Genomic DNA, 72089 nt, shown 5'->3' on the forward strand with positions numbered 1-72089 from the left:
CAATTATCCTGCAGACATCCGTTTAAGGGGCTGCACATTCTGACAGCTCCTTCACTGTATTTTTATTCCCGCAAGACACTTGTCGTAAATGGTCCACTGCACTTCAAGAGGAACCATGATGTTCATAATTACAAGACCTTAAGGAAAAATTAGATTTAGTACTCCACTTTAAAGTTTCTTTAGGAGAAGAATGGCTGCACAATACTGCAACTAAAATTTTTGATCGCTTGCGCAGGGATACAAAAGGTCTCACAAGTAGTAAAGCTAAATTTGAAAACAATTAAAAAAAGTATCTTTGACGCACGTTCTGTTCCGTAGAAGAATTTCTGTTAATGTAATTTGTTAATGGCAGTGGGTACGATCTACTATCTCACATCTGTATATTTAAGAATAATAATGATGATGATAACAATAACATTAATCATAAAACAAAAGGAACTTATAAATTTTTAGCCTGTAGCAATATTTGTAATTTTAATGTAAAATTACTCGTTCCACACCACTGCAATTTATTGCGCAAATTAGCCACGGAACGTGAAACTAACTGCGAACTTTTCTTTCTTATACTAAATATTTTCAAATGGTTCAAATGTCTCTGAGCACTATGGGACTTAACTTCTGAGGTCATCAGTCCCCGGAACTCAGAACTACTTAAACCTAACTAACCTAAGGACATCACACACATCCATGGCCGAGGCAGGATTCGAACCTGCGACCGTAGCGGTCGAGCGGTTCCAGACTGTAGCGCCTAGAACCGCTCGGCCACCCCGGCCGACTAAATATTTTCGCTGCATATATATTTCTCTCCTTCTGTTCAGAGCCTTCTAATTTGTTCTGTGACCCACTGCATAATTTTGTTCAGTTACCTGTGTCTATTCATGTATCCAGCTAATCCATAACTACAGTATCTACGTTAATTCACATTTTTCTAGAGACTGATGTGTAACGAATGCGTATCGCTTACACCACCTTCCATTTTCAGAAAGGTTTTATCCAGCCACTGCTTTTCAGTGGCAGAATGTTATTCATTTCGAGGTCAAAAGTCGAATGTGTGTGCATTTGCACATACATCAACAAAAGTTTGTAATATCAGAGAGTTACCTACATGACTTCTTGTAGTACACCCGTTGTGATTTTGCAATACCTTATTCACAAAATAAATGTAATTCTTTCTGGAACCAAGAAAGATTTTGGTTAGTTTCAAAAAAACCATTAGAAAACAAAGCGGGCCCTCTCCCAAGCGAACATCTTGAAAACAGAAAAGTGAAAATCTTTATCTCATAATGATGGTTATTGGTCATTAGCAGTAGTTAGTATGTCCTCTCCACACACGAATGAGCTCTTCCACTCTACAAGGTATGCTCTGGATGAGATCATCAAGTTTATCTTGGGGTATGAGGTCCAATCCTCAATGGCAGCTTCACTCAGCTGTGAAGGTTGTTCAAATGGTTCAAATGGCCTTGAGCACTATGGAACTTAACATCTGAGGTCATCAGTCCCCTAGAACGTAGAACTACTTAAACCTAAGTAACCTAAGGACATCACACACATCCATGCCCAAGGCAGGATTCGAACCTGCGACCGCAGCGGGTGCACGGTTCCAGACTGTAGCGCCTAGAACCGCTCGGCCACCTCGGCCGGCTCCATGCCCGAGGCAGGATGCGAACCTGCGACCGTAGCGGTCGCTCGGTTCCAGACTGAAGCGCCTAGAACTGCTTGGCCACAACGGCCAGCGAAGGTTGTCAGGTGGACCAGACGCTTTGCAATGGCCACCTTCAACATGTCCCATGCATGCTCATTTGCATTCATGTCTGGGGACTGTGCTGGTCAATGCATTACGTTAATGTTGTTTCTTTGAAGATCTGAGACCTTGCCTTGTCATCGACTAGGATGAAGTTGTCACTAACTGTAGGCCTTCTAGCTGTTTGTAGTGTAGGGCCTTCTAGCTGTTTGTATGATATTGTGGAGGTATCAGGGACGAGTAAAATTGCACTAGATGGGAATTAGAGTGGTCTGTTGTCCCATCATTAGTGCTTCCCTGAACATTACACTTTCACCTTCAAACGAATGGACTTATTGAATGTATCGGCGATCCTGGTGTCGTCTGGCGCATCTCCTCATCTAGTGTCCGGTTGCAAACCAATCCTGGTCTCGTCAGTTGTAAGCCAACAGTTCGAGCAAACGATTCCGCACTGGTGCTTGTGAGGTAATGGGCGAGTTGTGGCGCCCTGAAAATATTCTAAGTTCAGCGTTGGCAGCCACTGCCCGGGCCGCTTGGCAAGCCGCGGCTTGTTAGCAACCGCGTGGTGCTGCAGAATAGCCGGACCATGTGGTCCATCGGCCGCATGGCTGGGAATTCCATGGTGACGCTGTGTCGATGAAGGAGACATGAAGAGAGTGCCAAAGATGGCGTCATTTGTGAAACGTTAACGGCAGAAATTTCACAGTTCGTACAGAAATTAATAGTAGCCAGATGAATCATGATACTTTAAAAAGAAACATGTACATTACCATTATTTGCATGACGATTCTGATGGTGTAATCAGATTTTCATTAGCCTTATTACTTTAAAGTTTAGTATCTGACTGTAAATTATACAAGTAACACCCAGTAACGAATTTCGAAAATCTAAACGGTTCATCTGCTTTTGTCGATCGACACGTCTTTAGAAATCTATTAGTGTAAACCTAAATTGGTATAAATTACAGGTATGTAACTTGAATAATACATGAGTTATTGGAGGTCAAAGTGGCCGATTACTATTGATCGCGTCAGGCCATAAGTTTTCCGCAGTTACATGAAAAAACGTAGCAACATGCTTATAAATATATTTATTCATCTATGTCTTTGTTTACATCCAATATATACTATTCGTGAAGAAATTGGTCAGTTATGTACTGTGGTTTAGAAAGCACAGAGACATTAGTCTACTGGCTTACTTCTCTTCCATTCCTTAGATATATGTTTATTTAATTTGTTTGTGTATTTAATAATGTGTGTTAGAGCGTGTTTATGGCCCATCCATAGGAATATTTATTTAATTTCAAGTTACTTAAATGTAAATCCAGTATTTGGAATGTGTTTCGTTATGTTTGTGAGTATGCATTGGCTTGAAGACATGGCGGGAGTGCTCCAGCCAATCGCAGCACTCGTGAATGGGGAGACTTGATGGAAGTGGGGGAAGAGTACAGGAGAGGACACACAATGAGTGCTGGGTAGTGCAGCGCAAGGGACGGTACGGGACAGGACATGGGAGAGAGTTCTGGACAGTATGGCGCGACGGACGCACAGTCGCGGTAAAGACTTGGAGAGTGGAGTAGTTTGCATCTCAGGTCGTTAGAGATTGGAATATTTCATAGTGCCGACTTATGCACTTGTGAGATTTCCGTGGCTTCTGCAGTGAAGATGTAGTATGCGTTTCGAAGTGAATATCTTGCGAGCTTTGTTGTTGTTCGTAACTAATTACGTGATGTAGGAATCTATTGTTTCCCTGTTTTTCAAATTAAATTTTATTTAATTACTGGACCATCGACACTAATGAGTGTTTTACAATAATAAAGGGCATTCTTAAAGGTACTTCTGCTATCGTACCCATCATTTAAAGCCATTAAAATAGTACCTAGTAAATTTATTTAATTGCAATCTTTCATTTGTAAATTTCTATGTAACATTCAAAATTCCCAATTGCCGAGTGATACAAACCTTCGACCATTCGATCCATGTGTATATTCATATTGTATACTTTAGACTCAGCAGTATTTGCCTTGTAATGCGCCTACTACGTATTCCAGCTCCTAGACAACGAAGCCAGCCAAAACTTTTAATATTTCAACCCTGAGTCTGAGGGTACGTAGTTGAGGGCCAACACACGATCACATTCTCATTTTTTTTAAGCCCACATGCTGTCAAACAAGGATGACAACTGCTAGGTCAGTGTTTCACATTTTTCGTCTCTCTGTACTTTTTCAACACCTTAGACACACCACTTCGAATGACATGTAACTGATCGGTAACATCTTGCTGTGTATGACCTGCTGAAAGTAAAGCCATTATCCTGACTCTATGAAAGTGTTTTATGCCTCTATGTGGCGTGTTACTGCATTGCTGAAGACAAACTGAATGAATCTGTTGTCGATATTGGACTGCTCCTGATGTGCCGCTGCAGCAACGGTAGGCTTACGTGACTGGGAAATGGCCAGAAACCATGCCAGTAGTAATCACCATCCAGTACATGGGATGTAATTAGATAATGCATAAAGTGCCTAGGTCAGTGACATCTCTAGTATTGTAAACTACATTTTACGATAGTGCTCCAAACTACTGTTGAGCAGTGAATTTAAGGAATACTCATATTGAATTCGAACCGTGACATGAATAAGACGTGTCGTTGATAATTTAAGCATGAGCGCAGCCTTCTGTCAGGACACAAAATTTTTTATTCTTGATACAGATACGACAGAAATAATAATAGCTGTTTTACAAAAGCGTAACTAGTGATTTACACAAACAATACTCCTCATTAAACGAAGCTCATCCTCCTGTATTCACATAGAAATTGTAGAAATTTTATATCTGTTCAGTTAATTACCAATATGTTCCTTGCTATATACCATTCTCTTACCGTTTCATCTTATTATCTTACAAATAACACCTTGAAATGAACCCTTTACAGTAAATGTAAAGATATTCCGAGCCTTGTTTACGCACAGCCATTAGGTTCAAATGGCTCTAAGCGCTATGGGCTTAACATCTGAGGTCATCAGTCCCCTAGACCTGGAAGTACTTAAACCTAACTAAACTAAGGACACCACACACGTCCATGCCCGAGGCAGGATTCTAAACTGCGACCGTAGCAGTAGCTCGGTTCCGGACTGAAGCACCTACAACCGCTCGGTCACAGCGGCCGGCTCACCCATTGGGAAATAGTCATCAACGGCTCTTCTTCCTCGCATCTGTTCTCTTCAGTGCTGTCGCATTCGGCACTTAGGTTTCTGTGTCTACAGCTATGAAACGTTGATTTAATAGCTATGATGAAGACATCTTACACCTTTTATAAATTGAGAACTATCTTAACTTCCCTTTTTAGGTATTCTCGCTTATTCTCATGTGGTATTTTATTTTTCGTATCTGTCTTTAAATTCATTCATGTGTTCCGAATATGAATTTTATGTTCCAAGCGGCAGAGGGCAGCTATATAGCCAATATTATACCAATGGGTGTATTCCAATTTTAGACATTCAGTTTGTCAATGCATGCCGCTGCCGTTAGATATGACTGAATTTAATCACTGTTGTCCGCTTCATTCACACTTGTTGCACTTTATTTATTGTCAGAACGGAATTGTCAGTACTGTTAAAAAGAAGGCATACGTGAAAAATATGTAAATGAATAAGGTGATTACTTGTGCACATAACAAGTAATACTTCCTCAGGAGAGGCACCAGTGGTATCAGAGTTGATCCCTATCGACGTATCCGCCCAAAGCGCGCTAGGTGAGTACGAGTACCCCCGTCAAAAAGTAAATAAATACTTAGGAGCGGTTCACTGTGACCATCCACCTACGCGACTTCTCAACGAAACGATTCCCTCCCGGTAAGCTATCTGTCCGCCACTCCTTTGCACTGCCCCATAACCTCCTTCACACATCCTCCAACTAGGAAATTCAAAGAAGGCTAAATTCTGATGCACCTCTTACTACAGAACTGAAATAATATCCACACAAAACGAGTGATAACACTGAGAATATTAATTTCATATCCGCCCTTTCTCAAAATCGTACTGCACCAACCTATTCCCTTTTCTAGTCCCATCCAAACACCACATTTCTCAGTTCTACATCCTTAGATCCAATCAGTCAGTTCGGACTAGAGAACCTATCATCATAAAATCCATAAAACCAAACTTCCAAATGATCCTACTAATGCCGGCCGGAGTAGCCGAGCGGTTCTAGGCGCTACAGTCTGGAACCGCGCGACCGCTACGGTCGCAGGTTCGAATCCTGCCTCGGGCATGGATGTGTGTGATGTCCTTAGGTTAGTTAGGTTTAAGTAGTTCTAAGTTCTAGGGGAAGTTAAGTCCCATAGTGCTCAGAGCCATTTGAAACATTTGATCCTACTAAAGAATACCCAGCTGTGCAATTTGCAGACCATATTTTCCTAACCCCAACCAATCCCTCTCGTTCTAAAGAAACTCAACATCCCCAACGACGGCCAACACTCATCGCTGTGGTCTCGACCAGTGACCCCAAAATCGCAACGAAGAAAGTGATCTTGACATCCACATTTAAAAACCCTCCACATTCTGAACGACTCCAACCTCAGTAATGCAGCTTCACAACAGAGCCTTGATTAACTATATCTGACACTGTGTAGGATCATCCAAGTCCGAATCACAAGTCTGCAGCTGTCACTTCCTTAAGCAGAGCCCCAATTTCCAATTACTACCTATCTGCAGGACTTTAACTAGTCCACTCCACGTAATCCCTGAAATGTAAAACATGCCCACCAGCCACTACACGTACACTTTCCGTCATCTTCAATCATTTCGACACTCATTTTCATCCAAAAAATTTCATGCATCACATTAAGCTACCGAAGAAATTATTAATTTTTTTTATCTCTGTCCTGCAGAATATTTATTCCTTCGGACGTACACATTAATAGTTGGCTCCATCTTCCATCTAAATCTTCATGTCATCTTTTACCAAAATCAGTCTCACTTTCTTAAACACATTGAAAGTCGTAATTTACAAACCTTACCTGAACCATCGTCTAATACGCCTTTGCACGACAAAAGCCACACTTTATTCAAACACCCAAGCCTCCAAGTGTCTGAGACTCAGATCGGTATTAAACGTTGTAGGTCGATACAGTATGAACAAAAACTCCGATTTAGTTCGTGCTGTGTGCTGCCGTCCAGTAGAACATGCGTAAATGGCAATTAAAAGTCTCACCAGAACTACGGAGTACGGGAACAGCGTATTGTGATTGACTGTATTGTAGATTTCGCGTGGGTGAGATGGTAGATCGTTCGGTCGTCGCACTAATGGTGCCGCATTCAAATCTCACTTAGGACAACTTCATTTAACTGTTTACGCGTTGAACTCTTATATGGGAGAATATTTTCCTGACATATAAAAGGACTTTAAGGATCTTGTGGCAATTTTCTTTTAGCAGCTTGCTTTCGCTTCCTTAGTTTAACGTTATTATTGAACTTGTAGTTTTGTTTATTATTAATTATTATTGTGACGATTACTGCGGCACGAATGATGCAATTGTTTCCTTTTTTCTGTTCTAATTGTATATTCTGTGAACCTAGAAATGTACTCTGTAGCTTTATTACTTTCAAAGAAACTAAGCGACAGCAAACTGGACATTGTAAACTCTAAACAGCCCTTTTACATGTTATAAACGCGTTGTCCCATTTAACACTGTTACGCATAATACAGTAAAAAACTTCGTCACCATTAGGATTTTAACGCGGGTTTTTTGATACGAGGATCTAAGGTTCTACCATTTTCCACATGGAAGTTTTCTTTACAGTTTACTAACAGTTACTCAGTACTCAGCACTCCTCGTGTTACTTTTAATTAACGTTTACGCCCATTCCGCTGGACCACAGCACATATTACGAAATAAATCGATGTTTTGGTTGATACACTAACGACATACAACGTTTCGTACAAGTCTGAGAGTCTGACAGATGGAAGTTTGGGTGTCAGTCAAATATTTCCTCAGCTCCAACAAAGCCCTCTTCACTTGAACCATGACACAGCATATCGCTGAGGCAAAAAGGACATAGAATAGCGACATGCACATAAAGAGATGGTGCAAGCATCGCGTACACAAAATATAAAAAGGCACTGCGTTAGCGCAGCTCTCATTTGTACTCTGGTGATTCATGTAAAAAGGTTTCCGAGGTGATTATGGCCGCAAGATGACAATTAACGGACCATGAACGCGGAATGGTAGCTGGAGCTAGACGCATGGAACGTTCCATTTCTGAAATGGTTAGGGAAATCAGTATTCTAAGATCGGCAGTATCAAAAGTTGGCCGAGAATACTAATTTTCAGGCATTACCTCTCACCATGGACAAGGCTGCCGCGCAGAGTGGCCACGGGGTTTAAGGTGCCATGCCACGGATTGCGAGGCTGCTCCCGCCGGAGGGTCGAGTTCTCCCTCGGGTATGGGCGTGTGAGTTGTTCTTAGCATAAGTTAGTTTGCGTAGTGTGTAAGTCTAGGGACCGATGACCTCAGCAGTTTGGTCCCTTAGGAATTCACACACATTTGAACATTTTTAAATAACACAGTGGCCGACGGCCTTCACTTAACGACCGAGGGTAGCGGCGCCTGCGCGGAGTTACCAGTGCTAACAGACAAGCAACACTTCGTCAAATTACCGCAGAAATTAATGTGAGACGTACGATGAACGTATCAATTAGGACAGTGCGGCAAAGTCTGGAGGTAATGGGCTATCGCAGCAGACGAACGACGAGAGAGCCTTAGCTAACAGCACGACATAGCCTACAGCGCTTCTGCTGGGCTCGTGACAAGTATCTGTTTGACCGTACACAACTGGAAAACCGTGGCCTTGTCAGATGCGTGCCGATTTCAGTTGGTAAGAGCTGATGGCAGGTTCGAGAGTGGCACATACCCCTCGAAGCCATGAACCCAAGCTATCAACAAGGCACTGTGCAAGCTGGTGGTGGCTGCATAACGGTGTGTGCTGCATTTACATGGAACAGACTGGGTCGTCTGGTCTGACTGAACCGGTCATTTACCGGAAATGGTTATGTTTGGCTATTTGGAGACCATATGCAGCCTTACATGGACTTCATGTTCCCAAACAACGATGAAATTTCTGTGGATTACAATGCGCCATGTCACCGGACAACAGTTGTTTGCGACTGTTTTGAAGAACATTCTGGACAATTTGAGTGAATTGTTTGGCCACACAGATCACCCGTCATGAACCACATCCAACACTTATGGGACATTATGGAGGTGTCAGTTCATGCACAATATCATGCCCAGTTTATACTTTCGCGACTATGGACGGCTATAATGGCAACATGCATCAGTATTTCAGCAGGGGACTTCCAGCGACTTCTTGAGTCCATGCCACGTTGAGCTGATACACTACGTCGGGCGGAAGGAGGTCCGACACGATATTAAGAGGCATCCTATGAATTCTGGCACCTCAGTGTAGTACCCACACGTTTATCAGCAGTGAAATATGCATAAAGCTACACCACACAACACGCCTCTCACTCTGCACAATCCCCACGCCATAGGTGGGCGTGGATTGGGCACTTATTCAGCCACAATCATTATTCAGTTATCCCGTCGGGAATCCCATCCTTACTTCAAGAATCTAACAGTGACAATCTTCATCACCCTATACTCTGTGACTGCCCCACGCACATCGACCAGACTTGCTTCTCGTATGTTATTGCCCCATAACTTAATAACGATAACCGCTCCGCTGCCGAACTTGTGTGGTAGCACCCGTTTGCTAACATCCAAATCGGAGAGCAAGTTCCCCTAACTAAAAGAATGCGATATTTAAGCAACTCCAACCCAACTATCTCTTTAGCCTCACCCAACGTTTTTAGGTAAATCACTGCTCAGATCCGCAATTCGACTGGAAGTAATCACCTCTCCGTGTTGCTTTCAATCCACTGCACCATAGCTAACAGAACAACACAAGTCGTAATATCATCTTAAAATGCATACAAAGCTATTACTATAGACCCCTTAATTCCTATCCAAATTTATCCATTCTGCAATATCTCACTGACATAAATCTCACTGCACACTTCCTTCCTGTTAATCGGTATCAAAACTTGGTACCTTCCTTTCTGATACCCGGTACAAAGCCGTATCCATTCTTATCCCTACATGCCAAATATATCCCCACAATCCTACTCTTACTAAGAGAATCACATTTGCCATATTGCTCCTCCGTCCATAGCTTCGAACAGGACATTCACAAGTCACAGGCAACAAAAATGACACAGCAGTTACCCCTCACAGGCAAAAGAAACGGCGGAAACTGGACACACACCTAAAAGAAAGCAACACCTAGTTTTAAAGCATTCCATTGCCTCGCCTGTACAAATCTATGATAGCATTATCCTCTCTTTCTTACCGCAAAGTAATTTCCTAACTACCTTAGTAAAGTCAATCACTTTATTTCACACAATGAAGATATCTTCAACTTATTTCTAACGACCTAAACCATTTCCATCACCTCCTATGCCTATCAGTGTACCAACGCAGTCATCCCAATCATAGCGCTCTGCTTCTAATAACTAAATACAGTACCAAAAACTAATTTAAGCACACTAGTAACTGTACAAATTTCTCCAGAGTGGAGCACTGTACGATAGTGTAATAGAATACAGAGTCGAATAAAACAAAACTGGAGACATTTTAAAAATCGTACTATTTTGCATTTTGTTCGTATCGGAGAATCAAAATTTTCAGTGTACAAATTAACATTGATTCCGCGAACAGAGATCTTTTGAAACTCAGCTTGCTATGTTCGTCCATGAAGTCAAGAGCATTGTAGACAAACGCATTTAGGTTGATGTCGTGTGCCTTGATTTCCAGAAGGAACTGTCGTTTGTCGGAGCAGATGTGTGATTAGTTAGTTCGTTTCCCCGCCTTAACATCGCTTCTTGAGCACATTCTGAGTTCGAGTATAATAAATTTCTTTGACACAGAAAAACTTCTGTCCACAAATCAGCATGGTTTTAGAAAGCGTCGCTGGTGCGAATCTCATCGTGTCCTTTTCTCACGTGATATCCTACAAACTGTCGCTGGAGGGTAACAGGCAGATTCCATGTTACTAGATTTCCGGAAACCCTTTGACACAGTGCCTTACTGCAGGCTCTTTACAAAGATCCGAACATACTGGTTAGGTTCCCTGATATGTGAGTGGCTCGAAGACTGGTTGAGTATAGAACACAATCCGTTGTCCTCGGTGGGGAGTGTTCATACGAGGCATAGGTATCGTCTGGAGTGTCCAGGGAAGTGTGATAGGACCACTCTTATACTCTATATAAATAAATGACCTGGCGGTCTGGGTGGACAGCAATTCACAGCTATTTGCTGGTAACGCTGTGGTTTACATGAAGGCGTCGTCGTTGAGTGATTGTAGGAGTATACGAGATAACAGACAAAACCTCTACTCTAGTTGGTGTGATGAATGGCAGCTTGCTCTAAGTACAGAAAAATGTAAGTTAATGCGGCTAAGTAGGAAAAACAATCTTGTAACGTTCGAATAAAGAGTTAGTAGAGTGCTCTTGACACATTCACGTCACTTAAATATCTAGACGTAACAATGAAAAGTAATACGAAGTGGAATGAGCACGAGACATCGGTAGTAAGGAAGGCGAATTCTCGTCTTCGTTTTATTGGGACAATTTCGGGTAAACGTAGCCCATCCATGAAGGATATGACATATAAATAGCTACTGCGATCCATTCTGGAGTACTTTTATAGTGTTTGGGACCCCTCTCAGGTCCGATTAAAGGAATACATCGAAGCATTTCAGCTGTGTGATGCTAGATTTGCTACCAATAGCTTCGATCAGCAAGTAGGTATTACGGAGATGCTTCGTGTACTCAAATGCGAATCCCGGGAGTGAAGGCACAGTTGTGGAAATTTAGAAAACCAGCTTTTGAGGCCGACTACAGTACGATTCTGATGCACCAACGTACGCGTAAGGACCACGAAGATAAGATGCGAGAAATTAGGGATGGTACGGATGCTTTTAGACTGTCTCTTTTCCCTCGATTCATTTGCGTGTGGAAGAGGGAAGGTAATGACTAGTAATTACTTCAAGAGAAACTTCGTGGAGTGTTGAATGACCGTTACTACTTCCAGTGTACACAGTTTATATTTACGATCTAGCGGATGACGCTGGAGGGTTCCTAAGGTCATTCGCGGATGATGTTGTTGTCTATTTGAAAATTTCAACATCAGAGGATCGCATCGAAATGCTGGAAGACCTGCGGAGGATCTCCTTTGACGCAGGGACGGGAAGTTTACCCTGACCTAAATGAGCGTAATGTACTTCACATAAACAACTGAAGAGATCCACTGATTTTCTATTACGCTATTGGTGGAAAATCACTGGTTTTCGTTGTTTTGGGGGAGGGGACCAAACAGCTTGGCCATCGGTCCCATCTGATTATGGAAGGATGGGGAAGGAAGTCAGCCGTGCCCTTTCAAAGGAACCCTCCTGGCATTTGCCTGAAGCGATTTAGGGCAATCACGGGAAACCTAAATCGGGATGGCCGGACGCGGGATTGATCCGTCGTGTTTCCGAATGCGAGTCCAGGTGCAAACTACTGCTCCCTCTCGCTCGGAGCAAATCACTGGAATCAGTAACTGCCGTAAAGCACAATGGAGTAACCACACGGAGTGACGTAAAGTGCAATGATCACAACAATGACAACGCCATACTTCCTTCAACAGGAGCATGCTTAGTGAAGTACTGTGGTGTTCAAAACAGTCTTCCAGTTGATTAGTGCTTTACTTTAAAACAGTGTACAGTATGGAGAGCTTCCCGTATCAGTCTCAAGAACCCAGCAGACGACGAAGTTTGGAAGCAGCAGTACAACACACGGTATGGAAATGTCTTATCGGTACTATATCTACCATTATATTTGTTCTCCTGTCATGGTGCTGTGCGTGGCACAGTTTCAATTCTCTGTCAGTGCAATTTGTCATCTTCCCGACTCCTCTCGAAGAGAAAGGTTGCAAAGAATAACGGACGGTACTGAATTGTGTTAGCCCTAATTTCTCCCATTTTAGCTTTTTAGATATAACGCGAGATGTATATGAAAGATCGTATTATATTATACTTGTTCATTAGGCGCCGAGAGTACCATACACAAAATATAAGTTCTTTTTATTTGTCAGTAGATTTTTTCTCTGGCGTCTCCCAAGGAATTCTTTCTTTCTTTTACGCACTGTCTAAAGAATCAAATGATGGGCAATGTAGCTCATCTCTGAATTTTCTTTATCTATGCCGTTATTTCGAGTTAGTCCCAGACTAGTGTACAATATTCGGACGTCGATCAAAGGACTTCAGTCATATGTAAGGGGCGTTTGGTTAGGACCCCTCTTACCAGTCTCCTTCTAACAGCAGCCATGTACCTTCCGCAGAACTAGATTTAAGACGTCGTTCCACCCTATATAGCTCCGAAAGGGAACGTATAGGTATCAATACCTTCGTAGGAAAATGTTTGCGTTTACCTGTTGAAACATGATTTTACCCATTCGGTCACCTCTTCGCCAGAAGCAAATCGGCAGTCACGAACGTCTTCCTGCAGGGCAACAAAAATATGAAAATCTCATGGGGAGAGTCGGGTCTTTATGGAGGATGCCTAAGGACTTTCCAACGAAACTTCTGCAGTGCACTCGAAATAACCTCGGCAACACGTGTGCGGACACCAGCAACATATGGGAGGGATAATATGTTGCCGAAGTTGTTTTTAATATCCTGCAGAAGGTACGTTTGGACGTCCTTACGTATCCACCATGGAGTCCCGATCCCTCGCTATGCGTTTTCCAATTTTTTAGAGCCCTGAAGAATGATATTTGTTACTGTCGATTTGCTTCGGAGGAACAGATGTACGCCTGGGTACAATCACGTTTTCGTAGGCATCCACAAAAACATTTTTCCATCTCGTTTCGCTGTAGCATAAATGTATGAACAGTTATCACTACTGGAATAGTTTCATCCGTCTCGTTTCCATTTGATTGGCCCTTATACAATTTTAACGGTTCTTAGTCATCTACTGTTCATGATTATCGAAGGTCTGGAAACTTAGAAAATTTGTTTCATCATTCTACAAACTGATGTCATTTCATTATAGAATGAGCAAGTTTTTACTAAGAGAATGACGCAATCTTACACACCGAACTGTTCAGATCGCTCTCCTGTGAACGGTTTCTGTTAAGCTCTTCAGATGCAAAAAATAAGTGGTCTTCAGGATGACGCGTTTGGCTGCGTGCCACGGACATGAAACTCTAGTTTGTTTAGGGTGTAAACAAATGTTTCAGTGACAGCTTACAATGTGCTTTGCATCACCGCAAACCGCAGAAGATGAGTGTTATTTAAGTTGGAGGTTTACTGCGGCGCCGCCGCCTTCCATCACCTCTGGTGTCTGCTGCCCGCTGCCCGCTCTCGCCTCTCCCTTCCACACGTCGAAACAAGCGCACACAGTTCCCGCGCGCGAGACGGGCTCCTAAATAAATCGGCACAACGAAACCCGGCTGTCAGCGCACGGCGGCCGTGGGAGAGCAGTCCCGGATATTTTTGTATCGCTACTTCACTCAGCATACGACCCGTCTTCTGCGCTAGGTTGCTCCTTCTGAACGGAATGTTTTGATTTTAGTCAAAAACGATGAAACGCTTCATAAGGTACTTTCAGCTGCCAGGTGTGTTACGCTGTGCCTGTTAATATTGCACATTCAGTTAACGACATATTCAGTTTAACTTCGGCAGCTTAGTAACGTGCTGGGTAACATCAGATGAATTACTCTGCTGGAAATGGAAAGTGTAAACGATGCGGACCCAGTCCGATATTTATCCAGTTTTGCGGAGATGTTCTTCATATAAAGAATATTTAATGACCTCACATTAATTCCGTTCGGAGCTGATGTCCGTAATCACTACCAGTATGGTGTGTGACCAACACGGGCCTCCCACAGTTGATGTAGATGAAACATTACCTTCGAACTCAGTTGACGACCACCGAGCTTGGTGGCGCAATGGTTAGACACTGGACTCACATTCGGGAGGACGACGGTTCAAACCCGCATCCGGCCATCCTGATTGAGGTTTTCCGTGATTTCCCTAAATCGCTCCAGGCAATTGAAAGAGCACGGCCGACTTCCTTCCCCATCCTTCCCTAATCCGATGAGACCGATGACCTCGCTGTCTGGTCTCCTTCCCCAAAACAACCCAACTTAGTTCAAAAATGGTTTAAATGGCTCTGAGCACTATGGGACTCAACTGCTGAGGTCATAAGTCCCCTAGAACTTAGAACTACTTAAACCTAACTAACCTAAGGACAACACACACATCCATGCCCGAGGCAGGATTCGAACCTGCGACCGTAGCGGTCGCGCGGTTCCAGACTGTAGCGCCAGAACCGCTCGGCCACCAGCGGCCGGCCCCAACTTAGTTGACGACTCCGAAGTAAATGTAGTACGTCCCATATCTTGTCTCGTTTTACATTTTTCCCTTTCTTTCACGGTGGTGCCAACACCGTAAAATAGGTTGTGTGCTATCCTGTAAGTATAAGTATGTGATACAAAATTGTTAGAAACCTCCCACGATCGTATATGCACATCTCTTTGTCATTTTTGCTATGTATTAGTCTTTTACGAAACAGCAGTGCCTGTAATCAATACCAGGTCCTCGACTCTCAATAAATATGTCCTTCCTAGACGGAATATACGTAAAGTATGGGTGCAGGTTGTGATAAAAGACCGATGACATATGGTAGTTTCGGTGTGGCCGTGATTCGTGCACGGATAGCCGAAGCGGTTTAGGCAACCAATCGAGTGAAGCGGGATATCCGTGTTCGAGTCCCAATCTGACAAATTTTCACCATCGTCATCCTAATAAACAACCAATTATACTAGATTTTACATGATTTTTTACGGGAAACTGAGAAAGTATCTTCTTAAACAATTACTGGAAAAGCTAGAATAAATACCTCTTATTATTATGAAATCCTCTTCCTACATTTAATAACGGAAATTGCACTTCAAATGTATAACACACGAAAAGTGAAAATATAGTTAAGTTAGAAATTATTATTCTGAGATGATAGATACATCTGCGTGCTATGAAAAATTCTCTCTTGTATGGGTATTAAATATTTTTCTTTCTGAATCAAAATGAATTGACTCAGAATAAATCTTTTAATTTTAAATAATTACTTCATCAGGCTCATGCCAAAGTCAGTGCAAGCTTCTGCTAGTGTGGTTTTACGTAAAGATAAATTTTCAGCAATCAATGATAACCGTGGTGTGTTAACTGAAAATCGGACTTCGTAAATAGCTTTAAAATGCAGGTTGTTCAGAATGTAGAGCGTGAGAAATGAAAGAAAACTGATTTTAAGATACCTTTGAATTAAAAAAATGGTTCAAATGACTCTGAGCACTATGGGACTTAACTTCTGGGATCATCAGTCCCCTAGAACTTAGAACTACTTAAACCTAACTAACCTAAGGACATCACACACACCCATGCCCGAGGCAGGATTCGAACCTGCGACCGTAGTGGTATCACGGTTCTAGACTGTAGCGCCGAGAACCCCTCGGCCACCCCGGCCGGCTGCCTTCGAATTAAATTAAAATACTACACAAGACTCCACCTATACAGCGAATTGGCTACCTTTACGTAAATAGTAAGGGGAGGAAAAGGTTTTCGTTTCACAGCAAAAACAATTTTTTAAAATTCAATGGTGATAATTATAACTTAACGGTAATTCAACTTACATGAACAGGCACTATACATCGAAAGGCATACAGAGCCACGAGCACAAGACTATACAAGATCTGAGCAACATGATCAAAAAGACGAGAAATAAGAAGAAGATAACATGGCGTCCTTCCTTTATATAGTAGCTCATGGAATCTTTATTCGGTTCCGAGAAATCTAAAGTTTCGATACACTACTTGTGATAAGTGATCTTTGTTAAGCGTTTATCACTGTAATTACTTTAAGCACTTATAAAAGGCGTCACACAATGTGTTTCATATTCGTAACTGCGAATTCATTTCCTTTATTACTTGGCGGCTGCAATCGGTGCAGTGGCTGTCATGACTGTCGGAAAGAACATTGCACCGTACTTGTTAATAACACAGGCACTGCTATTTCAAATTTATTCGCCAATATCAATAAATATGTCCTTTCCGGACGTGAATATACGAATGTCCGAGTGCTGATTGCGATAGTAGGACAATGATACATGGAATTTTGGTTCTGGCCGTAATTAGTACACAGATAGCCGAGGTGGTTAAGGCGACCTCTTGCGTAAAGAGGGAAATCCGGGTTCAAGTTCTGATCCGACACAAATTTTCTTTGTCGTCATTCTAATATACAGCCGAAAGCGGTTCGTGTTCGCAACTACGAATAAATTTCCTGTATTAGTTATTTTAATGTATTGTTTGATTGCACAGCCTATATTTCTCAGCCTGACATGGAGGCCTCGATACCCACAAGATCATTTTCTAAGATGGCCTAAGGCTGTGTGCATGTGTCTATAGATGAACTTTTGAGTTTTTAGATTATTGAAGTTCTAATATTGACAGCACAGTAACGGATACCTACCATGACAAAAACTATGGTAACTGTTCTCACGCCATTTACCGTTTGGCATTAATACATACTCTCTATAAGAGTTCCTAAACCCTCTTATTAATACATAGCAATTTGGTTTTAATACACTCTAAGACAAAGTAAAAGGAAAAAGAAAAAGACGACTCATAACGAAGGAATTGTCCGAATAGGGCGAAAATCGATAGATGTGATGTACATGTACAGATACAGAAATGATATAACTTCAGAAAAATTGAATGACTTACTCAAGAGAAAGTGCTTCACAAACGGAGCAAGTCAATAATGTGTTGATTCACCTCAAGTGAAGCACGTAGTTATTCGTCTTGTCACTGATTGACAGTGTGTTGGACGTCCCCCTGAAGATACATTGTGTCAAATTTTGTCCAACTGGCGCGTCATATCGTCAAAATACTGAGATTGTTGGAGAGTCCTTTTCATAATGGTCTCAACGTTCTCAATTGGGACGATATCTGGCGACTTTGCTGTCAAGGGAACGGTTTGGCAATCACGAAGACAAACAGGAAAAATTCTCGCCGTGTGCCAGCAGGTACTACCTTGCAGAAATGTAAGCCCAGGATGGCTTGCCATGAAAGGCAACAAAACTGGGCGTAGAATATCCTCGACGTACCGCTGTGTTGTGATGGAGTCGCGCATGAGAACGAAAGGGGTTCTGCTATGAAAAGAATGGCAGTATGGCGGACGACAGTGGGGCTGTGTGGCGTCTTCACTTCGCCAGTCATCAGGACTCAAATTGAATTGGGAGTCATCAATGGAGCCAATTCTACTGTGGACAATGGGATTCCTGGCTGAAGACGTCTCTGGACACGACACGGTCAGCAATGGGATACCAACCTGACTGTCGCCACTAACTTACCCAACAACCAAGAGTAATAGTCGGGGGTGCCATTTCTTTTCACAGCTGGACCCCTTTGGTTGACATCCGTGACATCCTTACAGCACAGAAGCAAGTCGACGATATTCTGCGTCCAGTTTTGTTGCCCTTGATGGCAAGCCTCGTGGGCTGACCTACCATAAAGGTAATGCACCCCTCGACCACCCCCCCCCCCCCCCCCCCCCGCCACACACACACACACTTTGAGAGTTTCTACTGTATGTCGTCGTGCTTGATAACCTTAAATTGTCCAACAATATTAATGGATCTCTTGCCAATTGTGAACGTTTGGAGCGCTATAGGACGGAAACCTCCAACTAGCTCTTTGATTCCTAACATGCCAATTCGACAGAATATGGCACAATATCCCTCAGAGGACATTCAACAACTCTATCAATCAGTGCCAAGCCGAATAGCTATTTGCGTAAGGGCCAGAGACGGATCAACGCACTATTGTCTTCCTCAGTTTGTGAAGCTCTTACTCTTGAACAGATTGCCCAAATTTTCTGAAATGGTAGTTACTTGCTTTTCTATGCAAGTACATTACATCTACCGATTTACGTCCCATTCGGATAATTTCTTCTGTGGTGCATTGATTTCCGTGTCTTCTTCAAGAAAAATAATCGGTGCTGAAGCGTTAATTTTGTTTCCGTAGAATTTCAGTGCCAGAGTATCAATTATTTCACGTTTCAGTACCAGGAACACGAGCCTCAAGGAATATTGATAGTTCTGGATAAGCTCCCAGTTGGTATAAAATAAAGTGACAGAAGGCATATCCTGTAATTCCAAACCTTTATTGAGAATGTAGCTTTCCTTTACGTTTACAGAAAGTCAAATACCTACGGTTCTCTACCATATGCGACATATATTTAATTTCACTTTGAACATCATCATACTTTTTAGGTTATAAATCTAGCACTTGAAAACCAATTTAAAAAGAATTAGCGCTACGATCATTTTGTTTTATGGTTCAAATGGCTCTGAGCACTATGGGACTTAACATCTGAGGTCATCTTTCCCCTAGAACTTAGAACTCCTTAACCTAACCAACGTAAGGAAATCACATACATCCATGCCCGAGGCAGGATTCGAACCTGCGGCCGTAGCGGTCGTGCGGTTCCAGACTGAAGCGCCTAGAACCGATCGGCCACAGCGGCCGGCTTTTCTGCTTTACATAGATTTTCCAATGTGGACAAGTCTCTTATCTTAGTCACGATAATCAACATAGAAAGGAGTAAGTGGTAAAATTTCACCAGTTGTTACTATTATACGTTCGCCATTGTATCCCTGCCGAATAAAATTCCTGCAAACTAAACGCCGTAGTCTATTGCTCATAGAGATTCTAATTTTTTCTTCAGGTGCAGTACTATCATTCATAACCAATTTTATACGTACATTCATTCCGTACATACATGTTAAATCCCGTAATTAACACATTTTGGTATTTGTTACCAAACAACGTCATTTCATCCCTTACATCATAATGCGAAAACGTTGCACAGCTGCTTTATTCCTTGTATCATGGAAGCAAACATCCTTCTAATATGATCGTGAGGAATCACTTCCCATGCCTGAAACACATATTGTGTCATGTATCGGTTCATGTAGACTGCTGACACCGAGTTCTTTTCAAAGTATACATCCTCCCATCGCATACTAGATATGTTCCCTAGGTGACACAACTGCTGACTGGTTTGGCCAGTCCAGGATCTGTGCATTCCTCAAGGCGTTTGCGGTGTGATGAACTGGAGTGGGGATCTTGCATTATCCTGCTGGAATACGCCATTAGGTTCCCTGGTCATGGAGGTTATAACAACAGGTTTTACCATTCTCGCCATACACTGGTGATCATTCAGCCTACCTTCAACAATTACCAAATCAGTCTTTCTGACAGTAGTCTATTAGTAACTAATATGTGGGGAGAATCTAAATGAAAATAAGCTATTGCTATTGATCCTAGTAAAGATTTAATTGAAGGGTGTCCAGATGCCTGAGAGTCAATGATTAATACTAAAATAACGGAATACATCCTGAGACCTGTAGGCTCGTCGGAAGCTACCTGATCTAAAAGACGATTTGCACCTGGAAATTGTCGTGAGAAATAACGTCCCCCACATATAAGTATGGCTGATGGTTAACCTAGAAGTCACATGAGGTTAACAAATTACCGAAATGATATCCACAGGAAATCGATTACTGCACATTTATTTTACCAAGATCTACAAGTATGAATAAAACTAAACATGACAAAAATCTTCGTTCAAAAATGACGAGAAATACGTATCTCGGTTACAAGTAACGCGCATACAGTGGTTCCGCAAGGTATTGGGAAATACTGTGAAAAAGAGGCGTTACTTCCAGAGATTGCACCTGACTCGACTTTAAATCATGTGGCAGAATTAATTGCGTTACCTATGGTCTTACGGAGACGTTACACATGCGCCAGAATTAATACGTGCAATAGACAAGTTAACGAGCAAGTCAGTGGGAACTCAAGACTCACTGTAACAAGGATTGAATCCTGAATCGCGGAATAATTGAAATGAAAACTTACGAAAAATGACTACGCCTAAGAAAAAACTCTCACTTGATCGAAAGGTTCTTAAACTTCCCACGATTCTAACTTCAGTTAAATCTTAGCACTACAGCAAGAATACTGACAATACTGGCTACCACCTCAGATCTCGAAAAAGGCCAACTGCTCTGTCCCGATCTCAGAAACAGTAAACCGCTCTTCTCCCAACGACACTCAAGAACAGTATGTTTTCTGATCCGCACTCCGAAACCGAATGTTCTCTGTACTTATTCGTTTCTCTAACTCTGACACCTCGACGAAATAATTCCGTCAAAAGTTCGTGTCAACCAATCAGGGTTCATACTTATTTGTTTAAACTACCGGAAGTGCGAAAATTTTACACAGCACTCCGCTCCACTTCTCTTACGACTCTAAGAAGTTCCAGGCGATATATTATCGGCCACTGAGACCAATAATCTTGGAGTTAGCCTATGAGACACGAGCAAATACTCCTTTCTACACCTACCATCCTGCATGTTTTTCGAAAAGTCACAAGTTTTTGGTTAACACCTCTGGTGTCCGTATGTCTGCCCGAGGGCATAGCTTCCTACGTAATCAAAGAACTGTAACCTTCAACTGGCGGCTGTATGTCGCCTGAGTGCGTAAACCAACATCAGTTTCTCACCCGTCGTTTCTGGTCTACAGGCAACGTGTATGCAAGAGGAATGTCTTTGCTCTTAATTAGCGAAGTCTCCGCCTTGGTGCATACCAGCGAGAACGTACCATGACGAACCCCTACCAGGCTTGTAAGGCGACCGTCCTGGACAGCGTCTAATCTAAATGCGTTATGTGAAGGTACTGCATTGTCTGAGCGACACGGCCATCCAGCCCCAAGAGGCACATGACTCACGTGTGAGACTCAGTCGTCTGAACATTACCTCAGACGAATGTAAAACTGTTATTTATGTAATACTTGACTTTCTTGTTTCTCGCCTTTTAAGAGTCGTATAAAACTGTCTCTTCAGATATATTAAAAGGAGCTGATTAGGAGAGTGGCTACAGTAGGGGGATATCTCGTTGAAAGCGCAAGTAGTGAGACACGCTTGAGCATCTTCCCATGTACGTTTCCTTAATTTACACTTTTGTCATCTGTTGTCGGGCCAGAGTTTCACACTAGTTGGATTAGGACGGAAGAAAGGAGTGCAGAGCCAGATTACCCGTTAACAAACTCGTAAACTTAATGACGCACTTCTTTACGACAGGTTGGTTGTATTCCCAAACAATTAGACCGTGCCAAAAGCCAATGAAAAATTTAGAAAACCAGAAAAATATGTGACGGATCTGACAGACCTCTCTCAATGTTGTACCTCCACAAGGAGCTGGAGAGGTATGGGTGTCCAGTCACTGCTTCCGGAGTCCCTTCACAGGATCGCCCACCTGACCGCCGCACACAGAAGTGAACTTCATCGCTGAACACCACAGAATAGCAATCAACGTGCTCGTCGAATCTGACTCTACACCATTCAGTCCTGTGTTGCCTGTGGTACGGTGTCAGCGGTGAACGATGCAAGGGAATTCGAGACCGTAACCCAGCTTCCAGTAATATGTTCCCCGTGGTGTGTGGTGACATTCGGTCTGTAATCTCAGCTCGAATCTCATCTGCTGTCTTGCGCCTTTTACCCAGGGGCAGTCGAGTCATCCTACAATCTAATCATGGGCTAATCCGTTCCGCGCATTTGAAGGATGTTTCCCTATTCTTCTTTGCACACTATCGTTCTTAGTCGTTTGCTCACTACCCGCTCTGCAGCCATTGAATTACAGCTAACTACCTGTGTGATCTGTCGGTAAGATGCTTCCATGTCCCTTATGCCAATGATCTGGTGTTTCTCAAAGACAGAAACATGGCGACAAGTCACTCATGCACGTAGTCTGGGCATGGTAATGAACGTAGACGTGTTGTCACGCGAACTGACATCGGATACCAGCTCTCATACCTAGATAAAAATTGTTCCACTAAATAGAATCGTAATTAGTCTTTATTGTGCAAAATATTACACACACTGCCGTAAGCAAAATGTAAAAGCGTATTTGTCAACGCCAATATGATAATAGAAAAACGTAAAATAAGCACTGCTTCCCAATCAAGTCTAGCAGCTGACTGTAAAAGTAATGTTATACATACAGTACGAGAGTCCAAAAACTAAACTATTCCCCTAACTGTCAATGGTCTTTCAACTATACCCATACATATCACAAAAAAGTATGTTTGCATTTGTATATTCCGCATCTTCTCCCAAACTTGGTCCGGAAAGAACCATTGTCTTGGTAAGAAGCACCTACCTATCAAAGGTGTGGGTCCTAAGGCTCTGCGAAGATTTCAGCACAACTTGGAATACATGTTATTTACCATCTGGAAGGAAATAGTGTGGGTTTAAGAACCACCAGGCTCCTATTTCGATAGGGGTGATAACGTGGAGAGAGAAGTGGGGGGGGGGGGAGAGATCTAGAAGGACTGAGACAGGAAAACAGGCGACGGACAGAAGGAGGGGGAGGGAAAATTGACAGAGAGATGGGAGAGGAAGAGATGGACAGATAAACGAAAGACGAAGAGATGAACAGTGTCATGGAGGAGAGAGAGAGATGAGTAGAGAGTGGGATTCTGGGGAGATGTGGTGCGGTGAAGAGGTGGATAGCGGAAGGGGAAGGAGATTAACAGAGAGAGGAGGGAGGAGAAAATCTATATGATTACTCTACAGTTCAGAGTTAAGTGTCTGGCAGGGGGTTCATGGAACCATCTTCAAACTGTTTCTCTACCGTGCCACTCTCTAACAGCGCACGGGAGAAACGACCTCTTAAATCTTTCTGTGCAAGCTCTGATTTATTTTATCATGTTGATTATTTCTCTCGATGTAGGTGGGCGCCAACAGAATACTTTCGCAATCAGAGGAGAAAGTTGGTGACTGAAATTTCACGACAGGATCCTGCAACAATGAAACACGCCTTTGTTTTAATGACTGCCACTCCAATTCACGTATCACGTACGTGGCATTCTCTTCCGAGCTTCGCGATAACACAAAACGAGCTGCCCTTCTTTTAACTTGTCTAGTGTCCTCCGTCAGTGCCATCTGATGCGGATCCAACACCGCACAGCGTACTCTAAAGAGGACAGACAATCGTGGTGTAAGCAGTCAGTGTCTTTAGTAGACCTGTTACGCTTTCTAAGTACTCTGCCAATAAATCACAGTCTTTGGTTTGCTTTACCCACAACGTTGTCTATGTGACCGTTCCAATTTAAATTATTCGTAATTATAATCCCAAAGTATTTATTTGCATTTACAGGATTTAGAGATGTGCCTTTTGCCATGTAACCAAAATTTAGCGGATTTCATTTAGTACTCGTGTAGATCACTTCACACTTTCCTTTATTTAGAGTCGACTGCCACTTCTCGCACCGTACAGAGGCCTAGTGTCAACCATTTTGCAATTGGTTTTTACCATCTGTTGACTTTATACGAAGATAAATGACAGCCTTACCTGGAGACAATGTAAGAGGTCTGCTCAGATTGTCTCCTATGTCGTTTATGCAGAACAGGAACAGTAGGGGGCCTATAACACTCGTTTGGGAACACCAAGCATTGCTTCAATTTTACTCGATGACTGTCTATCAGGTACTACGAACTGCGGCCATTCTGGCACGAAATCATGAATGCAGTCACACAACTGAGGGGATACTTCATAAACATGCCATTTGTTTAAAAGGCACTGTTAGAAACAGTGTCGAAAGTCTTCTGTAAATCTAAATATATGGAATCAATTTCACATCCCCTGCCGATAGTACCCATTACTTCGTGAGAATAGAGAGCTAGTTGTGTTTTATCAGGACGATATTTAGTGAACCCGTGCTGACTGTTTGTCAATAAATCGTTTTCTTCGAGGTACTTCATAATGTGGGAACACAGTAATTGTTCCAAAATCCTACTGCAAATCGACGTTAGTGGTTAGGGTCTTTAATTCAGCGGATTACTCCTGTTTTATTTCTTGGGTACTAGTGTGATTTGTGCAACTTTCCAGTCTTTGGATGTTGATCTTTCTACGAGCGAGCGGCTGTATGCCATTGCTAAGTATGGAATTATTGTATCAGCATCCTCTGAAAGGAACCTAACTGGCATACAGTCTGGACCGGGGAGCTAGTCTTTATTAAGTGTTTTAAGCTGCTTCGCTACACCCATGATATCTATTTCTACGTTCCTCATGTTGGCAGTTGTTCTAGATTCAAATTCTGGAATATTCACTTTGTCGTCTTTAGTCAAGGGGAATCGGAAACCCATGTTTAATAACTCTGCTTTAGTGGCACTGTCATCAATGACATCGCCATGGTTATCGAGCAGTGTAGGTATTGATTCAGTCTTACTGCTGCTGTATTTTACATATGACCAGAACCTCTTTGACAGAGAGAGGAGTATGGAGAAATTGACTAATAGAAGATTTCAATAAATCCGGGTAACGCTGGGTATTCTGCTATTCACGAATAGACAAGAACGTTGACTCACATAGCATATACACAAATTACGACAACAATATACATAAATCGGCTGCACAAAAGCAACAATTGTCGCAATATACCACAAGTCTGTAATCACACACAAATCTCTAGACACTTTCAGGAAGAGGTAAACAAACCTGGAAAATTAGTACGGAGCATTTGCCAACATTGATACGATCCCATTTACTGCTGGTAGAACAGTAGCGCACAAACTAACATATGAATGGCCACTACCTTGCCATTCGATGGGGGTCCACAATTACACTCACTTCAACATAAAAAATAATTATTATAAACATATTTTCTCTCCAGTGGTCTCGAAAATGCAAAGGAAGGCGATTTTATTGCTGTGAGCACTGCAAAAAAAAAAAAAAAATTTGTTCAAGACCGCACTGAAGGAAACAAAGAACATAAAATGTTTGCTGTACTCTGTTGTATCTGCAGCGTAACTTCGCAAATTCATAGTCGGAATACTGTAATATAATTAAAATAATTACTTCCTATGTTATTTATGCTTGCTGCTGTTACTGTACTCTGTTGTCGAAATTACACAGTGCTTGTATGTCGCCCACGCGAACCAGAAGGTCTCCAAAATTTAAACTGCACTTATACTTATGACCATATCAGTAATAGTGTGTTGACCCACCCTTGGAACGCAACGCAGATGCGATTCTGCGTAGCATGAATTCGACAAGTTCTTGTAGGTTAAAACTGTGTACTGGGCCGAGATCTTTGCCTTCTGCGGGTAAATGCTCTACCGACTAAGCTACCCGAGCACGATCAACGAGCCGTCCTCACAGCTTTACTTCCGCCGGTTCGGAAGGTAGGAGATGAGGTGCTGGTGGAAGCAAGGCTGTGGGGCCGAGTCGTGAGTCGTGCTTGGGTAACTCAGTCGGCATAGCACTTGCCCGCAAAAGGCGAAGATTCCGAGTTCCAGTCTCGGTCAGGCACAGTTTTAATCTGCCATATCAGCACACACTCCGCTGCAGAGTGAAAATTTCATTCTGAAAGTCCATGTAGCTTTCCGATCAAACAATACCCTCAAATTGTTTTTCGTGATAGGATTGGGCGCCCGAAGCGTCCCAGATATTTTACATCGGATTCACATCAGGGGAATTTGGTGTGATATACATGAACATGATACACAGTCATACTCTTCAAACTACTGTAAAGCAGTTCTCGTTTACTGGCAGTGAGAGTTCTTCTGCTCAATGATGCCATCACTGTCGAGAAGACATCATGCATGAAGGGTTGCAGGTGGTCCGCAATAATGATCACTCAGTCCTCAGCTATCATTGTACCTTCCATTACTATCATAGGTACCATAGATGCCTAGCTGAAAGCTGATTGTCCTCATAACATAATATTAACCATCATCCGCCTGCGTCCGTCTCACGGGTATGGTTCGAGCAACCGATCGCCGAAACGACGGCCTATCTGGACACTACCATCGACTTGATTTCCCAAGAAACGTGATTCAGCAGACCAAACGACAAATATAACTTGATAGATGACCCAATATAGATTATCTCTTGCCCTGCAGTAGCAACTGACGATGTCATTGGGTCGGAGACTAGGAAAATTGAAACACTGGATTTCCATAGCTCCTAATCAGAAAGAAATTAAAGTTTACTTGCACATATAATTGAATGGCCATGCCCATGTAGAATCTCTGTGCCTTAGGAACGACTGTCCGCTTGACTACACAGTCATGTTTACATATCACTTACTCTGTATTTTTGGGAAACATTGTGCAACTAGAAGATAATAAGGCACTCTACATCAAATTAGTGTACTTCTACTGTTCTTAATCTTATTCTATCATCATACTTTATAGGTGTCGTGCGTTAGCATAAATGTTGTTGTTACTTGTGGCCAGCTACTTCGTGGTCTACATTGTAACATCAACCCTTATATTTAAATGTAATGTCTAGGCTGTCAGACTGACTGACTGCACATCATCAACCAGCCCAAAACGCTAAGGACCGAAATCTGAAATTTGGAAACGGTTTTAATCTTTATATTGTAGGTATCGTTTAGTAAGAGACTGCTAGAAATTACTCCCCTAAGGGGGTGAAGATGGGAATGAAATGCTTTTCGAACAATGTTGCAATTAAGGCAATATTTAAGCTAGATCTAAGAAAGTTGGTGTTCAATTTCTTTGTTAGAAATACAAGAAGTATGGTTCCATATTTTCGGCAGTATAACGACTAAGGGGGTAACATAGTGGGAGACAATTTTCTAAATCAATCATTCTTAAAATACTAATTAGGATACTTCTATGAAAAGTGGTATTTGACTTCTCAGTTAGAAACAAATAATACTTGCGTAATTTTTTTCAGAAATTCAGTTCCTAAGGGTGTGAAATAACAGATCAAAGTTTTTATGGGAGCATTTCATTACGAAAGGTTTTTTGAAAATAGATTACTGAAATTTTGTATTTTGCTTCTCAGTCAGAAATAAAAGAAATACGTGTTTTAGCGTTTTTTGGAAATTCTACTTCTAAGGAGATTAAATAGGAGTCGACATTTATAATGAAAACATTTGGTTGTAATAAAACATTTTTAAATTCAAATCTATGAAATTGGTGATTTGGCTTCTAAGGAAATATGTTTTAGGGGATGAATGCTTCTAGAGGATTATCACCAAAAGAACTCAAAAGATAGGATAAACAAATATACCCGAGTCCAGATACTAGAAACGCTTTTTGATCAGACGTTCATCAGGAAAATACCATGATTCTATTGCCTTAAATAGCGTGCAAAATTAAGAAAATGTTGCAGTTTGTGAACAACATAAAAATTCGATTAAAGGAAAACAAGAAAACCTGTGCAGACTATACAGTCTACACGAGCGAAGCAGCGGGCGCTAAGCTATTTTTTTTATAATTGTTATATATAGTACTAGTCAAATTCAAACAACAACATAATAATAATAACTATATGTGATGCTTTTATCTCAGCCTGTGTGGCGGTATATGAAATCAGAAAAAATAATGTATAGCATGGACCAAAGAAATTTAACTTCTTCCATTACGTTTTAGCTAACAACAGCAATCATGAAACCATAATAAACAAAGATATGTTAGTGGACGTGGAATATGAGTTAATATAAAAAAGGGATATTCTAGTTTTATCAGAACTGCGGCAACGAAATTGAGCATCAAAATTAAAACAAAAATATTCCTACAGGACAGAGCGGGGAAAATATACAGCCGGAGCCCTGATTTGCAGCAAGACCATTAAAAACTATATCATGTGTAGTAAATAGACAAACAACCACATCTTTTTATTTGCCGACAATCGGTTTCTAACTGCGTTTCAAGTCATCTCCAGGTGTAGGTTGGAACAAAAACGGCGGGAGCAATAATGATTTTACGCAAGTGCGACATCATGGACATTTGCCTTGCAGTTATTAGAAATAAAAACAAAGCTTTTGTGAACTCACACATACCTGGCTCCCCAAGGAGCAGTTTTTCAATGTCATTTGAAACTAACATAAAAACCAATGATATGGTGGGAAAAAATTTTCGTACAATAATGTGACATTGCGTAAATCATACATGAATACCTTAGAACAGTGTAAAACTATGTCTCCAAATATAATTAAATAAAAAATTAATAGCAATTCATTATTACTGTAAGTTAAAGAGAAAAGTATCCTTTACATTCTGACTACGAGGCGGATATACAGATGACCTCTACGAAGAGATTAATAGATGTTAGCCTACAGGAAGAAGTAGTGACAAAGGATCTTCTGGCAATATACTTAATGCTCCTTTAGTTTTCTGGCTTGACTCAGTAATACACTACGGAAATATGTTTGATCAGTTCACAACAAAAAACACCCGATATCTTCAATTTAGTGATAGTAGATATACAAGTTTATTATGACATTAATTGGCCATTGTTATTAACTAAAAGTTAATAAAGCTAGTAAGACTTTTTTACCCAAGATGTACGGCGAGAAAACGATTGTAAGAAACTTCTGATGTAAGCAGTTTCACTTCAATCACTAGGAGAGAATTTGTTATCTGTCTCATAAAATTCATATGTAGTGTACCCCTCGTGATCGTCAGTTTGCCCCGTGGCAGGTAGTGAGGAATGCGATTGACATGTCATGGTCAAAACCTCTAGGGCCCTGTATGACATGTGTCTCAGACTCCGTTTGAAGTGCTGCAGAGACTACAAAGCGCATCTTTTCTGCTTAACGTCTGGTGTGATACATCAGTTGACGCCTCCCTAGCGATTTCTCGTGGCGTTCATATGAATCAGTGGAGCGAACAAAGCCCACAGAGGTATTTTCGCTATTCGAATGCTGCGTACCGCCGCGGTGTAGCTTGGCACCTTGTCGTCAATCTTGCGACTTACTCTGAGGATCGCCGGACTATACGCGGCTGAAATATCAGTGGAAGATATTTTATTTGCGCGTCTGCATGCACGAAATTTAATGGACTATTCATTACACCGCAAAAAGTTAAAATGCACATGGTAAAGATAATTTGGGAATGCAATAACTATTCCATACTGTGTGGTTATAGGGGTTCAAAATGCATGTTACAAATATGTTACATTGGGCAATGAGTAATACAGTTGTGCATGAATTCTAAATTATTTCATTTCATGAAACATCGGAACTTGTGAAAAATTAAAGTGACAATGACCGTCTATCGCTGTTGTAGTTATCCACTGAAGACACGCGTACTATTCTGGATGAACCTGATATCAGTGACGCAGAAGATTTGTACTCGGATCATGCTGGTGGCGACTCTCGTGAAACAGTTGCTGTTATGACAAGGGACTTGTCAGGACGTGAAGAAATGTCCCTCTAACATGCTTGTTTCTGATGAGAATGATGCTGAAGGCTACTTAGCTGTAGAAGCTGAAGAGTCCGTACTGGTGTACGACAATGTTGCAGAAAAGTTTGATCGACTACAGTGGAAGAAGGGAGATTTTGCACCAGTCATACAGTCCTTTTTTCTTCTTCCTATATCAGTTCCTACTGCATTAATGAGTCCTCCGGAATATTTCACAATTTTGGAGCCGGATGAGATGGTCCACGACTTGGTAAACCAGTCAACGCGGAACTACATGACTTATGAAAATGTCTAGCTCTCGCTGCTACTGGAAGACCACGTAGACCACTCATTGGTTTATGACGTTATGGCACGAAATATATTTTGAAAATTGTTGAGAATCTCCCACTTCGAAAATTATTTATTAGCACCTGATGAAACTAAAACTAATGATAAGCTTTGGAAAATTCGACCACGGCTGAATCAGTTCTGAAAAAACTGTATGAAAGAAGTTCCAGAAGAGCACCACAGTGTCTAAGAAGTAATGATTGCTTTTAATGGCAGAAGCACTTTGAAACAATTTATGCGTAAAAAAAACACAAGATGTTAAACCAAATGCCAGGTAGAACAGGCTCTTATGGCTACTTACATAACTTTGCCATTTATCAGGACCAAGCAGGAAAAAAATCAAAAAGTGAAGAAAGAAGCAGGGAAAGGGCTCGCATATGATGTGGTCATAAAATTAGCAGACACGTTACCAGAAAACCACAATTTCATGGTATATGTCGAAAACTGTTTTATGAGCGATTTACTTGTTCATTACCTGTTGAATTGAGGTATCTATTTCATTAGAACAGTAAGAGCAAATAGGCTGAACGACTGTGACCTGCCCAACGAAAAAGACATGAAGACCAAAGGACGAGGAGCAATAGCCAGGTTAGTAGACCACACAGAGCGAGTCATTGTAATGATGTGATTCGACAACAAACCTGTTACTCTGCTGTCTCCTGTCGTTGGTGTTAAGCACCAGGAAAAGGCAGATAAGTGGGACAAGTAACAAAGAGAATATGTGCAAGTCCTTATACCAGCTTTGTTTGTGGCATTGATCTGATAGACGTGTCATAACTATACAAATACCGCATAAACTCCAGAAGGTGGTATTTATACATCTTCTGGGACGCAGTTACATTTTCGGTAGTCAACAGTTGGCTCAAATACCGTAAGGATACAAGACTTCAAAAACAATACATTCCACAGCCGAAATTCTAAGCAGAAATTGCGGTTTCACTGCTATCGGCAAGGCAAGACAAATCAGAGTAAAGACGATGTGTGAGAAAAGAAGAAGCTGAAGAAGACTGCAACAACAGTTCTGCCAACTGTAACCTGCCATAAGGAAAAGTATGATCATTAGCCTATATTGAAGGGAATAAGAGGACGATGCAAGATATGTATCAAAACGGTATCATGGATGTCGTATGATATATGTGATGTATTTTTGCGCTAAAATGAAGATAAAAATAGTTTCCGGAGATTTCACACATAAAAGCTGACAAACTAAATTCGCTAGTAATTTCAGATGCTTTTATATATTCTTTTCTGAAAAGGAATTAACAATTTTGCATAATGTACTCTTTAGTGAATCAGACGTGGTTTCACAGCCTATAACAACCTGACTGTGCAGAACTGATAAACTGTTATACGTATGGTGACTTGCTGCTGTACGATAATAATCAATCATTTACTTCATCGTATATGTATTAATTATAAATAAATGGGTTTAAAGGTAAGTTGATATTAACACAATCATTCTTGAAAACAGAATTTTCCATAAAAAGTAGAAAAAACAGCTTTTGCTAATAAAACCTATAAATTAAATTAAGAACTTAAGAGAATGTCCTCCCATCCAATATTTTATACTGTACATTTCCCAGTGTGACAAATATGTCGTATTAAAATTTTCAGTTGTACAATGTTAAGAATTAGATCTGTACATGAAGTAGTAAAAAGAGGCCATAATAAGAGGTTTTGGTGAAATAAAATATTTTGGGACTATGCTACATGGTAGATACAAAAGAAATCAAAAAATAGAAGTTGGATGAAGGCATATATGTTGTAAAGACAACTGTACTATGAGCGCTACATGAATTCGAAATCCATATCATCCTGAAAATTTGTAAGAAAACCTTTAACATACTTGGTTTCACGTAAAACCTGTAAATGGAACAAAGTCATGTATCAGGAACGTTGATTTTGACGGCAACGAGAAGAAAGACGATAAAGTGAAGACTGTATACTAAATTCAATCTCCTGAAATTGTTTAACTAAAGTTCACACTGCAGTTCGTACACTGCTTCTTCCAATAGGCATCTAACGTAATAGATAATACAGCAAAATCAGAGAACGTTGTGCTAATGCAGTGGGAGCAGAAGTGCTTCTCCCGCTTCTCATTTGCGAATGGAATTAAAAAAAAAAAAAAAAGAGAGAGAGAGCTGAAGCGTATGAGTCGGTCCATCATCTACTGCCTACCACAAACCACACAATAAGTTGAGGAGAGAAATTACAGAATACGATTAATATCGGCAAATTCCACTACCAAAGGTACGTTTCAAACGTTAGCGCACAAGGAGGACAAACATCAAAATTTATTACATATCAGCGACAACAAGTAATATTTCGGAAACTTTCCCTACTGATTTTCCAGAATTAACATAACTTCAAAACACACTATGATTCGTTCGACCAAGTACCATTCCTGTCCGAAAACGATAATAAAGAAGCTCACAAAGTGTATGTTCACGTAAACTTGATTTATCTGTGTGTCCGTTTCGGTAATGACCGACCCATCTTCTGTCAAGAAAGCTCTTCGCAACAGCATAATGACAACGCGGGAGATGGAAGTCATCCGGACAGTTGTTTACATCTGCTGTCCTTTGCTCTGGTTGAGGCATATAACGACTACGATCGGTATCTGGCACAGGCCGTTAAGATGCAATCCTAGGGGGGCGGGTGTGAAAATTACAACCGCGATCCGTGTAGGAGGATAGGAGCCGCGCTTTTACCCAGCTGTACATCTTCCAATTCTGCAACACCCTGTCGCTCTGTGTACGTAACGACTGTGCGCTGCTGCAGGATGGCAGCCTTTGGAAACTGCGCCGGTCAAAATAAAACACTCAGTCGTAAAATAACAATACTACTTTGTTTACGTAGCCATCGTCCGCTACAAGTACAGAAATATTAGTTTTGTAACAAACAAAAGAACAAAAAGATTTCTTTTTCTTGCTGGAATGTATTTAATTTATTCGAGGCGTGTTTCGTTTTTACTTTAAGGCATCATCGGTGGAATTTATGATGATACTCTTGTGTTTTGATATGCGATATTTGCAGATTATAAAACAGTTCATGTCTTCTTCTCTACGTAATTAAGTAATTACTTACAGTTATTCGAGCTTTTGGTTGGCATCTGCGTTTCCTCTCATTTAGTCAGACGCTGGGGTCGCACTATAACTTCAGTTATGAGCCATCAGTACATTTTCATGTTACGATCTTTTTCTTCACGATTTTCATGTTCTTTGTGCTAACTGTTGTGGAGCAATATTCGTCTTCTGTCACTAATTGTAAATATTTTACCGAAAACTGTGATTTAAAGTCTAACCACTGTGTGTTCACTTCATGTGTCTTCCTGTGTGGTTTGTTTACGTATGTATTTCCAGGCAAACGAAGTATATGTTGAAATTAACGTCTGTTCATATCGATCTCTCGATATCTCTCTCTCACTCTCTCTCTCTCTCTCTCTCTCTCTCTCTCAAGCGCCAATCTAATCTCATCTCTCTCATATATACTCTGAAGTGCCAAAGCAACTGATATAGGCATGTGTATATACAGATATATGTAAACAGGAGGAATACGGCGCTGCGATCGGCAACGCCTATGTAAGACAGAGCAAGTTTCTGGTGCAGTTGTTAGGTCGATTACTGCTGCTACAATGGCAGGTTATCAAGATTTTAGTGAATTTGAACGTGGTGTTATAGCCGGCATACGAGCGGAGGGACATAGAATCTCCGAGGTAGTGAAGCAGTGGGGAACTTCCCGTACGACCATTTCACGAGTGAACCGTAAATATAAGGAATCCGGTAAAACACCAAATCTCCGACATCGTCGCGGACTGAAAAAGATCCTGCAAGTTCGGAACCAGCAACCACCGAAGAGAATCGTTCAATGTGAAAGAAGTGCAACCCTTCCGCAAATTGCTGGGCCATCAACAAGTGTCAGCGTATGAACCATTCAACGAAACATAATCGATATCGACTTTCGTAGCCGAAGGCCCACTCGTATGCCCTTGATGACTGCGCAACAAAAAGCTTTATGCCTTGCCTGGGCCCGTCAACACCGCCAGGGGACTGTTGATGACTGCAAACATGTTGCCTTGTCGGACGAGTCTCAAATTGTATCGAGCAGATGGACATGTACGGGTATGGAGACAACTTCATGAACCCATGGGCCTTACGTATCAGTACTGGACTGTTAAAGCTGGTGGAGGCTCTGTAGTGGTGTGGGGCATGTGCAGTTGGAGTGATGTGGGACCCTTGATACGTCTAGATACGACTCTGACAGGTGACACGTATCTAAGCATCCTGTCTGATCATCTGCTTCCATTCATGTCCATTGTGCATTCCGACGGATGGACGGACGGCACTTCCAGGCCTAATGCGACTCCCGACACGTACAGAATGGCTACAGAGTGGCTCCAGAAACATTTTTCTGTGTTTAAACACTTCCGCTGACAAACCAAACTCCCAAGACATGAACATTATTGGGCATACATGGGATACCTTGCAACGTGCTTTTCAGAAGAGATCTCCACCCCCTCCTACTCTCACGGATTTAGGACAGCCCTGCTGGATGTATGGTGTCAGTTCCCTCGAGGACTGCTTCAGACATTCTTTGAGTCCATGCGACGTCGTGTTGTGGTACTTCTGCGTGCTCACGGAGGCGCTACACGAAATTAGGCATGTGCAATAGTTTCTTTGGCTCTTCACTGTAGATTGTGTGTGTGTGTGTGTGTGTGTGTGTGTGTGTGTGAGTGCGCGCGCGCGCGCGTGTGTGTGCATGTGTGTGGTTCAGTGGGTAAGTGGTACCTTAGCGCGAGTTGTCGAAAGTTGAATATGTGTGTAGTAGCTGTCAGAGAATGGTTGAAAATTTTGATTTTCAACTGATTTGGGATTTCGTTTAAATGTTTTGTATTGGGGTTCATGGATGTTATACTAAAAGAGATTGGGCGTATTATCATGATAATAAGCCTCTGTTGGAATGTTACTCTACAATTTTATCTATTAATGTAAACAGTGAGTTGTTTGTCATGTGTATTTGATCACTGAACATTATTTCCTTTCAGCTTCAGTTTCTTATATGTGTTAATTTTCTTACAGGATTAGGAGGTGTTTTTATTGTTATTTCTAACTATTTTCATATTTCCTTCTCTAGAGATTGGTTTATGGTTGTCTTCTCTTAGATACTCTGCAAAGGTGGAATGTAGCCCATACTGCCATTCTACCATGTGTTCTTTGTATCTGATGTCAAACTTTCTTCCTGCTTGTCCTATGTATTTGCCATCACAAACGTTATACTGCGATTGATATATACCTACTTTCTGGTATATGTCTATGACTTTCGTCAGTTTTGAGATGTATTTTTGGAATGAGCTGTCTGTAGTGTATGTTATGTTTGTGCTCTTTATTTTGAAAATGTTAGTGATTGTATGTGAGAGTTTGGATTTGTATGTCGTTGTGAACCATCTTGTATCATCTCTTATATTTTTTTGATTGTTCTTTGTAGTTGTTATGGTACTGAGCGTTTCTGATTGTGTTTGGTTCTGTTGTGTTGTTGCCTGTGGTTTTGTGTTTCCTGTTTCTGCCTTTTAATTTTGTTGTTTCAAATGGCTCTGAGCACTATGGGACTTAACTTCTGAGGTCATCAGTCCCCTAGAACTTAGAACTACTTAAACCTACCTAACCTAAGGATATCACAAACATCCATGCCCGAGGCAGGATACGAACCTGCAACTGTAGCGGTCGCACGGTTCCCGACTGTAGCGCCTAGAACCGCTCGGCCACCCCGGCTGGCTGTTGTTTAACTTTGGAAATATATGACTATTCTAACCATTTTTTCAGTTACCTGCATTATTATGTCAGGTTCTTTTTGTTAGTTTTCTTTGTTGAGTGGCACTGTGTTGACTCTATGGAACATGTGTCAGAGTTCTGCTTGGATTGTTCAAGGATTGAGGAATGATAATATCAGTTGTTGTTGTTTATTGTAAATTTCAGAAATTTACTTATTGTTTTGTTTTTTGATTGTTATATTGCAATAGTTAATTTGGTTATTATGTTCTTCTTCAGTTGTGAACTTTATATTTTTATGTAACCAATTGATATTAGCATGCAGTTTTGCAGATTTCGTTTGTGGTTTGTGTATTAAGCAGGGGTTGTCATCCATCTATTTGAACCAATATACCATGTTGAATTCTATTGTTCCTATGTTTATGAAAATGATCTGTAAAAAAATATGGCTTATAAAAATATTTGGTAGGGCTCCTGAAACTTAGGACCCCATTGGTAACCCATCATCTTGTAAATTCAATTCATCATTGAAATGGAAATCCTTTGTCTTGTTATGAGCTTCATTAATGTGAGTATTTCATTAATCTTTTCAGCGAGTTGACTGTTTGTTTTCTTGCTTATATCCTTGAACCCTCTTGTTTCTGGTACCAGTACGTTGTAATTCATGCTTCCTGTATCAAGTGAGAGGAGTAATTGCTGTGTCTGAGATTTTTATATCTTTTATTTGTGATATTAACTTTGTATCATTCTTAATGTTTCTGTCTCTTTATACTTTGAATTCTTCAGACACTAATTTTAACATGTACCCTGCAAGCTTTTAAGTGGGAGTTTCTCTGATTTCCAGTATCACTATCACAGGGATATTTGGTTCATAGAACTTAGGTTGGCTCTGGAGGACAGTTGCAGTGGAGTTGTTGTGTGTCGACTTCATTTTATGCATGTTATCCATTATGATTTCTATATTTTACAGAGTGTTATTTACTTTAGTCTGGAATCTTTTTGTTGGGTTTGATTTTACTATTGTAATGTTATTTTCTTCTTTGTCTGTAAGTACTAGTGTGTTCCCCCTGTCTGCTTTTAAAATGATGACTTTTCATTTTGAAGTTTTTCCTAAGTGTTCTGAGTGTTATGGATTCTCTGTTTGTGTTGTATTTGTCTTGTACTTTTTTCATGTTGGTTACTGTATTATAGATTTCTTGTTTTATTATTTATCCACTTAATCCATTGTTGACACTGCTGTTTTCTCCCCTATCTTCCTTTGTTAATAAACTTTTGGCTTCTATAATTAGATTTTCTATGTAACCTTCATCAATTTCTGAATCTGTATTGTCTTTTAATCCTTTCTTCAACAGCTGCCTTTCTTTATTGTTTATTTGTGTGTACATAATGTTCACTATTCTGGATAGAGTTTGTGTGTGTGTGTGTGTGTGTGTGTGTGTGTGTGTGTGTGTGGGTGGGTGGGTGGGTGTGTGTGGGTGTGTGTGAGTGTCTTTGTTAGCTGTATGTTGTTGTTGAATTTCTGGGTAGACTAATGTTTCTTCTAAGAACTGTTTCCATTCTTTGTGCATCAATTTTTGTGTGACTTTCGATCTTGTTAAATAGATGAGAGGAAACTGCCATACTATAATGGTTTTTGCAAGTTTCAAATGTATCTTATATAATTCACAAATTAGCTCTTGTTTTGTACAGTACAGGGATTTGATGTCGAATTTTAACCACATTTTCTGAGCAGCATGAATTGTTGTTTAATCGCTGGGTGAACTGTTTTTAAACTTTACGTTGGTGAATGTAGGTAAAAGATCAACACTTTTGCATCTGGTGTTGAATTTTACGTGTTTTGTGGTTTTATGAATATTCAGGTGAAGTCTTCTGAATTTATGGTGTAGACCATATGTATATGTCCGACATGGTATGAGTAACAAGTTTTTTGCCTGGCAATCATCTGCAGCAGAAACAGAAATATTAGTTTATTTTTTTTAAAAAAACTCTTTCTTGCTGCAATGTATTTCATTTGATAAACACATATTTCTTCTTTAACCTTAAGGCAAGTTCTGTGAAATCTAGACTGATACAGTTTTGCTTTCACCTCCGAAATTTGTACATTATAAAACAGTTCATCTATTGTATTTTACGTAAATAAGTCACGTTTTTGGCTGACATCTGTATTTTTCAGCAACTTCACAATAAAAAATAATTTCCAAAGCAGACAGTAAATTGGAAAAGCACAGGAATTCACAAAATAACACTGTAAAATGAAAATCAGACCCAAGAGACAGATTACAGACAAAAGTAAAAAACACTCTGAAAAGTACTGGATAACATGGACAACATGGATACAACAGAGTTGACATAGAATAATAGCAGTACACCTGTCCTCTGAGCCAACCAATGACACAAGAACTGAAGATCTCTATGAGGCAGATACTGGATTTCAGAAAATCCCCAACATACAAGTTTTCATAGTGGATATTAAAACTACTGTGTGGAAAATTCAAAGCACAAGACGATTGAACCATTAATCCCCTACTCAGCTAATAAATAAAATAAAAGATATAAAAATCTCCGAAACAGCCACACTGACCCCATTTACACAGAAAACATGTATTCCAACATATCAGCACCAGAAACAATAGACACCATAGACATAAACCAGGAAACACGTAGTCAACTCGCTGAACAGATTAATGAAATACATTAGTAAAGCTTGTAACAGGACAAAATTACTTTCAGTTAAATAATGAATCTTATTTACAAGAAAATGTTTTTTGTGGGCAAGCGCTCTGAAATGTGAGCTACCCAAGCACGACCCACGGCCGATCCTCACAGGTTCAATTCCGCCAGTACATCGTATGCTACCCTCCAAATTTCACAGGACCTGTCCTGCAGACGTTGCAGTATTAGCATTCCCGAAAGAAAAGATACTTCGGAGACGTGGCTTAGCCACAGTCTGAGGAATGTTTCCAGAGTGAAATGTACCTTACTGGCAAATTAAAACTGTGCGCCGGACCGAGACCCCAACTCGGGAACTTTGCCTTTGACGGGCAAGCTGTGAGGATAGGTCTTGAGTCATGCCTGGGTAGTTTAGATGGTAGAGCACTTGTCCACAAAAGGCAAATGTCCTGAGTTCGGATCTCGGTCCGGCACACAGTTTTAATCTGCCGGTAAGTTCATATCAGAGCATACCCCTCAACAGAGAGGAAATTTCGTCTACTGGAAAATAGATTACCAATGGGGTCCACAGTTTCAGGAGCCTTACCAATTACTTTTATAAACCACATTCAACAGATCATTTTCACAAATATGGTACCAAAGAATAAAACATAATTTATTGGCTCAGATATTTGGATGACACCCTATCCATAATACACAAACCTCAAACAAAAATTAAAATGCTACATGCTAATATCAAAAAGGTACATAGAAATCTACATTTTATATCCTCTTTACTTCAACCATCATCAGTTAGTTTCCTCCTCAAACAGCAATATTCATCTACCACTTTAAGTGTCTCATTTCCTAACCTAATTCCCTCAGTATCATCTGACTTAATTTGACTATATTCCATTATCCTCGTTTTGCTTTTGTTGATGTTCACCTTACATCCGCCTTTCAAGGCACTGTCCATTGCGTTCGACTGCTCTTCCAGGACTTTTGCTGCCTCTGACAGAATTACTATGTCATCGGCGAACCTCATGGTTTTTATTTCTTCTCCATGGATTTTAATTCCTACTCCGAACTTTTCTTTTGTTTCCTTTACTGCTTGCTCACTATAAAGATTGAATAATATCGGGGATGGGCTACAACCCTGTATCACTCCCTTCCCAACCACTGCTTCCCTTTCATGCGTCTCGACTCTTATAACTGCCATATGGTTTCTGTACAAATTGTAAATAGCCTTTCGATCCCAGCATTTTATTCCTGCCACCTTCAGAATTTGAAATAGGGTGTTCCAATCAACATTTTCGAAAGCTTTCTCTAAGTTTACAAATACTTGAAACGTAGGTTTGCCTTTCCTTAATCTATCTTCTAAGATAAGTCGTAGGGTCATTATTACCTGTCGTGTTCCAACATTCCTACGGAATCGAAACTGATCTTCCCCGACGTCGCATTCTACCAGTTTTTCCATTCGTCTGTAATGTATTCGTGTTACTATTTAGCAGTTGTGACTTATTAAACTGCCAGTTCGGTAGTTTTCACACCTGCAACACCTGATTTCATTGGAATTGGAATAGCCATATTGTACTTGAAGTCTGACGGTATTTCACATGTTTGACACACGTTGCTCACCAGATGGTAGAGTTTTGTCATGGCTGGCTTTCCCGAGGCTGTCAGCAGTTCTAATGGAGTGTTGTCTATTTCCGGGGACTTGCTTCGACTTAGGTCTTCCAGTGATTTGTCAAATTCTTCACGCAGTATCATATGTCAAGTACATCGTCCTTGTATAGACTCTCTATATACTACTTCTACCATTCTGCTTTCCCTTCTTTGCTTAAGACTGCGCTCTTGATATTCATGGAGGTGGTTCTCTTTTCTCCGAAGGTCTCTGTAAGTTTCTTTATGTCTATCTTACCTCTACTGATATATGCCTCTAAACCTTACATTGCAAAAACAGACATCATGTATGATGGGATAAAGCAATCACTGACTATACAACGTTGCTTATAATCCGCCTTGATTGCAAAAATGTTTATTCACATGAGTAAACATTTTTGCATTCAAGACGGATTATAAATAACATTGTATCCTTACATTTGTCCTCTAGCCATCCATGCTTAGCCATTTTGCACTTACTGTCGATGCATTTTCGAGACGTTTGTATTCATTTTCACCAGCTTTATTTACTGCATTTTTATATTTTCTGCTTTCATCATTTAAATTCAATATCTCTTCTGTTACTCAAGAATTTCCACTATCCCTTGCCTTTTTACCTACTTGGTTATCTGCTACCTTCACTATTTTATCTCTCAAAGCTACCCATTCTTCTTCTACCGTATTTTTTTCCCTGTTGTTGTCAATCTTTCCCTAATGGTCTCTCCGAAACTCTCTACAACCTCTAGTTCTTTCAGTTTATACGGACCTCATATCCTGTCTTACCATTATATAATCTATGTGAAACTTTCCAGTGTCTCCAAGCCTCTTCCGCGTATACAACCTTCTTTCATGTTTCTTAAACCAAGTGTTAGCTATGATTATGTTACGCTCCGTGCAAAATTCTACAAAGTGGATTCCTCTTTCATGCCTTACTCCCAGTCCATATTCACCTACTACTTTTCCTTCTCTTCCTTTTTTTTTACTATCGAATTCCGGTCTCCCATGACTATCAGATTTTCGTCTCGCTTAACTCTCTGAATAATTTCTTCTATCGCATTATAAATTTCCTCAATCTCTTCATCATCTCTGGAACTAGTTGGTATATAAACTTGTACTACTGTGGTAAGTGTGGGCTTCATGTCTATCTTGGCTACAATAATGCGTTCACTATGCTGTTGAAAGTAGCTTATCAGCGACCTTACTTTTTTTATTCATTATTAAACCAACTCCTGCATTACCCCTATTGGATTTTGTATTTATGACCGTGTATTAACCTGACCAGAAGTCTTGTTCCTCCTGTCATCTAATTTCTCTAATTCCCTCTATGTGTAACTGTAACCTATCCATTTCCCTTTTTAAACTTTCTAACCTGCCTGTCCGATTAAGGGATCTGACATTCCACGCTCCGATGCGTAGAAAGCCAGTTTTCTTTCTCCTGACAACAACGTTCTCCTGAGTAGCCCCCGCCCGGAGATCCGAATGGGGGACTATTTTACCTCCGGTATATTTTACCCAAGAGGACGCCATCATCATTTAACCACACAGTGAAGCAGCATGCCCTCGGGAAAAATTACGGCTATAGTTTCCCCTTGCCTTCAGCCGTTCGCAGTACTGGTACAGCAAGGTCGTTAGATAAAAGGGCCAATCAGCATACATTTAGACTAACCAAACCGAAACGGGTTACACAATCACTTGTTGCTATTTTGGGACAAACACATCTGGCCATCTTCAGGTGTGTACTGGTGAAAGTACTCTGATCTCCCCTGTTTAAGTTCCCGCTGTCGCGTACATGGGGTGCTCAGTTGTCAGTGTACATGCGTCGCTGAAGCGGTCCTGCTGCAGGACTGTGCGCTGCTGTGACCGCCCTCCGTGGTGAAAGCGCATCTCTTTGATATCAGATGGAAGTTCTCACACTGTAAAATCACAGAACGACGCCGAATATGCAGACCACGAAGTTCTTATACAACAGCATTCCATGAATTATCTAACTGGAAACCGCCGGCCAGATTGATATAAGTGTCGGACAACCGTATTTCTCCTGATTCATTGAAAACGTAAGTGTGAGCTATAAATTTACTATAGTTCATCGAATGTCCAGCAGAAATCTGCTATAGTGCATTTGCTGGATTGGAGGAGGTGACTATACCGCGTGTGTCCCAAGATGCGCTCCTGAATGGAGTGCGTCATTTGTCCTATACGTATAATTTGACGCATTCACGTGGACTCTTATGAACACTTGCCTTGCGCAGCTGTCAGTCGTTTTTGATCCCAGAAGAATCGAAATTTGATGAGGGAAGAAAAAAATGGTTCAAATGGCTCTGAGCACTATGGGACTTAACATCGATGGTCATTAGTCCCCTAGAACTTAGAACTACTTAAACCTAACTAACCTAAGGACAGCACACAACACCCAGCCATCACGAGGCAGAGAAAATCCCTGACCCCGCCGGGAATCGAACCCGGGAACCCGGGCGTGGGAAGCGAGAACGCTACCGCACGACCACGAGATGCGGGCGATGATGAGGGAAGAAAGATCACGTTTATTTTCAGAGCACTTCGAGGATGTAACACGTCTACTAAAGAAACTGTCTACACTTCTCTCTTACGTTCTCTTCTGGAGTTTTTCTCCGCAGTATGGGATCCTTACCTGATAGGATTGGCGGAGGACATCGAAATAGTTCAAAGAAGGGCAGGCTATTTTCTATTATTTTGAAACTGGGGAGAGAATTTCAAGGAACAGATACGTCAGTTGTGGTGCCAATCACTAAAACAAAGTCGTTCTTCATAGCGGCGAGACCTTGTCACGAAATTTAAATCACCAACTTTCTCTCCGAATGCGAAAATATTTTTTTAACGCCTACCTCAATACAGAGGCATTATCATCGCAATAAAATAGGGGAAATCAGAGCTTGCACGAGAAGATGTATGTGTTGGTTTTTACCGCGCGCTTTTCGAGACACTAGAATGGCAAGAAACAGTGGAAATGCTATGTTTTCTTAGTACTCTGCCCATTTTAGCTCCAACATTTCCAACGCATGGCAGGTTGGCTGTCGTCTTGAAGCCCCCGTCTTATTCCATGGTGTGCCGTTGTTTGATTGAAGCACTAACCCTTTCCGCTGAAATTTATATCCATTTTTCAAGAACACAATTTGGAAGTGTTCCGATTCCGCTTGCAGGTTATCGGCAACTGACATGGTACGGGCTCGGCGAATTAAGATCTTCAGAATGCCCATTGTCTGAACCAGATGATGACAACTAGCTGCTTGTAAACAGAGATATGTATGAGTGGACTTTTGAAATAGCGAATGTCCAAATATACCATCGATGTTACGTCGCAAAAAGACGTATAAAAACGGCAAACAACTTTCTTTCTCCACCTACTTAGTAAATTTTACATTTTTCGTGTGTGGAGCTTAGATGATTAACCTAGGAGACTTTCCAAACCGTAAGACAAACTACAAAAGGACCATCAACGTATCGTCAAAAGACTTTGTTTTCAAACTGCTAAGTCGAGTGCTCACTCCCCAAAATCTTCCATAAAAACGTTGGGCGCTGGGAGAAACCAACGACTGCTTATGGTGAATCTGTCGTACTTTTCATAAAACTCGTTGTTAAATAGAAAGTTAAATGTCCAAAATTTCTTGGAACAATCTGTACGCCTCGAAAGGTTTAAATTTCACGCCTTTGATGGATGATTTGTTACTATCGCTAACAAGCGCATAGCTAGTAATGTAAGTACGTATTTTATGCGTCTTTGATGAACCAAGTTGGCGCATTACCGTGTGAGAAGGAATCCACGGTGGGAAATGTGAAATGAGGCTGTAGAAGCGCAGTGCATCGGAAGCCGAATGAAGATGCCGATCGGTCAATGGCCTGACGTCACAGTGAATGGTCCCCACCACCGGCGCTCCGCAATGAAAGGACGCCTCATTGACGGTGCCGCAGCGCTTGAGGTGAGGAACGACGGCAGAATCGAGGTCTGCTAGGTTTCAAGGTGAGCATGTCTCCATTTGTTTCCTGTTACGCTTTCTATCTTCAATAAATTTGTTAACTCTATAATTATCTGTTGTCCGAGAATCATCGTTTATTTGTTCTAATTCTCTAGAGAAAAATATTTCTCTTTTATTTTCTCCAGCGTCTGTTGAAATGCCAAACTTTGATTTTCATCTTCATAAATGGGATCACAAATACTGGTTAGAAACTCTGGACGCGGAATATAATTTTAAAACACATTCCCGAAACGCCTCCTGGTCTATAGGATCTCCTAACACGTCTTACAGGTGGTGTCTACAACGAAATTCTACATCTACGTGACTAATGTGGAATTCGTATCTAAGTGCCTGGCAGAGGGGTAATCGAACCATATTTATTTCGACTAATTTTCAACCGATCCATTCTCCAACGCTGGGGAAGTCGCACACTTAAAACTTTTCGTGAAAGCTCTGGTTTCTCTCATTTTATTGCGATGATGATTTCTCCCTGTGTAGGTGGGAGTGAACAAAATATTTTAGCATTCGGAGCGCAAATCGGGTAATTGAATTTTTGTGAAAAGGTCTCGTTGCAACGAAGAACGCCTTTGCTTTAATTATTGACACCACAACTTGCATATAAGATCAGCGACTTTCTCTGCCCTGTTTCACAACAATACAGAACGAGCTGTCCTCTTCTGAAGTTTTTGATGTCCTCCGTCAGTCCTCTTAGGTAAGGATCTCATACTGCGCAGCGGTACTCCAGTAGAAGCACAAAAGCATGATGTAGACAATCTCTTCAACAAACATGATATATTTTCTTAGTTTTATGTTGATAAAACGCAGTCTTTTGTCCGCCTTCGTCGCAAATTTATCTGCGTCATCGATTCCATTTTAAGTTTTTTGTATTTGTAATTTCAAGGTTTTTAGCTGAATTAAGAAACATCAGAGTTGTTTTATTTCTCGTGTAACCGACGTTTAACTGATTCCATTTAGTATTCATGTGGACGACGTCACAATTTTTATTATTTGTGGTCAACGGGCCCTTTTAACACCATATAGATATCTTGTGTAAATCATTTTGTAGTTGCTTTTGATCCTCTGATGACCCTGATACACGGTAAATGACAGTATTATCGACAAACAATGTAAGAGGTCCCCTAGTACTGTCTCCTAAACCACCTCAATAAATTAACAACCGCAGACAGCCTGTAACAGTTCCTGGGGAACGCCATGTACCACGTTGTTTCACTTAATGACTTCCATTCAGTTACTACGAATTGTAATTTTTTGTCAGTAATATTATGAGAACATTCTTTAGGAACTGCTACACGATGTGCCTCTGCACTTAAGATGCATAGTGGAGCTACAGAATATTTCAGTCATTTTGTTAAAAATGTGCTGAGCTGTTTCTACCAATTGTGATGGACGCGTACGAGACTTATAGTCACAGCAAACAGCCGCACTTGCCAAACCTTTACCCTCGGCACCACAACATTTGCCGTTGACTGTCCTATGATAACGGCCATTCACGCTAGATTTTGTTTCCATTGTTACTTCTGCACGCTTAATATTTTATCTCTTATTTTTATTCTCTATTGTGTGTTACGTCATACTGAACGAAGGCAGGAGCAAGTTCGTCAGATATTCACAGGAAAAATTATAAGGGGTTCTCTCGATCAGAGGATTGCCGTACGAGTTCATTCAAGAGAATTGGTTTGCGGGTTTCATTCCCAAACCGTCAGTGACTGTTCTTGAAAATGTTTCCATCCATTCTGTTGTTGCTGACAAGATGCCGCCCGCTGGAAAACGAAAATCGGTGAAGATTGACTGGCTTCATCTTCGCATCGTCGAAGCCAAAAAGTTGGAGCTTACAGAACAAAAAACCTCTCGATAAGTGGGGTTCCTAGGACACGAAACCAACGATCTGACGAAACCGTGCGGACATGCAGGCATTAGGCTGCTGCCTTATTAATACGATTTCAAACCCCTCGTATTAATAGTTACGTTGCCATCAATAAGAACGAAGCTATTTAGAAAAATCAGTAGAGGATATGATTATGCCACAATTTATCTACAGTGATATCGTCACTTCAGGAATAAATTATTGTGGTGAGATTAGTGCCAGTAAAGCTTTACAATGTAACCTCATTAGGAGATGGAGGAGGAGGAGGAGATCAGTGTTAACGTCCCGTCGACAACGAGGTCATTGGAGACGGAGCGCAAGCTCGGGTTAGGGAAGGACGGGGAATGAAATCGGCCGTGCCCGTTCAAAGGAACCATCCCGGCATTTGCCTGAAACGATATTGGGAAATCACGGAAAACCTAAATCAGGACGGCCGGAGACGGTATTGAACCGTCGTCCTCCCGAATGTGAGTTCAGTGTGCTAACCACTGCGCCACCTCGCTCGGACATTAGGAGATGATGAGTTCTCATCAATATTTAGAGAGTGAGGATGAATTATCAACATAGAAAAATTATGTCTTAGAACTTTTGGACTGTTAAAATGATGTCTCTTATGAGTAACTGACTCTGAATGGAGCTCCTCACAGGAATTCAGCTTTTATCACAAGAAAAAATCTCTCTCACTGTTTGCCAATAAAATTGTTGTAAACTTAATTTTGCAATGCTAATTCTGTCACCTCCAAATCCACAGCCTGATCACGTTGAATAACATATGTAATCTTTGATTAAGTCTGCAATAAGTAAGAATTTTTAACAGCAAATCCAATAATAAGTCGCTTATAAATCTAGCGATCTCTTTCTGTTAATGAAACTAAACCAGCGAACTCCCAGCTTTTGACGTGGAAGGGTAGCATTATACATAACATTTCAAACAAGTTATTCCGTGTAAATGATCTCTTACAGAGTTCCCATTTGGAAGAGAATAAAATATAGCGTATTCTTCAGATCTCACTCTTATACCGTGTTCAGCTGAAGCAAGTAACAGAAGTTTCCCGAACTTCGAAGTACCGTTAACGACGTTGGGAAATTCACTTGTTTAAACTGTTCGTATAACATCTTAATAATTTGATGACGTAAATAAAACTAAATTTATAGTGCAGATTTTCCAGGGCACGTCGATACCAGCCCCATCTTTATGTTACGAACGAGTCTCAACCAGTTAAATGATATGTAAGATAACGAGTGCGTTCTGGAGAGGCATGGCAGCCGTGCTCCACGCCTCCAGTTGCTGTTGCCGAAATGTCAACCCTAAAGTTATTTTTAACAGAGTATAGTTTCGTTGCCTGCACGGTCCCCTAAGTGCTCTAAATTAATATCTATGAGACAATGTAAAATGGCTGGTTCAGGCGGATGACGCTTCTGATGTAGAGACGCCTCAAAAACGTATCGTAGAAGCATGCGATGCAGTTCGACATTGTCCAAGGGTGTTTGGAAAGGTGCGACAGTCCACTACAGGACGACTTCACGTATGCGCAGAAGCCAGCGTAGGTCACTATGGACATATGTTACGAAATGTTCTGAAAGATTCTTGTGATGCCTCTTGGACGTAGTTTATTGATATCTGACAGCAACTGGCCCTGAATTCTATAACAGTATTTAAATTTTCTGTGCACTTTTACAGACGATGTGTTATTAGCCGACGTTTAATTATAACAAATCTCACGTAGGGTGAAAACCTTAATTGCACTTATGTCTTAAAATGACGTGCTGCCATAGCAAGCAACGTACAACACGGGAACAACCGAAATATGATGAACCCAATGTGGCGTCTCAAACGTAGCGAGCGAGGAACGTCACTTTGTCACCTTCCAGTTACAGCCAAATACCAGACGTACTTCCAATCTTTGGTCACTCGCGTACAAATCAAGCACATGCCGCCAATTTTCTGTCAACATACACAGCGTTTGCTATAAATGTGTCCCTCTCACAGAAGATCTCACACATTCTTAGGTCTGTTGTCTTACATTCGCTGTAACTGCAGTGAGGATCACAATGATTTTACGAATGCACTGAGCTATTGGCAACGAATAAGTACGTGTTTTTGTTAGATATACCATAATATTTTATCGCAATGTTGCAGTGTATCAGGAGCACAATGAAATGCCTACACTCAGTAAAAATTGAGCAGAAACGCACCGTCGCGCTATTTGTGTCTATCTCAGTTCATGTTCCTGCTCAGACCATCGTGTATCCTCAGAACTGACGCCACTCTTTGCTGTGAAACTGATATGGAATCTCTGTCCTCGAATTCTGTCAAATAAAGGGTCCGGGAAGGCAAGACCTCTTTATGAAGGCGTGCTGTGGGCAGCCAATGGAAGATGAGGAAACTTATTTATCTGTCGTTTCACGTCATCGCTCATCCGCACACCACGCGAACAGGTTGCAGTACGTTTCCCACAGGGATTTAACCCATAATGCATAACATTTCAAATCCTATAGGCGACACTTAACCATCATTATTAGGCTAGCATTTTTATGAATTAAAGATCACAATATCTCCAAAAAATAAGCTATTAAGGCAAACAATTTACAAAAATATACACAATAACATCAAAATTCTGATACAACAATATGAAAATAGGTAACATTTCTGCCGGAAAATTATTTGGTATATCAGTACGTACAAGCTTGTGTTCGAAGCAATGTATGACCAAAAATCCAGCGTCACGTCTAATCTGACAAAGAATTTCTGAAGTAAGTATGTCGCGAACCATGTTGTGTTACGACATCTACATGTTTTATAAATGTGATTGGTCTTTTCCAACCTGTTCTCTGTGACAAATCTTAAGGCCACATAATCTCACGTGATCGTACGAGCGACTTACATGGAGACTGAATTAAGGATCAGTGAAGAGCAACAATGCAGAATAACGCTTCACAGACGATGGGCTTACTGATCAAAGTAGCGAAGACGAAGTTCACGCAGTATTCAAGGAGCTTCGGGAAACAATGCAAGTAACTACCCGACAGTATGAAAATTAAACTACTAAACAATATGAGAACTAATTCTTTGTTGCAATAAGGACGAAAATAATATCCACAGAATCGACAATCTGACTGTAGGTGTTCTTACAAGAAGTAAAGCAATAATACGAAGACTCATAAAATGAAGAAAGATCGTAAGTAATATACTGATTTTACAGCTACATAACTACCAAAACACCGTTTCGTGGACGAAGAAGTGAAAATTAAGAATTCACTATCTTGTTTCGAATAGCAACAAAACACAGATAAGACTATGCACTTTGGGTTAAGTGTATTCAACTCGATTATTTGAAAGTCATTGTCCCGACAGCGTTAAAAATTGACATATCTCTAATTTAACCTAATTTATTATCAGATGTTTATTTTCTACCTTTTTATATATTTGTGAATTTAAAAATCAATCTTCAGTATTGCGTATTAGAAGATCTCATCATCATTTACGACTTCATAGAGAATCGACTGCGTTATCTTAGCTCTCGATCACTACTTACCATATTTTTTTTGTCTTAATGTTCCCTTGCAGACTATTTTGCTCTTTACGATGGTGCTATGAGATTCAAAATATAATAATAATAATATATTAATAAATTACATCAGCATCGAACTCGTCATTATGGCTGTTATCTTATGTGGTGGATGCTAAATTCAGTAACCACAAATTATATTCGTATAGCCTTTAAATAAATTACTATAAAACATTTCCCAAATCACAGTAAAGAAATTGCCTTTGCTTCGTTTTAAACAGTTAATGGTATCTTCGTAAGAAACTTTATTACCATTCCAAGTGGCAGTCGTATTAAGATTATTGCTCAGAGCATGTGGAGCTAAGCTAATTCATATAGATATTGCCTCACTTTATAAACGGAGGCAATTTACGACCTTGTGTAATTCGGGCCTTCATCAGTGTGATCCAGAAAAACATCCCTATAAATAAGTTACTAAACGGGAACTCCGTCGGGAGCTGTTAACAAGTAGTTTAGGCGTAGGCAATAACTTGTTCCTCTCTCTTGATCGAGAATATTGCTGGTACTGTCAACATCTGTTCACGTGTTTCGAGCACTGTAATAAATATAGAAGTACTTCAGTAGTTGTGTAATAGCGTGTACCATGTCAGTCAGGCGAAAGGGGGAAGTAACTCTTTTCGAAATATTTGCTTACCCTGATGTAAGTCATTTAATTCAATTCAAAACCCAGTATTTCCCACTTTCCATTTTACTACGCTGCTTTATGTCTTGGCCTGCAATCTTAAAATGTTGCTAGGCGAACGATTGCTTATGTTATAGTTAGTATTTTTCATAATCGATGTTTTTGGAAAACCTGAACTCTATGTCAGAGACGATTTAAATAATGAAAAACTTCATCAAATGCGTAAATATTTACGCTCAGTACAACGCCTTATGAGAATTTGTTCTCATTTTCCAGTATATTTGTTTTGCCAAAAATTTTTTTAGGTTTCCATTTGTGATTTTCCGCCGCTCTTGCATTGTGGTTGCCTTTTAGAGGTTATACTACAAACGTAAAATTGGTTAAATAAATATTAGGATGTTTCTTGCATGATAATGCTATAAATCGTATTTTGTGTATTTACATAGTGCCTCCTCCGTTACACAGATTGTGACATTCACACAAATCATCACTCAACACTGTTAGGTTTCGTAATTTAAGCATTTACAGAGCTATAACGACAGAGTAGTTTTACGAAGACTTTGTATATTGTCAGGGTTGTTACATTTTCTGTGGATTCCATTATTAACACAAAGTTGTCAATTATAAAACTTGTTATACATTGGTTGACTGTTATATTATTAACTACGTTTTTATTCTATTTTTGTTGTGGATGTTGAGTGGAGTCTATGAGCAACATAAGGAACTAGGTAACTTTTCAATTGTTCCGATGTATATAATAACTAGAGTAATTGAAAAAGATGATATAGATTGTACTCAACATTTACAACAAAAATCAAGTAGACATAATCAATAACTAAACAAATTTTATGATTGACAACTTTTTGTAAATAATGTGATTTACGGAAAATGTAAGAACTCTGACTGTATACAAACTCTTGGAGAAACCATCCTGTCGTAATACCTCCATAACATGTTATGATTACCAAAAGAAATTGTTAAAGTGATGATTTGCACATATGTTCATTGTGTGTAATGGAGGCCCCACAGTAATTGTAAAAAGACAGACAAAACACTGTTTTTAAAATTGGAATATAAAAAAATCCCTAGATTTGTTTGTCCGATTTTACGAACGCAGTGTAACCTCAAAAACGCATATACAGGCAACAGTGGCAGAAAATCACACATTAAAACATAAGAAAATATTCATGTAAACAAATGAAATATTTCGAATCGGGTTGTGCTAAGCGTATAATATATTACGTAACTGGCGCAGTTTTTCGTTATGTAAATCGTAAGACTTTTTGAAACTATATGTAAGGTGCTATAGGTAAAGATACCATGTATTACACACTACAGCCATTCATCGTGGTGGGTCCTCGTTTGCGAATAATTGACGAAAAAAATCAGAAATTCGTGTGACAAACAATAACGTTAAAAAGAGGTCCATTATTAGCATGGTTGTTTGGTGCAACGAATTGCCCGCACGGTAGCTCAGCGTGGTAGGACCCCTCTGTAAAAAAAAAAAAAAAAAAGATGTGGATCAACGATGAAATTCAATGGGGGTTATGTAAGCCCACACCGAACAAATGCAACGAACAATAACGAACAAAATGAGACAAAAAGTATAGGATAACAGCATCCCTTGCAGAAAGATATGGCTTCGAACCTCGTCAGGTGCTATAATCTTTTCTTACCCTTAAATCTTTATCGAAATGACTTTGATCATAATTTTTATTCAGTTAATTCATAAAAATGTAACTTTTCAATTACTTTTCTTTGTTACATAGTTTTAATCATAAGATCAACATCTTCATTCCCTCTCATTTTCCTTGCCATCATTCTTTCCCCACCTCAAGTCATTGCTTGTGTGTTTTCTATTAACCTTGTGTATTAAGTTGAATTTAATTTCATTTGTTTTATCACCCTATTTTTTCGTTGACATTATTATGTTAATTACATCTATTTCTCATTTTGCTTGAATTTCGTTTTACTTATAAACACGTCTTCCACTAAAATTTTCATTTGCGTTATTTTGCCCACAGTGCAACAGGGAGTTAGGTTATGTTTTAAATGTTTGTATGACGATTAGTAATTCAAAAAATTGCACGTCTGGCAACAAAAATACGTTTTTCACACCATTGCACAAATATACACTCCTGGAAATGGAAAAAAGAACACATTGACACCGGTGTGTCAGACCCACCATACTTGCTCCGGACACTGCGAGAGGGCTGTACAAGCAATGATCACACGCACGGCACAGCGGACACACCAGGAACCCCGGTGTTGGCCGTCGAATGGCGCTAGCTGCGCAGCATTTGTGCACCGCCGCCGTCAGTGTCAGCCAGTTTTCCGTGGCATACGGAGCTCCATCGCAGTCTTTAACACTGGTAGCATGCCGCGACAGCGTGGACGTGAACCGTATATGCAGTTGACGGACTTTGAGCGAGGGCGTATAGTGGGCATGCGGGAGGCCGGGTGGACGTACCGCCGAATTGCTCAACACATGGGGCGTGAGGTCTCCACCGTACATCGATGTTGTCGCCAGTGGTCGGCGGAAGGTGCACGTGCCCGTCGACCTGGGACCGGACCGCAGCGACGCACGGATGCACGCCAAGACAGTAGGATCCTACGCAGTGCCGTAGGGGACCGCATCGCCATTTCCCAGCAAATTAGGGACACTGTTGCTCCTGGGGTATCGGCGAGGACCATTCGCAACCGTCTCCATGAAGCTGGGCTACGGTCCCGCACACCGTTAGGCCGTCTTCCGCTCACGCCCCAACATCGTGCAGCCCGCCTCCAGTGGTGTCGCGACAGGCGTGCATGGAGGGACGAATGGAGACGTGTCGTCTTCAGCGATGAGAGTCGCTTCTGCCTTGGTGCCAATGATGGTCGTATGCGTGTTTGGCGCCGTGCAGGTGAGCGCCACAATCAGGACTGCATACGACCGAGGCACACAGGGCCAACACCCGGCATCATGGTGTGGGGAGCGATCTCCTACACTGGCCGTACACCACTGGTGATCGTCGAGGGGACACTGAATAGTGCACGGTACATCCAAACCGTCATCGAACCCATCGTTCTACCATTCCTAGACCGGCAAGGGAGCTCGCTGTTCCAACAGGACAATGCACGTCCGCATGTATCCCGTGCCATCCAACGTGCTCTAGAAGGTGTAAGTCAACTAGCCTGGCCAGCAAGATCTCCGGATCTGTCTCCCATTGAGCATGTTTGGGACTGGATGAAGCGTCGTCTCACGCGGTCTGCACGTCCAGCACGAACGCTGGTCCAACTGAGGCGCCAGGTGGAAATGGCATGGCAAGCCGTTCCACAGGACTACATCCAGCATCTCTACGATCGTCTCCATGGGAGAATAGCAGCCTGCATTGCTGCGAAAGGTGGATATACACTGTACTAGTGCCGACATTGTGCATGCTCTGTTGCCTGTGCCTGTGGTTCTGTCAGTGTGATCATGTGATGTATCTGACCCCAGGAATGTGTCAATAAAGTTTCCCCTTCCTGGGACAATGAATTCACGGTGTTCTTATTTCAATTTCCAGGAGTGTAGATAGATTAATAGATTATTTCGTCTCTTATTTTGTAACTGATAGATCGGAATTTCAAAGAAATTAATATTATAACTGATGAATGTAATTAAATTCATATTCACAGAAATTTCGATTGGAAACTCAATGATATAAAGAAAAAATGAAACTCGAAAAAGTGCATACGCTGATTAAAATGATGTGACAAAGGAACAGAAATAAAGTATTACATTTGAACCAATTAACTGAATAAAAATAGTAATCGAAGTATTTTCCATAAGGATTAAAAAAGTAAAAAGCAAACATTAAAAACCCACAACCTCCTGCATGCAGGGCTGCTATCCTAGCTATTACACAGTGGCGGCCTAATGCTCAGCCCGTGTGAACGTGAGGTACAACGCTCCGCGTTGTAGCTGGCTGGTTACGTGAACAGTTACTACGGTACGTGTGTATTGCGTTTCTTGTGCAGCTACCGAACGTGTTAAGTAGTGATTCTTCCTGTTCATCGCCTTCATAATCTTTATGTATAGTTAGCGAAGCGGAGGTTCCGCTTCGTACTCATAAATAGTGCCCAAGGATTTTATCAAGAAAAATGCTTTGAGGTTCCCCTTTGATAGGAATACAAGACATGTGCAACGCACGGCTTTTGAACTTCATGACTGGCTACAAGAAAATTTGGGCATCTCTGGTGATGATGCAGAGTTCATTCAAATGGATCATGAGAAATATTGCGTTGTTGCTAAATTTGATAGTTCTGTTATGTTATATTACGGAAAAGCTAGAGAAAATTTGAATTCTGTCATCGTGATTATGTCAGTGCCATTGATGTCAGTAACGCTAACAGCGAAATGGAAACCGTCAGGGTACTAAATCTTCACCCAGAGCCAGACAACAAGGACTTAATAAAGGCACTTTCTAACTAGCGACAAGTAAGAAAAATAGAAACATCGAATTCGAAAAGTGGTCTACTAAATGCAAGATCCAGTGCTACAACGGGATTAGATTTGTACGATGGCTTGTTACTTCCGACATCCCCTCCTATATTCTTGTAGGCGGCTGCAAGGCGCTCCCAATGCATGTAGCTCCGTAAGCTTTCCCGGCGTAATAATTGATTGTATTCATGTCGGGTTTCCTGCCGGAGCACGTCGTCATCAGGACAGACGATATGTTCCGGCTGGCAATCCCGACATGAACACAACCACACACAATATGTCTTGGGCAAATTCCCACATGTCGAGTGTGCAATGAACTTGGAGGGCTTGCAATAAACTGCCCACGGCGCCTGTTTATTCTACGAAATAATCTGCAACAGCGGACAAGATTATAGGCACAAGAATTGATTCCTTCAAGTACTGCAACGGGCATCACCGATAATACTCACTTGGATTCCACTGGTCACTCTGCTAGTTTTGCTGAAGAGGAATTCCCACAGTTGAACAAGAGACTAGCAGCAAATAAAGTACACATGAGCGCAGACAACGATAAAAAGGATGAAAGTGATAAAGACCAGTCTGCAAATATTATTCGGGAAAACAGCTATAGAGTAGTCCATAAGGCTCCAACTCAGCCAAGCGTTCTAAGGCGCTGCAGTCATGGACTGTGCGGCTGGTCCCGGAGGAGGTTCGAGTCCTCCCTCGGGCATGGGTGTGTGTGTTTGTCCTTAGGATAATTTAGGTTAAGTAGTGTGTAAGCTTAGGGACTGATGACGTTAGCAGTTAAGTCTCATAAGATTTCACACACATTTGAACATTTAGAACTCCAACTCAAAGAAAGTAAACACCAACCACTGGAGGAAACAGCAGGTCAGGCAACAACACAGGAACAGCTGAGTGCAACCACATCAGCTGTGGCTGGGGTATGAAAATGGAAAGAAAAGTAGGGGACTGTGAGGAAAGAGCTCTCAGTGCCACCACACGATCCGTAAAACACTCAGTTAAGGCAGCAGAGGGAAGTATAAATTCAAAGTGTTGAGAAGACACCGAGAAAGAAAGCAAAAGCAGATCGGAAAGCGACATGTCGGAAAAATAAGAAAGATGCGGAAAGAGAAAACCAAGACGACGAGAAAGGAGAAATGAAATGTGAAATTCCTGGAAACGAATCCGGACAAGACAACTAACCAGGGGAATATGAACGGACGCGAAAACTGACAAATCGCTCGCAGTGGACAGTAGGTGGGTGCTTACTCTACTCAAGCCAAACATCTGTGGAATAATAAGGGAAAAATAGATGAGGATTCTGGGAAATTTTCTTAAAAATTAGTGACTTGGAGATTGCTTTCCTTCAGGAAGTATGTTGCGAAGAGATGAATCTGCAGCAGTAATAAAATGTACATATCATCAGAAACTCTGGCGGTAGGGGTTGCGACGTTTCAAATGGCTCTGTACACTATGCGACTTAACTTCTGAGGTCATCAGTCGCCTAGAACTCAGAACTAATTAAACCTAACCAACCTAAGGACATCACACAGATCCATGCCCGAGGCAGGATTCGAACCTACGACCGTAGCGGTCGCCCGGTTCCAGACTGTAGCGCCTAGAACCGCGCGGTCACTTCGGCAGGCGACGTTTCAACCAGAATGGGGTTGGAACTACAGAACTTGGAAAAGCTTGCGAATGAACGCGTTATCATTTGAAACTAAATGAAATAATATTAAATCTTTATGCGCCATCAGGAAAATATAACAGAACTAGTAGAGTAAAGTTTTTTATTGAAGCTATCCCGTAGTTTACGGGACACGCAGAGAATGACATAATAATGGGAAGACGTTTCAATTGTTTTGTAAGACCGACCGACACAACAGGATCAACCCCTAATTGCGGCTCCTTAGACACCATGACTGGAGAACTGAAACAGATAGAAGTCATAAATCGACTAGCCATCAAGCGATCAGAATATACGCACGTACGAGAGTTGGAACTTAAATAGTGGCAACTATTTATTTACAACCGATACAAAAGAATTACATGTTTTCACCTGTTACTGTCCTTCAAAGTAGACACCAGCGTCGTGAGGAACCCGTTTCCAGCTATGTGAAAGGCGTAGTATACCGTTAGCAGAGCCTGTTCTGTTGATAGTGCGAATGGAGCGATCAAAAATTTTGGTGATTCTCGTGTACGATTGTGATGGTGTTAACCTAACGCATTACGTTCCACCACGGCAGACCGTCAATGCACAGTATTACTGTTCCGTTTTGGGAGCATCACCTGCTACCCGCTTTGCGAAAGAAGCGGAGACACTTTCTGCGCAACCCACCCATCATTTTGCACGATAATATGCGGGCGCATACAGCGCAAACTGCGGTTGCTCTGTTCGGTCGTTGGGACTGGGAAGTACTGCACCATCCACCATATGCCCCGGACTTGGGGCATTGATTTGATTCCGAAGATGAAGGAATCACTTCGTGGCAATCGCTTCTGAACTGTTCCAGAGATTCGACAGGCAGTAGACCGCTCCATTCGCATTATCAACAGAACAGGCTCTGCTAACGGTATACTACGCCTTCCACATCGCTGACAACGGGTTCTACACAACGCTGGTGACTAATTTGAAGGATAGTAACAGGTACAAACATGTAACTCTTTTGTATCCGTTGTGAATAAATAATTCCCAATATATAAGTTCCAACCCTAGTATCTCCACTGTCAGTCCCGAGATTGGACAGATTTTATACCACAATGGGAACAGCTGTACAGGACTATGAAGTAATCCTCGTCAGCTTCTCGGATCACCATGCAGTTATGAATAAAATAAAAGGCTTACCCCTGCCCGTCGTAATGGAAAAAGAATACTGGAAGTTAAAATGCAACATGTTCAACGTCGAGTGCACAAAAACAGGATTCTGTGAATTCTATCGAACATGGGCTCATCGGAAGCAGTTGTTTAACAGTGTTTTTGAATAGTGGGATAAACTGGTGAAACCTGGAATTCGTAAACTGTTCAGAAACGTAGCGTGTAGGATCAGTGAGACTACAATGAAAAATATCAAGTTGTATTATGTGACTGTTCGAGAGCTCCAAGAAAAGTGGATAAGGGAGAAGACCGATCTCGCGAATTGAAGAAATTCAAAATGAAGATCCAAAAACTGCAGGAAAACGAACTCGAAGGCAAAACAATCACTTGGAAATATAAGGGAAACATTGTAGGGGGAAAATGGAGCATCTACCACTTCTGTAGAGATCGGAAACGGTGCAGGCATGGTTTTATCGAAAATCCAACGGCTTCCGATGGCAATCACGACGTTAATATGGAAGATATTAAGAAACATTTCCGGAGACTGTTCGGAGAACAAACATCAGATCCTACCAAGACCGCAAGTTTCCTACAGCAAAATGGTTCAAATGGTTCTAATCACTTTGGGACTTAACATCTAAAGTCATCAGTCCCTTAGACTTAGAACTACTTAAACCTAACTGACCTAAGGACACCACACACATCCATGCCAGAGGCAGGATTCGAACCTGCCACCGTAGCAGCAGCGCGGCTCCGGACTGAAGCGCCTAGAACCGCTCGACCACAGCGGACGGCTTTCCTGCAACACCGCACGACTTCCCTCATGAACGAAAACGTCACTGCGTTCATAGAGCCCATATCCGAAGAAAAAATTGCAGACATTATAAAGCAATTACCACGAAATAGGAGTCTGGACATTGACGGCATACCGTAAGAATTTTACGAAGTATTCTGATCAGTTATAAAGCGCAATTCACGGAGGTTATGAAGGAGAAATAAAGACTGGGTTTAATACATTCAAAAACTGAACCAGGAATTATAGTCCTTGTACCAAACTTCTAAACCCGGAGGAATAACTTATTATTGGTCAATAACTTTGTTCTATGACGACTCAAATATAATGGTCCACATAATATCCGCAAAACTAAAAGAAACTCTTCCTGAGATAAGCGGGTCTGCCCAGACGTATAGTGTTCCCAGCAGGAAGGTCATTGATGGACTTTGCTCTCTGAAAGACACGACCTCTTCTCATGGACTTACCAAACTGGAACAATGGCATTGCTGAACATCGACCTAGCAAATACCTTTGACAAAGTCAGTCATCGACATCTAAGAAACGTGGTACAGCACTATGACTTCCCATAGATCAAAATAGATCCTCTACTACTAGATCGGAATCTAATGGTCTCCAAAATACAAATAAAGGGCCACTTCATGAAAAAATTCTCAATTCAGCCCTCAGTTCGGCAGGGATGCTCGTTATCAAAGTTATTATTTATAATTTCCTTGGAGGCAGTGATTCGCTGAATAACCAACCAGATTTCTGGAATAAATATTGCCCTTAACGCTTATACCGACGATATAACAATTGTACTCACGCAGGATCAAGACATTGGGAAGATATTAGAAATAAGGGAATCTTATAATGAAGCAGCGAGAGCAATAATAAACAACAACAAAATCCGGCTGCTATACTTGAACAAACTTCACAACTCACGCCACATTCGTTCACACAATGCGCGAAATGGAAGTGCTGGTGGAGAAAGTAAGAGGCACATTAACAATGTACAGCACTAGAAACTTAACTCTTATTCAGAGGATACAAAATGTCAATATGCTGGTCCTTTCACACATGTGGGGTACAACTCAAATAATGCCCATAGAGCGACAATATATTGCTCAAATAAGGAAATACATAGGATGGGTCATATGGAGAGGGGTGTTACTCTGTGTAGCCAGTGATCAGCTAACAAAACCGTCAAATGAAAGAGGTGTAGGCTTAATAGATTGTGAAAAAAAAAATGCACCGCCCTTATAGTTAATCCTTGATACAACCAGCAAGTCAGTCGAATAACCACAAGTAGTAGAACCCAACGACGGACAACCACGTATATTGAAACTTCCTGACAGATTAAAACTGTGTGCCGGACCGGGACTCGAACTCGAGACCTTTGCCTTTCGTGTGCAAGTGCTCTACCAACTGAGCAACCCAAGCACGACTCACGCCCCGTCCTCCCAGCTTTACTTCTGCCAGTAGCTCGGCCCCGAGCTTCCAAGCCTTACAGAAGCTCTCCTGCTAAGCCGTGTCTCCGCAATATCCTTTCTCCCAGGAGTGCTAGTTCTGCAAGGTTCTCAGGACAGCTTCTGTAAAGTTTGGAAGGTAGGAGACGAGATACTGGCAGAAGTAAGGCCGTGAGGACAGGGCATGAGTCGTGCTTGGGTAGCTCAGTTGGTAGAGCACTTGCCCACGAAAGGCAAAGGTCTCGAGTTCGAGTCCCGGTCCGGCACACAATTTTAATCTGTCAGGAAGTTTCATGTCAGCGCACACTCCGCTGCAGAGTGAAAATCTCATTCTGGAACCACGTGTATTACTTGCAGTCTTAAAATAACTACAGGAATTGTAGAAAAACTCCAGAAAGAAAAGGGTTCACCACGAAAAAGATTGCGGGTGAACTACAGCAAGAATCAGTCCACACACCAATCAGCCAAATAAAACACAAAGATCTTCACTGTAAGCAAGTGTGGTCTAGTTCGTCAAGTGCGACTATAAGTTCAGTGCTGCATGTGGCAGCTTACATGTTCTTAAACGATCTGTTTCCAGCAGCATCAAGGCGACGCCACCTGAGACTCACGGGGAAGCTTTACTGTGAACATTGTGGCTTGACTGACACGGAGCTGCAACGAACTATAGGCTGTTCACAAATCCCACTCTTCTGGAACTGAATTATTATTTATTTTCTCTTTATTGAATTTAAATTGCCCATCCAGGGCGTGCTGGCAGCAGCATATGCGCTGCTCTTCAGCCAAAAGACAATAATGATACAACAGAAGACAATTAAAATTACAAAGGAAAAAATATGGAGGACAAAAATATAAAAAAGGGGGACCATAATGCGTGAGAACAGACGAAATGGGGACGACTGTAAAATGGAGACAAAAACCTTAAAAAGTATTGTGCACAAAAAACCACACACTGAGACTATTAAAAGAACACAAGGCGAAGTATGGCTGCCGCATTAAAGTATCGATGGACGGCGTAGCACATAATGATTACTGACAGTAACACTATGTACAAGTCCAGCACACAATTACAATCACATCTCTCGACACACTGGAGAACGGCACCAAACACAACATCTCGTAGCACACTGATGATGATGAGCAAAACACATGATCTGCCAGGAGCATGGAAATGAGGGAGAAGGGTAGAAGGGAGGGGGGGTTGGGGGGGGTGAGACGGGCGGGGGTGCGATGAAGTGGGCTGGGGAGGGAAGGACATGGGAGGGACACAGTTGAGGAGGGGGTGCAGAGACTCAAGAGGGAAACGTGGAAAATCCGCTCTGGGAGAAGGAGGGGAGAGGAAAAGGGGGCCCTGGGGAGGGGAGGGAACGACACCAGGTTACAGTTGGAAGGAAGGGTAGATGTCATGGCGAAGTTCAACATCCAGGAGGGGGAGGTACTGGAAAATGTCTTGATGAAGGAGATGGAGAGAGGGAGGGATACAGCGATAGAAGCATGGATATGGGCACAGAGGGGGGATGGAGAGGAAGGAGGTAACCAGGGGGTACGGGGCTGAAATGGTTCAAATGGCTCTAAGCACTATGACACTTAACATCTGAGGTCATCAGCCCCCTAGACTTAGAACTACTGCGACCATAAAAGCAGCGCGTTTCCGGAGTGAAGCGCCTAGAACCACTCTCCCACAGTGGTTGGCGGGGTGGGAGGGATCAAGCCCGAAGACAGTTTAAAGGATGCGGAGATGTTGGAGGAAAAGGAGGTGGTGTGGGCAGGGCATGAGGTCGTACGGGAGCCGTGTGGGAGAAGGAAGGCCGATACAGAAGGCGAGGCAGAGCGCATGGCGTTCGAGGATAAGGAGGGCCTTGTAAAAGCGGGTGGGTGCAGAGGTCGAGGCAACGCTGGCATAATAGAGGATAGGATGGATGAGGAATTTGTAGGTGTGGAGGATGGTGGAAGTATGTAATCCCCATGCCTGGCCAGACAGGAGTTTCAGGAGGCGGAGGTGGGAATGGGCTTTCTGCTGGATGGTCAGAAGGAGAGGGGTCCAGGTGAGGTGACGGTCGAGGGTGAGGCCAAGGTATCTCAGGGTGGGGGTGAGCTGGAGGGGATGATTATAAAGGGTGAGGTAGAAGTCATAGAGACGGAAGGAGCGGGTGATGCGGCCTATGATGGGTGCCTGGGTTTTGGAGTGAATTAATTTTAAATGTGCCATGCTATTAAAAGACGAAAACGGCTGAAGTTAGCGCAGAGAAGATAATATTCACGGATTTCAGAACGTTCCTGGCTTCAAAGACGAGACCTATCACCTGATTTCTACGAGGGTTACCCAGAAAGTAAAGCACAGCATTTCTTTTCTCAGCCGAAAACAATGCTACGATTGCGAAACAGTATGTATGTATTATTTGAAATCTCCTGAGTGAGTGCGTCAAGTTCCCGTCACATCTGACAGATAGCGTAGTTGCAGGACAGTTCCAAAATGGCATCTGTAGCTGATGTACGTTACAAGCAACGTACCGTCATTGAATTACTCACTGCAGAGAAAGAAACTGTGGGAAATATTCACAAACGCGGTGGTGCATCTGCTGTCGACAGAAGTACAATTAGGGAGACCATCCACAGCTGTTACACCTGACATGTTGCAGCGAACTTCCACTTGTTTGAGCTATTAAAGGATGGCATTTCTGGAAGACATTTTGAGGGTCCTGAGGAGGTGATTCACAGACTGAAGCACTGGCTCCGCCATTAGGACAGGGATTGGTACCAATAGGGCTCACACGGCTTTGTTTAGATAAAACACCATTATTTCATGTGTGTAATTCTCATTGTGTTCAATAAAGAATTGTTGAAGAAAAAATGCGGTGCATTACTTTCTGGGCAACCCTCGGATATTCCCATGTAAACTACGTCATTAACGATGAAGAAGAATCTGAAGCAAAATTCAAAATATACTTGCACTAAGAGAGTGAGTAAATCGTCAGAAGGAACTGGTAAAAGGAAAAATTTGGCCAATTAATACACTTTTTATAAAAACAAAGATGTTTGAAAAGGAAAACACCAAATAATGACTTTTTGAATGAAATCTCAGGTTTAAGTAGATGGGTAGCTTAGTTCCCCTATTTCAAATGCCGTTTGTAGAAAAATTTAGTTGTTCTAAAACGCCACGAATTACACAACAACACAACCTTACAAGGAGGAGGTTTTCGTCGTGAGACGAAATAGGAATAGTCCACAAACAAAATAATAATAAGAGACAATAATGTTGTATACTTTTGCAACTTTCAAAAATTACTAAATTTTACTTCTTTTATAATTTACAACTGTAAATTTGTCACAAAATTTAAGTAAAATATATGTTCTTAAAAGGAATTACCCCAAGAAACAAACTATATAATGCAGCTTCTTTAATGGTATTGAGAGTTATTCAAAATTCCGAATTTTTTCGTCAATTACTAGCAAACGAGCCCCCACTAGGGTGAATGACAGCACTGTGTGATACCCGGGATCTTAACGTACATCACCGTATAGATGGTTTCAAAAAGTCGATCGCGCCGCTTAGGACCTCTCCTTGCAAGAATGAATCAGCAAAATTCTCTGCAAGCTGCTATGGTCTAGATTAAAATCCGTTATTTCCTATTTACTGGCTTAGTTTCAGCTCAAGATCCCTAAAATTAGTTAACCAATTCTCACTGCTCTTCTAGAATCATGTCATTTCGTTTACAAGCCCACGTTAGGAGATGAATGACTCGAATCGTCAAACACAGGTATTCACCTTTTTCTTTTAAGCTCACATTTCTCATATTATGCTTATCTCCTTTTCATTCACCTCTAGCGTCATAGCAGGGTTACTTGTATTGTATAATTTGACTACAAAGCGGCCCAGACAGACGTAGCCTGAGTAAGTGCAAGTGAAATGCAGTGAAGTAACAGAAACGAAGAGCTGAAATGAACGTACCATTTATTTACAATGAAAAATTCATTTATAGAAGATACTGAAAGCTACCCTCTGCAACATCAATACACACTTCTGCACGTCTAAGCATATCCAGATACACGCGTCTACAGTTCGGATATCGATGACAGCAACTTCAGGACTGCTGATGTCTTTCGATTCCTGTATTGTGTGTGTGGACGTATTTCATAACCCTAACTCTTCAAGTGTCGCCACAGGAAATAAAATTACATGTTGTTAGATCCGGGGAATGTGATGGCCATAAATGTTTGCTGACAGTTTGTTCCTCGGTGAAGACATCATGGATTCGTTCTAGGCTTAACTTAGACGGGTGGCATGTTGCCCCATCTTCTTGGAAGAAGAAGTATTGTCTTTCATATTCAGTGAGTGGAGCACAAAATGTATCAAAAATTTCCATATGGGCAACCGTGTTGAGGGTGGTATTAAAAATATCGGTCCAGTGATGCGCGTTCCTGTGGCACCCCACCAAACGTCGATTTTTTCATCACGGAGTGGTTGCTGACACACAATGGCCAGTACCTCATGTTCTGTGAATCCTCATGACCGGAAAGGTGAAACCATGCTTTATCACTTATGATGTAATGGGAAGGGTATAACAACCCAGAGTTGATGTTATTCAAAAGCCAGTGTAGTAATCTACACGTTTCTGACTGTCATCGTCCCGTAGTTGCTGCGCAACCATCACACGGTATGGCTTCAAATTAAGATTGTTTCAACATCCGCTGGCAACTTTTCCTACTTACTCGCGCCTGTTAGGTCAGTTTACGTACAGAAGTCGACGGCTGCGGTAAAGATGTACACAAACTACGATCTGGACAACCTACAACAGCAATATGTCCAGCGAACTTGGGAACCGTTTTACAGTCACTCGCTCACCGTAGAAGTCTATGAAACAGTGTGCCTGTGAAACCAGTTTGAGTCACTCAAGTGTTCAGCCTGTTTTGAGGCCTTTGAAGTTGAAGTGCTACTCCGATAGATCTCTAGATGCAGTGAACGGAGTACTGCGAATGATTTAATGGAATGGTGCACAACAATGAAGAATTTGCAGAGATGGTTGTAAGGTCCTATAAGGCGTAATATAAACTCAATGCTGCAACAACCGCCGCCATTGCGTTAACTGGGTCTCCGCAAATCCGCATGCCAAAGTTGACAAATCCGTGGGTTTACTGGGAGTGAATGTGTGGTATGAGCTACCCTATATGGGTTTCATTGGGCCATTCATGTTCGACGGCTCTGTTTCCAGTGAAGTGTACCTCGAGAGGTGCAAGCCATCCACTTTACCTGCCATCCGCGAACTGTATGGGGACGAGAAGTTTTACTTTCAACAACATATTTCACCATTCCACAAATATAATCATGTCGGGGAGTACGTCCACAAAGTCTAAGCGCACGACTGATACGTCGAAGAAGTGCTATCGAGTATCCACTATCTTCTCCAGACTTAGCACCTCTGGACTTTTACCTAAGTGGAACACTAAACGATGTCGTTTATCGAGACATCCACTTTATCTGCCACGCACACTGAATGAACTTCGAGAATACATCGAACACTCCTAGGCTAATATCCGGCTGGACACGTTTCATCCCCTGGTTAGAGCGACAGTCCAGCGTTATTGCCTGGGTATGAGTATTAATTGTAGCCGTTTAGAACACCCACGCCGATTTCAATAATTTGAACTTTAAGCTACATATTCATCGAAAATGTGACGTTTCCGAAAATTAATTCCGAAGTTCTTAGAAATTAAATAGCTTGCATATTTTTTAGGGCGTCTTGAGTGTTTTAAGTACGGTAAAGTTTGCGCGCCCGGCTAGCCACGCGGTCTATTGCGCTGCTTCCCGAGCGGGAAGGCGTGCTGGTCCCTGGCACGAATCCGCCCAGTTGCTTAGTGTCGAGGTCCGGTGTGTCGGCCAGTCCGTCGATGGTTTTTTGGCGGTTTTCCATTTGCCTTGCCAAATGTGGGCTTCCCTTTAATTCCGCCTCAGTTACACTATGTCGGCGATTGTTCGACATACAGTGTTAACGTATCCGTACACTATAATTACTCTACCACGCAAACATTTGGGGTACACTCGTTGGTATGAAATGGGGGGGCTACTGCGGGCCGAACCGCACAATAGCCCTGTGACCGGTGTGGGGCGGTGGTGGGGTGCCGGCCGAAGTGGCTGAGCGGTTCTATGCGCTGCAGTCTGGAACCGCGAGACCGCTACGGTCGCAGGTTCGAATCCTGCCTCGGGCATGGGTGTGTGTGTTGTCCTTATGTTAGCTATGTTCTAGGGGACTGATGATCTCAGAAGTTAAGTCCCATAGTGGTCAGAGCCATTTTTTTTGGTGGTGGGGTGGGTGGACTACTGTGGCCTGTTGTGGGATTGTGAACCACTACGGCGGAACGAAGCCTCTCCGTCGTTTCTAGGTCCCTGGTTCAATACACACAATACATGGTAAAGTTTAAGTAAAATCTCGAAGAAGGATGGACGGCTGTTATTCAGGCCTAAGCACCAGAATTTACTACATCAGGACTTTACTTTTTCCACGAGTAACTGAGACAAGTGAAACTGTTTCCACTATTCCAGTGACCAGTAGTATGTGGATTCACATAATTGAAACAGGGCACAAACGTTTGAATTTAGACATTGAAAATAGAGTACCATACTTCCCAGATACTGCTTGTGTTTCAAAACTGAAGAATAGTAAAGCGCACAACAGTTTAAATGTGGACATCATGAAGTTCTAATAAGCGTTCCAGAAAATTATATATTATAGAACATCAAACGAATATAATTTACCAACGTTGGCAGTAACGTTGCAATGACGCTGTATTCTTTGGCATGAACGGGAAACGGAACAATAACTTAAAATACGTAGCTATATGCACTTGTTGTGCTGTCACCAGTTAATGAAAACCGTAGTTTTCCTACATAATCACCATGGTAATTGAGATATTCATCTCAAAATATATTATCTTCCCACCTTACATACCGACCACTCCCCTCTCCCACCGTCCGCCGTCACACCAATAAGAAAATGTAAAACAAGAGAAACATGCATTTTCGCAGAGAGGCAGGGAACTAAAGTACTGTCAACATATGATGGCTGTATTTCAACATGAAGTCATTCTGAGAACGTCACTTGTTGAAATATCTGGCCCAATCAAAAGTCAAAAAATAGCCTTCCAACGAAGTTAAAGGACCTCAAGTTTACACTGTAGAAGCTTTCAGTGTTTGGATTAGAGTACCGTCTAAGTAGCGATACACTTAGCGTAAAATTGTTTCCATCTGTTCCTTACGATTGGCCAACGAAAATTAATTTCTCATAGAAGACAGCATCATCAGCGAACCACCTGCTAGTACACTCGATAATTCCATTATACATATTCAGAATATTACATGATCTATTACTCTTCCTTGGAGTACATCCGAGATCCCTAATTATAGCAATAGCTGATGCCATGCTGAGATTCAGTGAATGAATCTCATGAAAATGAATTCATTGACGAAGGAAGAGGCTTATAAATCTCTCGTGAGAGCAGTTGTTGAGTACTGCATATCAGTCTGCAAGCCTTACGACGTTACATTAATAAAACAGACAGAGAAGTTTCAAAGAAAAGCGGCATGTTACGCCACGGGATCGATTGGTATGCGTGAAGAATACAGGAGAGGCTTGGAGTATCACGGAGAGGTGCACTTCTGAAATTCTGAGAGTGCACTTTCAAGGAAGCATCAGATGGCGTACGACTTCCCCCCAGACACGCCTCGCGAAATGACCAAGGCGAGAAAATCAGAGAAATTTTAGAGCTCGTTAGGAAGTTCATCAACAGACGCTCCTCTTAAGCAGCATTCGCGTGTCCAAAAGGGAAGCTGACAAATAGTGGTGGTGTCAGAAGTACCCTTAACTGCATACCCTAAGTTGGCTTGTGGACTGTAGGTGTAGATTAATTTCATTTCTGATGTACATTGACTGTCCAACATCCCATGGCGTACCACCGAAGAAACTCCATATGAACGTAACATAGTTTAAAGCTGGCCCTGTATTACAGTGGCAGATAGAAACCACCCTTTCATATGTTTCTACTACACTGTCCAGTCACATTAATGTGACCATATGTCGGAAGCCTGAATAACCATCTTTTGCTGCCTCTAACGCTGCGAGATGTGTAAGAAAAGAGTCACTGAGGTTCTGAAACGTACCGACAGGGATGTGGAGCCATGTCAACTCCAACATCGTGACCAGATACGCTAGGTTCCTCGCCTGAGTACCCATGGTGCCAGCCGGCCGAAGTGGCCGAGCGGTTCTAGGCGCTACAGTCTGGAAACGCGGGACCGCTACGGTCGCAGGTTCGAATCCTGCCTCGGGCATGGATGTGTGTTACGTCCTTAGGTTAGTTAGGTTTAAGTAGTTCTAAGTTCTAGGGGACTGATGACCTCAGATGTTAAGTCCCATAGTGCTCAGAGCCATTTGAACCATTTTGAACCCATGGTGCGAACCAGCACCATTCAGGTGGCACCACGGATTGTCAGGTTGGTTTAATGGTTTCAGAAAGACTTTGCAGACATCAGTGTGTTTGAGCGGTTTCCGATGTCACCTGTTATGATCCTGCTAATCAGATCTTGGATCAGCTGTGCGAGATGTGCGCGCTTTGGTCGGACCTCAGATGTATATTAGCTTGTTTTGGGCAGCGAATAAGCACTCATGACCAGGACGGCAGCTCAACAGTTCTGTTTTATGGAGAACATGCTACTACGCGTATCCCGTCTCCAGTACCGTTTTGAGCACTTTAATAAGAGATGATACTTATGAGTATCCGTTCAGGTAAACACACTTCTTCAGAGATCTACCAGCTCCATGACGGCACATTTGTTTTTTATATGTTTTACCGTGCCTCATCATCTCATCACCGCATCGAGTCTTTCAAAAACCAATGAAGGCGTCGCTTGCGCAACTCTGGTAGACATGTCGCATTCGTATTTGTGCCAACATCTTCTGGAGCATTCTATAGCCATCTCGACGGATCTGTCTGTCTCAGATCTGTTTAGAGTTCACTGGTTCCCGACTGTTGACCTTTTATGCATCTACAGCAGTTTCTCCGTTTCTGGCTCCACGCCACGTAAATTTTTGGGAAACCTCTGTTAGGAGAGGTCCGGTCTTATGGACCAGTATAATAAAGCTCCGTCTGAACTCTGGCTACTGCGTGGGCTCGTACATACTACCCCGCTGATTTTCTTCTTAAGTCGACCTGTAATGGTCCAGAGACTATTTCAATAGGCGCTTTGTACCCTCGGAAGCAGAGCCTGATAAAACACAGAGTGCGTTGATTACTGAGATACCTGTACTCTTTTGTTCACATTATGTAGCAATATAGGCTACTTAGTCTAGTACTAGAGCGCTTTTAGGTTATTGTGCAAAGATCTGTTTAAGCTGGCACAGTCTCAACTGATCAGTAACGGGGCAAAACTTCATTATATAAATCTGGCTATAATTTATATTTTACGAAGTCCTTAAAAAGGTGAAAATCAGAAAACTGTGTCCAAGACCTTAGGTCTATTGTTACACCAATCAAGCTGAAGTACTGTAGCGGATGATATAGAAAAAATACACCAAAGTGAAGATTAGCTGCATCTAGCAGTACATACGATAAACAAAATGTGTACAGGATACAATTTTAAAATCTTATTCCATAAAATGAAAGTTAAACGCTCAGTATGACTGAAAAGAGTAATTAAAAACCAAATAATAGAACATATACAGGGTGTTACAGAACGATATCGACAAACTTCGAGGCGTTGTCGAGAGTGCCATGAGAAATAAATTGAGGACAGGAACCCTTGTCTGGAAAAGTCATCCAACATGCTAAGGGCGTCGAAGTTACAGGAGCCGCAGCCTGCCATTAGACCACCACTTCGGCAGCAAACGTTACTCAGTACGCCAACGGACCGTATACGGAATGTCTCGCAACGTTGTTTGTTGTTTAGTGATAGCGATTGATTGTCACGATCACCAGTGGAGAAGATCGAATTAGCTGCTGCGTAGACACGCCTTGTCTATCAACGCCTAGGTGGATGAGGATTTCCGATACATTTTTGTATCGCAGTTTATTTTTCTGCTGAATACAGAATAACACTAGGCAACGGCCTTGCCGCAGTGGATACACCGGTTCCTGTGAGATCACCGAAGTTAAGCGCTGTCGGGGGTGGTTGGCACTTGGAGGGTGACAATCCAGGCCGCCATGCGCTGTTGCTATTTTTGGGGGTGCACTCAGCCTCGTGATGCCAATTGAGGAGCCACTCGACCGAATAGTTGCGGCTCCGGTCAAGAATACCATCTTACGACCGGGAGAGCGGTATGCTGCCCCACGCCTCTCCTATCCGCATTCTCCGCCGAGGATGACACGGAGGTCGAATGTCCCGGTTGGCAATTCGTGGCCTGAAGACAGAGTGCTGAAACACAATAACACTGGAGATTTTAGAGGGTTCCAGGAGAAAAATAAACAGCCAATACAAACCTGTGTGTGAAACCGTCTTCCACTGAGGCAAGAGAGAATCGCATTCATAGATGACGGGCTTGTGTACGTAGCAGCTACCTCCATTTTCTACCTGGCGATCGTGGCAATCAATGACCATCACCGAATAACAAACAATATTGTAAGACGTTACACCTATGGTCCATCAGCGGACGAAGTCTCGTTTGCTACCGACGTAGTTGCCGAGCGCCAGGCGATGACGCCTATCACTTCGATGTTCTGTAGTGTCGATAGATGACGTTCCTAAACTAGGTTTCCTGTCCTCAATTTGTTCTCACGACATCCTCTACAACCCCTTCAGGCTTGTAGGTATCTTTTGTTAACACCCTGTGTATGATTATAATAGTGATATGTATTAAATTCACCATAAATTTCAAGCAATAAAAAGATCAGTTAACTATGAAACATCAGTGAATGCAACAAATAAATTTAGTGAAAATGTGGCTAAACCGTTACTGCAACGTAGGAATTAGAGTTAGATGAATAAAAAGAGAAATGACGGCGAAACCAAAGCAACAGAGGTGAGATTCTTGAAGAGAGTGGAATATCGCATAAGGACATGGAAACGTTTGTGACAAGTCAGAAGTATATACTGTTATGCGGGAAGTAAAACACAGATACAGGACGCACAGCATGTCATCAGAATGAGACATAAATGACTACCCAAGAAAATCCTGAAATACAATCAGAAAGGGCGGAAAGGCATAAGTTGGCCACGGAAACGGTCGACAAAATCTTTCTTGAAGAAGGAACTGGCATTTTTTGTTCAAAAGGAGCTGTCGATGGCGACGACGATCTGATAAATATACAGGATGTTACAAAAATGTACGGCCAAACTTTCAGGAAAAATTCCTCACACACAAATAAAGAAAAGATGTTATGTGGACATGTGTCCGGAAACGCTTAACTTCCATGTTAGAGCTCATTTTAATTTCGTCAGTATGTACTGTACTTCCTCGAGTCACCGCCAGTTGACCCAATTGAAGGAAGGAAATGTTGGCTTCGGTGCTTGTGTTGAGATGCGACTCATTGCTCTTCTGTGAATGGTTCATCCAACAATGTGCCAATCCTCATTTCAGTGCAAATGTTCTCTTTACGGACGAGGCTTCATTCCAACGTGAACAAATTGTAAATGTTCACAATCAACATGTGTGGGCTGACGAGAATCCGCACGAAATTGTGCAATTACGTCATCAACACAGATTTTCTGTGAAGGTTTGGGCAGGCATTGTTGGTGATGTCTTGATTGGGCCCCATGTTCTTCCACCTACGCTCAATGGAGCACGTTATCATGATTTCGTACGGGATACCCTACCTGTGCTGCTAGAACATGTGCCTTTACAAGTACGACACAACATGTGGTTCATGCACGATGGAGCTCCTGCACATTTCAGTCGAAGTGTTTGTACGCTTCTCAACAACAGATTCGGTGACTGATGGATTGGTAGAGGCGGACCAATTCCATGGCCTCCACGCTCTCCTGACCTCAACCCTCTTGACTTT

This window comes from Schistocerca serialis, chromosome 7 (genome assembly GCF_023864345.2).
Source record: "Schistocerca serialis cubense isolate TAMUIC-IGC-003099 chromosome 7, iqSchSeri2.2, whole genome shotgun sequence".
NCBI lineage: Eukaryota > Metazoa > Arthropoda > Insecta > Orthoptera > Acrididae > Schistocerca > Schistocerca serialis.